Source organism: Bubalus bubalis, chromosome 21, assembly GCF_019923935.1.
Source record: "Bubalus bubalis isolate 160015118507 breed Murrah chromosome 21, NDDB_SH_1, whole genome shotgun sequence".
NCBI classification, from domain to species: Eukaryota; Metazoa; Chordata; class Mammalia; order Artiodactyla; family Bovidae; genus Bubalus; species Bubalus bubalis.
Genome location: NC_059177.1, coordinates 52,443,099 through 52,511,955, shown reverse-complemented (window position 1 = coordinate 52,511,955; position 68,857 = coordinate 52,443,099). Strand labels below are relative to the sequence as shown.

Sequence of the window (68,857 nt, the reverse complement as noted above, 5' to 3'; positions counted from 1 at the left end):
CGCACTGCAGCTACTGAAGCCCGTGCCCCCTAGAGCCTGTGCTCAGCAACAAGAGAAGCCACCACGATGAGAAGTCCTCAAACCGCAACTAGAGAAAGCCCGAACAGCAACAAAAATCTAACACAGCCAGAAATAAAGAAATAAAAACTGTAATACTCCTAGAAAAAATTATAAGGGCAAAATCTGTGTAACCTTGAAGTAGGCAAATACTTTTGTGAAGTACTGCGTGCTTAGTCACTCATTCATGTCTGACTCTTTGCGACCCCATGGACTGTAGTCCGCCAGGCTCCTCTGTCCATGGGGTTCTCCAGGCAAGAATGCTGGAGAGCATTGCCATTCTCTTCTCCAGGGGATCTTTCCCACCCAGAGACTGAACCTGTGTCTCCTGTGTTTCCTGCATTGCAGGCGGATTCTTTACCTACTGAGCCACAGGGGAAGCCCCTTTGTGAAGTAGACACAGAAACAATTGATAGAAGAAAAATTGATAAATTGGACTTTATCAACATTAAAGAATTCTGTTCTTTGAAAACTACTGTTGAAAGAATGAAAAATTCAAGGCAGAGATTGAAAGAAAATATTTGCAATACATCTATAGGACAAAATATTTGTATCCAGAGCACATGAAGAATTCTTACAACTCTGTAAGAAGACAAATGGCCCAGTAAAAACAACAAAAGCCAAATACTAGTGACAGGAAGCAGAGCAGTGGTTGCCTTGGGCCAGGGGCAGAGGGAAGAATGAACTGTGAAGGGACACGAGGTCACTTTTACAGGGGATGGAATTGTTCTGCATCTTGATTATTGTGGCTTTACAAATATCTCTCTCTCAAAGCTAGTCAAATATGTGCAATTTACTGCACTTAAAAATACACCTTGCTAAAATTCATTTTTAAAAATAAATAAAATTAGGATAAAAAAAGGAAATTACAAAAACAAGTCCACTTGCAATTTATATCAAAAAGAATAAAATACTTAGAAATGCATTTAACCAAGAAGGTGAAAGTATACTGAAAGCTACAAAAACTTCCTTTAAGGAAATTAAAGATTTAAACAGAAAGGCATCCTATACTGAAGAACAGGAAGATAGAACTGAGAGCTCAGAAAAAAAAAACACCTCACATATATAGTCAAATGATTTTCAACAAGGGTGTCAAGAACATTCAATGAAAAGAGGATAGAATTTTCAACAAACTGCGCTGGTACGACTGTATATCCTCATGCAAAAGAATGAGGTTGGACCCTTACCTTACACAATACACAAAAATTAACTCAAATGAATCAAAGACCTTAATGTAAGAGGTAAAACTATAAAACTCTTAAAAGAAAACATAGGAAAACATCTTCATGAGATTGGATTTGATGGTGATTTCTTGGGTATGACTCCAAAAGCACAGACACAAAAGAAAAAACAGATAAACTGGATTTCATCAAAATAACTTTTGGTTTACAAAGAACACTATTAGTAGGGTTGAAAGATAGTCCAAAGAAAGAGAGAAAATATTTGTAAATCATATATCCGATATGGGATTAGTATCCAAAACACATAAAGAACTCCTACAACTCAATGACAAAAACCCCAACAACCCAATCCAAAAATCAACATAGGTGGTGGGATGGGGAGGGTGGGAGGGAGGCTCAAGAGGGAGTATATATATATAGATATAGATATATACACACACATATATATATACACACACATACTTATGGCTGAGTCACATTATTGTATGGCAGAAACCAACACAACTTTGTAAAGCAATTATCCTCCCATTAAAATTAAAAATAAATAAATTTAAATGAACATAGAAATTGAGTAGACATTTTTCCAAAGAAGATACACAAATGGCCAGTAAGCACATGAAAAGACATCATGTCTTTTACCCAACATCACTAATCATTAGGAAAATACAAATCAAAACCACAAGATATTACTTCATACCCATTACGATGGCTAAAAATAAACAATCTGAAATCAACAACACAGAAAATAACATGTGTCGGTAAGGATGTGAAGAAATTGAAACCCTGTGCATTGTGGAGAGGGGAGAGGAAGGATGTAAGGGGAGAGAGTAGGGAGGCAAGCAGAAGGGGTGCAGGGAGGGAAAGAATGGAAGAAGCTGAGCTATTTATACACAGGAAAATCAAAACGCATCATTTGCGGAAGATACAATTGCTTTCTAAAACAAATCCAAACAAAGCACCTGAAAAATTAATAAAACTATACAAAAACAAACTAAGAGGGCTGGGGGAAAAGATCAATATACAAAATCAATAACTTGCTATCTGTAGCAATAATAAATTAGAAAATGTAATAGAAAAAAAAAGATATTGCATTAAAGATAGCCATGTACTTTTTTTTTTAAATACCTAGGAATTGGCACAAGGCTTTGCACCATCTGCTTGTGTTCCTCTGATCTTTTTATTTTTTTAAACTTTTTATTTTGTATTGGGATATAGCCAATTAACAAAGTTATGATAATTTCAGGTGAACAGCAAAGGGACTCAGCCATCCATATACATTTATCCAGTCTCCCCACAAACTCCCCTCCCATCCAGGATGCCACATAACAGTGAGCAGACTTGCACACACTATATAGTAGGTCCTTCTTTGTTATCCATTTTAAATATAGCAGTGTGCACATGTCAATCCCAAACTCCCTATCCTCTCCCCATCCTTCTCCCTGGCAACTGCAAGTTCATTCTCTAAGTCTGTGAGTCTGTTTGTTTTGCAGGTAAGTTCTTTTGTATCTCTGACCCTTTCTTACCTCTTCCTCATTCACAGGGCTCCAACCCTACTGGCCTCTTCCGTATGCCTCACTGGCTCCTGCCTCCCTAGCCTCTGCACTGGCTGTTCCCTCTGCCCCCAGATAACCACACAGCTTATTTCCTCACCTCCTGGATCTATACCAGGATCAGTAAATTTTTCCTGTAAAAGACCAGATAGTAAATATCTTAGGCTTTGTGGGTTGAGAGACAAAAATCTAGTGTATGCAGGTACTTAGATAACAAGAAAGAAAATGAATTTCCACAAAATTTATATTGATGAAATTTAATACACAACCAGAAGAACTGAGTACTGGGTTTGTTTTGGGTTTTTTTTTCTTTTGGTTTTGGTTGGGGTAATACAGGTCTACTAAGAAGAATGGAATTCTTTAGGGGGATAACATCAAAATTAGTGTTCCCTATCATGGAAATGATTGCAAATGCTCTTCTGGAAAAACTATTCTTGGCTAAGAGGTGGTGAACCAGATTTGGGGTGTACTCAGAAGGCAATGGCACCCCACTCCAGTACCCTTGCCTAGAAAATCCCATGGATGGAGGAGCCTGGTAGGCTGCAGTCCACGGGGTCGCTGAGAGTCGGACACGACTGAGCGACTTCATTTTCACTTTTCACTTTCATGCACTGGAGAAGGAAATGGCAACCCACTCCAGCGTTCTTGCCTGGAGAATCCCAGGGACAGGGGAGCCTGGTGGGCTGCCAGATGTCTATGGTGTTGAACAGAGTCGGACACAAATGAATCGACTTAGCAGCAGCAGCAGCAGCAGCAAATGTCTCCTCACTGAGGCTTTCCCAGGACACCCTCTCAAAAAGTGTGCCCCTCTACTCTGCCCTCTTGATCACCCTTATCCTCTAATTTTCTCTGTGGCACTTCTCACAATTTGAAATACTATACGTTTTACTCAGTATATGTGCGCTGTCTTCCCCTTCCATATGTAAACTTTCTGGGGCCAGGGTTTTTATCTGTCTTGTCACTGCTGGAGTCCCAGCACCAGAACAGGACTGGCACACAGCAGGCACTCAATAAGCATCTGTTAAATCAAAGAACGAATGCATAAAACTCTGGGGAAGAGAAATGAGCAGAGTTGAGATCAGGCACCTGTAAGAGATCAGAGCACTGCCTGGCACATGCTTTGCTCAGTATTAGTGTTACTGTTGTTCCTTTCAGCGGGGGCCCAAGCATCCAGAAAGTGTAAGCCCCAGAGCAAACAAATCTTCCAGCCACCAGATGCATCCATCGCTCACCTATCCACCTGCTACAACCCCTCTCCCTGTCCCCCAAGAGGGCTCCTGTCCCTCCACTGAAATCTGTGTCCTCCTCTGGCTCTCTCTGTCCCTCAGCTACAGACGGGGCTTCACGACCAGTTCCCAGGGGCCCTCGCCCCCTCCAATGCCTCTAACAGAGTGCCTACTCACTGCCAGGGATGCCTGGTACCCAACCGTCTGATTCCACTCTCCATTCTGGCCCCCACCCCACCTCTTCATTGCCTAAGTATTCTGGGCCCCCATCTCTCAGCCTGACTAACTGCACCTCACTCTTCGCTTTCTCCTCTGCAAAGCCTTTCCTGACACCCTTCCCTCACGGGGTGTCCTCAGCTGTCTATGCTGGCCCTTCACTGAGCACTCTCATTCCATTAGGACATCTGTGCTGCCCTATTTATCTCCCCGCAGGCCCTTCCTTTACCTCCCCAACTCCGCTCCAGGAAGACCTAGACTTGACCCTTGGCCCCTTAGCTCGAGAGTCCCCGCCTCCAGCCCCCTGGAAATTACTTGTTCCTGGGGTCCATTTGCTCCCCCTTGCTGGTCCCCTCTCTAATCCCACAACAGCCCCATCCTACAGGGGAGGAAATGAGAGGTCAGAGGTTAAGCGGTTTGCCAGGACCACACAAGGAGGCAGGAGGGAAGCGGGACCCTGGGCAGGGCTGAGGAGGAGGGGCGCCGGCAGCACTGGCCTGGGGTGCACAACACGGCAGACAGACGGAGGGACAGATTTTTGGATGAGCCAGCCGCTGGGCTGGGGCTGGAAACCAGAACGCCTCCTCTCTGCAAGGCCAGGCGTCAGGGGCTCACCCTGAGGCGGCTCCCCCGCCCGCTGGCCCACCGCCAGCCGTCATCCCCGTGAGGTCAGCCACGGGGCCGCGATTTCGGGGAAATACCAGCTCCTTATTAAAAACAGGCGGTGGTCAGGCCCCTGCTGCTTTCCCAGTAGAAACTAGGCTGTTTGTTCCAACAGGAACAAGAGTGGGCAGGGCCGCGCAGGGGCCAGAGCCGCGGTACCTGGCGGAGGGTCCAGGCGGGCCTGAGGAACGGGGATGAGGTGGGGGTTGGCTTCCCACGTCTTGGCGAAGGCAGCCGGTAAGGGGACTGCCACCCAGCACACGGCCGCTGGGTCAGGGGCCGGGACCTGACACCGCGCGCGAGGCAGACGTGACAGGCTTCCCGGCAGCCGGACCTCGGCTCCAAACTCCGGGAGCCGGCAGCGCCAGAGACGCGGGCGGGTTGCTAAGCCCCGCCCCTTCCGGGTGCAGCCCCGCCCCCCGTCCCGCGGGCGCCCGCTCGGCTGCGAGCCGCCGGGCCCTGCAGGGGGCGCCAGAGGGCCGTGCTCTGCGCTCCGGGCGCCGGCCGCCGGGCATCTGGAGCGCGTTAGACCTGGGCGGCCGGCGGCGGCGTGAGCTCATCCCGGCCGGCCCGCTGCGGTTTCCAGGCGCGGCGGAGGGAGCAGAATACAGAAGCTCCGCGCCGCTGGCCCCCCGGGGGAGCGCGGCGGGAGCCGAGCTCCTCTGGGATGTGGGTGTGAGCCGGAGCGGCGGCAGTGTGTGTGTGTGTGTGTGTGTGTGTGTATGTGATGTGGGTAGGTGTGTGTGATGTGTGTGGGGGTGATGTGGGTGTGATGTGGGTGTGAGCCGGGGCGGCAGTAGTGTGTGTGTGTGTGTGTGTGTGTGTCCCCGCAGGAGAGATTGCCTGTGATAAGTTGCACACATCACAGCACATACTCCTCATTTTACAGAAAGGAAGCCTGAGTGCAGGGGAGAGAGGAGAGGGCCGGCTGGGTGACACATGGCTATGACTCCAGGGGCCCCGCCCCTCAGCCTGTGTCCGTCTGTGTGCGTGTGTGTCTGTGTGTGTGTGTGTGTGCGCGCGCGCGCGCGCGCACCAGCGATGAGCCGGCCCATCGTGTCCCACAATGCCGGGGTCAGTGCCGGAGGTGGCCAGGGGGCGGGGTTCCTTCCCCCCATAAGACATTCTTCCTGGTCCCTGCCTCATCCCCTGCCCACCCCGATCCGCGCAGGACCTTGGCATTCATTTCCTTCAGGAAGCAGGGAGAGACTCCTTCACACAGAACCCTGGTGAACAGTGACACACACGTAGGTCCAGACTCGCACGTGGAGCACACACTACATAAGAGAAAACTTTCAGTTGTCAGGGCTCCCCCGAACCGGGAGGGCCAACAGGCAGGTTGCAAAGTGGCGACAAACTTCGGAGGGGCCTCTTGGTGAGATGCCCCCATCTCACCAAGGGAGCAGGAGGGGCTGGAGGTCACTGAACCCTGCATCCTGGGGGCTCCAGCTCCCTACAGGGTGGGGGCACTTGTGGGCCGCACCAGATGGAGGGGGAAGCTGGGGCTGGAGCAGGCAGCTCTGAGGATCCAGGGTTCCCCTAACCCATCAGGCTGGTCCTTCCCTTGGGCCCTCACCTCAGGCACCTACTGTCCCAGCTTTGGGTGGTCATTGCGCCAGCTGTGCATGAAACGAGGGACATGGCCCAGCACCCGCCAGCCTTCCTGGCTGGGCTCGAAGCTCTGTCGTGCCCACATCCTCCTCTCCTTGCCCCACAGCTGGGCAGAGGCTCAGAAACAAAGACCCTGCCTGCAGGACGGGGCACAGGGCTCCATCAGCCTCCTCACTATTGCTCCCTGGGCCCAAAGCACACATCTGCAGGGGGCTGGTGATGCTGGGCTTGCTAGGAGCTCTGGGCTTCTGTGACCACTCTGTGTTGCCACCTGTTTAACACTGAGGCCATCCTGCCCTGGCTAGGCCTCCACGGGAATGTAAACTGTAAAGGGCTGTGCATCTACTGTGTCCCCAAGGGTCCTCAGCTCCCAAGACACTGGGGCCAGCTGGGTGAGAGATTTTTTTTTTTTTTTTTTAACTGGAATGACTCTGGTTTGCATAACCAGAGATTCCAAATTACTTAGCAAAACATGTTTGCTTTTTAATTAACATGTGCTTGAAAAACAATGGTTTTAATTACAGTGGGTGGGGGAGAGAAGGGATGCTGGGGGAGAAGACTGCAAGTTCCAAGGCCCTAGTCAGACTTCTTAAAAAGAAAACGGGGTCTTTGCTCCAAGCTGGCAGAGGCTGAGAGGCCCAGATCCTTGGGGAGCCTTAAAAACATGCCTACCTGACTTCGTCCTCTACAGCTCCCTTTCTGGGCGTTTACTCTTTCTTTGACGGTTTACTCACTTACCCACTGTTTTCCTGGGCCCCTCAGGAAAGGGGTGTTTTTTTTAAGAAAGCAGTCTTGGGGAGTAGGTGAGTGGGGGTCCATCAGACAGAAGGAACAGTATGAACGAAGATGGAGAGTGTAGACCTTGTTGGGGGAACATTAAGTTTACTGGGGAGGGAGGGAGAGAAGGTAGGGGGAGGTGACCCATAAAAAAGCCAAATGCCCTGGACTGGTGGGCTGGAAAGGCGGAGCTGATCCCAGGGCCGCTGAGGTCCGAGCCCTGGTGAAGGTGCCAGGGGTGGTACTGAGCTGGGGCCAGGAACATAGGAGTGGACGGGGGTGAGGCCACAGGAAACAGGAATAGGCAGAGCAAGGGGAAGGGCTGTGGAGACTGGAGACAGGAAGTGGCCTGGGGCTTGGGGGCTTGCTGGTCGGATGCTGGTGGGCTCGTGGATTTGATCGGTCCAGCAGGGAGGCAGTGTTGACCCCACCATCCTCCAGGCAGGAGACACCTACCCGGCAGGTATTCAGTAAATGCTTGCAGAAGGGCGAGGATGAGAAGCTCCATCCAAGTCAGCCATACCAGCTCCCCCACTGATCATTCAGGGCCAGCACTGGGGTGCAGCCCTGTATCAGGGGTCAGCGCGGAGATGGGGCAGGACCCCTTCCCCTCACCCATGCAGACAAAGGGAGGTTGAGAGGAAGCTCTTGGGGAGTGAGAGTACTCCCAGGGGTAGGGTTAGGTGACCTCGAACCCCGAGCTCCCAGTGGCCCATTCAGGACCCTGTTTCTCATTAGGGGCCTTCTAGCCTTCCCCAGCCAGCACCCCCACATGAAACGTGCCTCCCTGTACTTAATTCATTATGTGCAGGGTGGGAGGCCCAGTGGGTGGGGGTTATTTTTTCCCCTGAGCTCAGACATTCCTTGCTTTATTATTCTCCACATTTCAAAGCAACTGTCGCCTCCCCTACCCCCATCACACCCTCTCACCCTTGCTCCTGACTGCCCCCAAACCCCCCCAGCCCGAAGCTCAGACTCCAGAAGTAGCCTCTCCAGGGCTCAGAACAGTTGAGGTTCCCATACCTCCAGCCCCATATAGGAGGGAAACAGGCCCAAAGAAGAAGCCCCAGAGCAACCTGCAGGGGACCCCCTCTCTCACAACACTGCCTTCCTTGCCTGGATTCACCCGTCCAGGCCTCCTTCCGCAGAGGTGACCTCAGAGCCCTTTGTGGTGCAAAAACAGCCCTTGCCTTATGGCACCTGGAGCAGGTGCTCCGACAGCTCTCGGGGCCCAAGAAAACTGAGCCCCCAGCAGCTTTACAGAGGGTAAGGCCCATCCTGGAGCAAGGGATCAACCTAGAGAATAGCAAGACTGGGGTCAGCCTAGTGGATCACAGAAGGGTCAGGTGGGATGGGGAACACTTCTAAAGACCCAGTTTCTGAGAACTAGAGAGGCCTGGATAGGTTTTCACCCTACATCAGAGAGCTGCCTACCTGGCTGAGCGGGCTCAGCTGAGAGTGAGCTCCCCATTGCTGGGGGTATTCAAGCAAGCAGCAGCTCATCAGACTTGTCCTGGAACAGATGTTGGCTCTGATGTCTGAGGCCCCTTCCTGCCCAACTTTAAGGTGGGAGTAGGGCTGACAGGCACCAATAAATGGAATCAGGGTCCTTCCCTGCTCACTCAGGTCGGAAATCACAGGCCACATAAGCTGGGCCAGAGCCAGAGATGGACTCGGCCAGGGAATTGTTTTAGTTCACTACAAGGTCCTGGCACCTGGTGAAGCGCAGGGAGCACAGTAGATGCGTGGTCACTGTGCAGTGATGAGTTAAATGGGCCCTGCGAGAATCAGGGGAGGAAGGCAGGGGCAGGGGTCAGGGCCTCCTCCTAGGAGGGGGACTCTGACCACACGGGAGACCCAGGCAGAAGCCCAGGCAGGGCAGGCAACCTAGGGGTGCTGGGGACTGAATTTCAAGGTCACTCTTGATGCTCTCACCATTTTGCCCCTGCTGACCCTAGAGCGAGGCCTGTCCACCCTGAGTCCAGGACTTGATGGCTGGATCCCCAGGTGCCCAGGATGGTCGGAGTCACTCTGCCATGTGACCCTGGAGCCACAGCAAGCCTGGGGGTGTCCCTCACCTCCAGCTCTACCCTCCAGACCAAGGCACCCTTTTGGCAAGGGAAGGCACAGAATCTGAGCTCCTGAGAGAGGGAGAAGCTGGCTACTAGCAGCCCAAGCCGTCTCCACCGAGAGCCGTGGGGTCCAGGTGTGTCACCCTCTCGAGGGCTCCCAGCCCCGGCCTTGCAGAGGAACCCCCCGAGGCTCCCAGGATGTGCCCAACTTCCCTTCTCACCCCTCAGCCCTGAGCACTGCTGCTCTGCGCCAGCTGGAAGGCCTTCAGTGTTTGCCTTTCTGCCCCAGCTGCCACCATCCCAGCCCTGAGCTGCAGCAAGGGAGGTGAGGTCACTACCACGCTGACTTCCCACCAGAAGCACACATAGTTATGGGCATCCAGCGGTTTGGGAATACCTGGAATCTCAGGATCCCAGATATTCCAATGCAGGGAGCTGAGGCGTCTTTACTTGTGTGCTCACCCTCCCCAGCCCCAACCTCACCAGTGCCTGCTTGTCCCAAGGGCTCATGCAGTGCCCCTGCCAAGCCTCCACTCCCCACTCCATCCCAACTGGCCAGGTCTCCGTTAGTCATCACGGTACAGCCCAGTTGGCACCTGATTCAAACAAGCCTTGAACCTGAGAAGGACCTGTCCCATTCAAGGGCCTCTCTCTGGGTATTGGAGGATATTTTTTTCACTGCAACAAACTGAGATTTCCTCAAAACTCAGAAATGGACTTGTAAGTTCTTATTGTGCCAAGTTAAGACATGGAAAACAACTGCTACCAGCTACCATCCCCGATGTTTATAAACGAAATAATATTCTTAAGGCAAAAAAAAAAAAAAAAGGCAGAATGTAATCTTTGACAAAAAACACCCAGGCCCTGAAGATGCATGAATTGAGTTTCATGGATAACATGCAACATGGGCCTTATTTTTCTCCAGTGAAAGCAGTCTTGCATATTGTTATGTGTTACACCCTGGGACTTGAAAACACCCAAGTGCTTCCAATCTCCAGCAGAGCAAGAATCCCTTCTGCAGCCTTTCTGATTGAAATTGGTTCCCCTCTGCTTGCACACCCCTTGGGAAAGGGTGCTCAGTACCCCTCCCAGTTAACCTGGGAGCTGAGGATGGCATTCTAGAGCAACTTTAAGTGGCTTCCAAGCAAGCCTACTATGGGAGAGAAGGAAAGAGATGAGGAGGGGAGTGATGGGCGAGGTACTGAGAGGAGAGAAGACAGGCCTCCAGACCCAGAGCAGAGGGGTGGTAGGGAAAAGGGGTGCTCATGTTCAGCTGGACCAAAGTATAAAAATTAAGAAGTTGGCCAAGATGTGAGACTTCCCAGGAAGCACTGTCTACCCCACCTAGGGAGCTGCAGAGCCTTCCACTGCCTTTCCCCATTCCCAGCCCTCCAGAAGGGCTCTCATGCTCACCAAGGCCTCAGTAGACATGCCAGGTATCCAGATCCACAGACCCAAGAAGACACTGGAGGTTGGAAGAAAATGGTGGAGTCTCAGGTGTCCACAGCCTGGCTGGGGAGGAGCAGTGGGCAGGGGCCCTTCCCCGTCGTGGGGGACCTGGGCCCTGGCCACTGAGAGTGGAGGGGCCTGTTGGGCGGGCGACCCTGGGGAGCCTCGTGTACACACTCACACACACTCCACATTCCAGCTTTGCTCTGTCAGCATTCGGGCAAACCAGGATTGTGTGGCTTTGGGAGGGCGGCAACAAATAACCCCTAAACTTGGGCAAGGGCGGGCCTGGGGCTGGCTGGAAGGGGCTTGAGAGAACCCCAGGGAGGCTCTTCTGTGCTGGGTCACTGGGGTTCAAGGTCTGGGGTTTGCCTACTGTTCCCTGAGGTGCCTGGGCTCCCTGGGGTGTGGCTGACCCAGTACCCAAGCAGGCTCATCCTTGCCCCCTCCCCTAAGCCCTCCTCACCACCCAAAACCTCAGAAACAATAGCAGAGCACTCCAGCCTGGCACCCCAAGCTGCCCTTACACAGGGTGAGGGCTGCCCAATTTCCGTTTGCTGCCAGCCCTCCTCCGCCACCTCCTCTCCACACCCCACATCTGACTTTGTGCATGCCTTCGCTTAGATCCTTTTACCCTACCCGCCCCCCATGACCCAATTTCTCTTAAGATCTCTATCAGCTTTCTGTCAGCTTCTCTGCCGCAGTGCTTTGATCCCCAGAGTCCAATGTCTCACGCCCACAGTTTGACTTCCTTCCTCCTTGTGACCTGGTAAGAGTCTCCTCTGATACCTGATTTCCTCAAGACCCTGCCTGACTTCATTCTGCCCCAGCCTGAATTTCTGATCTTCTTGGCCCCCCATTCAGTGCTATCTGCCCCACATCTCAGTGGTGGCCCCCAGATCCTTACAGATGGTGTCTGGCGAGAAGATGCAAGCTGTGGCAGGCTGCCAAGCACCCCGGAGAGCTGAGACCTCAGAGCAGAGAGGGCTGCTTAGCTCTGGGGTCCTGAGGCTGAATTCTGCCCCTGGCTCCCCAGCCCCCTGATTGCCCCACTCACCCTCTGGTTCTGCCTGGACCAGAACTGGAGTGGTGAATACTCCTGTCACCTCACAGAGACCTCAGAGCTAAGGCCTCGGACCAGATGGGGGAAGAAAGACATAGAGAGACCCCAGACTACATTCCAGCCAAACAGGGCATATGACCTGGCACCTGAGGTATGGAGGAGACCAGGCTGACCCAAGGGCAAGTCCTTTGCCACCCACCCATCCCTTCCCACTGGCCGCAGGGACACTGGCTGGACCACCCTGCTTGAGGGGGGAGCTGGGACCAGTGTTTATGCAACTGTGGGGAGGCCACAGCCTGGCAGGGAGCGCTGCCTGCCCAACACAAGCACTGACTCAGCAGAGCCCCCCAGCACGTACACACTCAGACGTGCACACAAACAGACACACACACATACACAGAGGTAAGCACACATGTGCATGTGCGCAGACGCATAGGCACCTGCATTCGCAGGTATGCACGCACACTCACAGACACAGTCCCAGACACAAGTAGGCGGGCACAGTTGTGGACGCACACACACATGGACACAGGGACACACAGAAATGCACACGCATGTCACCCGGCCATGGCAGGTGGGAGGCTGCTGAGCGAGAAGCCTCAACCCCACAGCTGAGTTCCACCCTCCAGGCCCCCTCCACTCTGACACTCAGACCCACAGTCAGTGACCCAAACCCACACGGGGTCAGCACAGCCACATACAACAGGCAGAATGCCCCCAGAGTGGCACCACGGCCATGAGTGCGACAGAGACATTCCTAGTGGAGTGGAGCCCGAACAAGAGGGCGCCAAAGAGTCCCAGGCAGGGCTCAGCAGACACCATAGCCCCAGCTCTGTCTCTGCCAGCGCCTGCAGCCTGTCCACTCTCAGCCCACACTGGAAGACTGGTGGGTGGGAGTTGCAAAGTGTCCTGTAGAATGTGTGGGGTATTCCCTTCCACCTCCAGGCCAAGCCAAGTAGGGTAGTAACTCCCAGGAACTAGGGGAGCCTACAGGACAGAGGGTGTATTTGGGAGAAGGCTTGGGGCCCTGCAGGACCATCCTGGAAACCAGAGGAGAGGCGGGCTTTCTTGGGAGAGCAGAACACATATCCCCTGAGACCCCGCACCCCTGGAAACGTGGATGCAGGACCGCTTCCTGCCTGGGGATGGTGACAGCAGGTGTGATCCCTGCCGATAGGACTCAGCCCAGGGCGGGCATCCCTGGAAAGAAGAAACTAGACCATTCACCCAGGCGGCCTCTGGAGACCTTTGAAGGGAATCTCAGCTGCTCCTGGACTTGACATCCAAGAGCAAGGTGGCTAGGACAGATAGGAGCTGGGGTCTGCCCAGAAGGATATCAGCCAATCAGGGGGCTCTCTTCCCTGACTGGGGCCAAAGGGAGACCCTGTTGTCATCTGTGGAGGTCCTCAACCATCCATTGGCCAAGGAGGCTAGCCAGAGTCCAGCAGAGTCACACACGCATATGGACACCCCCCACTAGAGCCTCTGCTTCCTGCCCCACCAGCCAGCTGGACTGTGCATGATGGAAGGGCAGACCATGCTCCCCACCCCTCACCAGATCCGGGGCTGGACTGGATTGTGTTTAGATAAGGAAAGGAAGAAGAAAGCCTCAAAATCTGCCCAAGGTGTTGCTGAGAGTGTTTTCAAAAATAACCTGGAATCTCTTTGCACCATATCCACTGGACCAAGCGTGCCTCTTATCTCTCCTGGACCCTCCTACCTGGGGTCCCTGCTTCAGCTCCTGTCTGCCAGTCTGTTCTCCACACGGCAGCTGATAGACCATCTCCCCAGAGCACACACCAAAGCCTTTCCCATGGCCCAAGGACCCTCCTTCGCATCCTGTCGCCGTCCCACCGCACTCTCTGCTCCTGTCTCCACTGGAATGTCTCTTCCCTCTGATGCCCTCATGGCTCCCTGGAGCAGACGCTGAAATAGTGCCCTACATGGATGTGCCAGCTTACCTCTGGGGCGCCACCCCAAGCAGCAAAGGTGGGAGCTGGTGAATGAGTGGTCTGGTTCCCTCACCCCCTCAGTGGGACAACACCACCATCTCCTGGAGGTCCCCAGCAGGGCCGAACCCCCAGGATGATCTGCTCTCATATACCCAGGGGAATTCCTTCCCTGCACAGCTGCTTTCTCCTGCTCCTTGAGGCTACCTCCCAGGAACACTACTTGCATTCAAGTCCTTGTCTCATCTCTGCTGCTGGGAAAGCCCAGCCTAAGACAACACCATCTCGCCTCTCTTGTTTTTCTTTTTTTTTATTTTATTATTATTTTTTGAAATGTATTTATTTTAGTTGGAGGCTAACTACTTTACAATATTGTAGTGGTTTTTGCCATACATTGATATGAATCAGCCATGGGTCTTGTTTTTCTTATCTTCCACAACACTTCCCCATCCCTCCCTCCCCACAACCCCTGGCAACCACCATTCTATCCTCTGTCTCTGTGAATTCTAGAAACCTCCTTGGAGTGGGATCATGCTGTAATTGTCCTTCTGTGTCTGGCTTCTTTTACTTTGCATAATATCCTCAAAGTTCATCCACGCTGTGGCGTGTGTCAGAATTTCCTTCATTTTTAAGTCAGAATAATATTCCACTGTATGTATAGACCAACCACACTTTGTTTATGCATTCTGTTGATGGCCACTTGGGTTGTTTCCACCTTTCAGCTATTGTGAATAGTGCTGCTGTGAATATGAGTTTACAAATACCTCTCCAAGTCCCTGCTTTCAATTCTTTTGGCTATATACCCAGAAGTGGAATTTCTGGGTCATATGGTAATTATGTTTTTAATTTTTTGAAGACTGCATACTTTTTCCACAGCAGCTGCACCATTTTATATTCCCACCCAGAGTGCCCAAGGATTCCAATTTCTCTCCTTTCTTGCCAACACTTGTTACTTTCTGTTTTCTGGATAATAACCATCCTAACGGGTGTGAGGTAGTATCTCATTGTGGTTTTGATTTGCATTTCCTTAATCAGTGATGTTGAGCATCTTTTCACATGCTTATTGTCCATTTGTATATCTTCTTCAAAGAAATGTCTGTTCAGGACTATGGCTATACCACCCTAAACGCATCCAATCTCATTTAAAGAAATGTCTATTCAAACCCTTTGCCCATGTTTGAATTGGCCTGTTCATTTTGTTGCTGTTATTGAATTGTAGGAATCCTTTATATATTCAGGATATTTACGCTTCTCTTCTCAGTCTTTTCCCAACCATTGCCTTCTCAGATAATCCCTGATCTGATTATTTAACAGGCCAACCTCCTTCCCAACACAGACACTCACGTGCACACCCTGAACACACACACACCGCACAGCCCCTGCCCTGCTTTGGGTCCCTGCCCAGCCCTGATCACTGGTTGATACACTTTATGGCTTGGCGATTTGTCAGGTTTGTATGAGCGCCAACAACCAGGGCCTAAAGGCATACAGTGGGTGCTCAATAAATGCTGAAAAGATGAAGGGAAGGTGAAACAGACTCCTACACACACACTCACAGGCCCTCACAGACTCTCACACATACTGCCAACAGTCGCCACCCACACCCGCACACACACGCTCTCACATGCAGAATCCTGCCATCCTCCCCACACCACAGCGATCCCCCCAGGCAGCCTGATCCATGCAAGCCCTCTCACCCGCTCTCACATGGCTGCACTCACCTCCCAGGCAGGTGCGCTAGCGTCCACCTGCACCCCGGGGGGCTGCCTTGACTTCCCGAGTCCTCCTGGCCTGCAGGCTGTTTCCCGCCCTGTGTGACCCACCCTCTCCACTCTGGGCCCTTGATGTCTCCCACACCTCTTATCTCTAGGGCCCCCAACCCTCCCTGCAGAGCACTGCTCTTCTTCCCCATCAGATCAGAGTAGGTCACCTCCTCCAGGAAGCCTCCCCTCACCCATCCCACTAGGCTCTGAAAGGAGGGGAGGGCCTCACCCCAGGACAGGGGGTGGCAGTGGAGCTGGCACTGGAGGGGGTGGCATATGCACCCCCGGTTGTCATTCCACACTTGTCTTCTGCTGAGAAGCCTAGGGCTGCGGCCCCACTGGTGGCCCTGGGGTGCTGCCCCTCTGGCCAAGAATCACACCACAAGCAGAGAACCTCAACTTCCCATCTGTGTCAGGCGGGGGTCTAAGGCCTCCTCGGCCCTGAAAGCCTGGGGACAATATTGGCTCCTCCCCCTCCGCCCGTTCCCACTGTGAGTCAGGCAGAGCCATTCTCCGCTCTGGGCCTTGGTTTCCCCACCTGTGACATGGGAGGCTCTGGGCCAGCGCCCCGCAGCTCCCTGATGGCTGGTCGCGGTGTTAGATAACCCGCACAGAGCTCTCAGGCTGCTGGTGCTTCCTTGTGTTAGAGATCAGAGCATGACTGCTATCTACAGAAGTGGGAAAGGGGAGGGGGGGCAGTCCTCATCCAGCTCAGCCCGGCATCCTGGTGGGCAGGCACTGAGGGTTTGGCACACCAGATGGCACAGTTTCGATGGGATAAGCCGGGAGGCGAGATTTCAAAATGATTCCCCCCCACCATTTTGTCCAGAGCTCACCCTGTGTGGCGCGTAGATATTTTACAAAAGTCAACCAAAGGGCTACAGAGAAGAAAGGGGGCGGAAGGGGGAGGGTGGGGATTTCCCTGGTGGTTCAGTGATTTAAGAGTCTGCCTTCCAATCCAGGGGACGCGGGTTTGATCCCTGGTCAGGGAACTAAGACCCCACATGCTGTGGGGCAACTAAGCCCGTGTGCTGCAATGAAGTCCCAGCACAGCCAGGGAAAAAAAAAAGAAAAAAAGAAAGAAGGAAGGAGAGAAAGAAAGGAAGAAGAAAGCAAGGAAGTTAGGAGGAGGAAGTAAAGGAGCCATTTATTCATGAGGCCCAAGGGGTGGAGACAGCGATGCAATCACTGGCCAAGGTAGCCTGATGGCAGTGATGACGGCCTGCAGGGTGGTCTGCAGGGTTGTGCAGAGAGAGCCTGTGTAGGCATTTCCATGTGCTCCCCTCCAGCCCTTCACAACTCCAAGCCTCTGGTGTCCGCATCACGAATAGAAGACGAGCTGCCCCAGCGCCGTCTCCCCCGGGGCTCCCTGAGAACAAACGTGGTCACAGGTTACTGCGGAGGGGGGAGCCAGGCAGCGGGATGTCAGCTGAGAACTGGCATTGCTGGGCTGGGGAGGGGGCAGCAGGGAAGCTGGATGAAAGAGGTGGGAGGGGGACCACAGGACCGACATCAGCAGAGGTGGCAAAGGTGGTCACAGGTTTGGAAGGGAGTAGGGCGGTCTCACCTGGGGTGAGAGGTTCAGCCGGCCATGATGTGCTTGACAAACGCTGGAAAGAAGGAAAGAGTGAGCTGCAGGGTTTGGCCCTGGGTAGCCAAGGGTGATGGCGCCCCACTCCAGCAGCCAAGGGTGGGACCCTAGGACCCCAATGCCTCCCCCCAGCAGACTCCCTGCCTGCTGAGTTTACCTTCATAGTTGATGCAGCCATTGGAGTCTTCCTGCCCCGCCATCAGCTTCTCCACCTCGTCTTCTGTCAGCCTCTCACCTAGCAGGAGTGGGAAGCTGAGTCAGCACCGTCGAGGTGTGAAGGGTGGGGGGACCCCTGACTGCCTCTGGACGGTGGGTGTGCCTCTCCAGTATTCCCCATGCCTCAGATTGGTATACCCTGAAGCCTGAGCTGTCATCCCTCAGTTCTGAAACCAGGAGAATCAGTGACAAGTCAAAAAGAACAAGCTCTGGGGTGCAAGCCTGGTGCCCGCTCTGAGCCTAGACTCCATCCATAACAGCACCATCTTGGTGTTCCGGTCCCTGGCACAGACTGTCCCCTGTCCTCAATAGGCTGGCGGGTCTCCCTCCATCAAGAGGAGACCAGGGAAGATGCTCAGGATAGAGCTGGGGCCTTGGGGATGACCGGGGAGGAGCCCTAGAGACACCACCACTGCTGCCCAGACAAGGCTGGCCCTTCCCTTTCCCGACTCTGTGCTTTGGTGTGCCATGCCGGTCCCCCCAGTGGAACGCCCACTGCAGTATCCCTCACACCTCCTACCTCCCCCAGCCACACACACACACACACACGCACACACGCACACACATACATAACCTCCACGACCGGCACAGGGCTGATCACACAGTGCGGCTGCTGCTGCTGCTAAGTCCCTTCAGTCGTGTCCGACTCTGTGCGACCCCATAGACGGCAGCCCACCAGGCTTCCCTGTCCCTGGGATTCTCCAGGCAAGAACACTGGAGTGGGTTGCCATTTGCACTCAATAAATATTTGATGCAGGAAGGGTCGCTTTGAGTAGACACGATCTGAGCTCAATGAATATTTGCTGTAGGAAAAATTCTCTTTGAGAAGGGGACATTCCTGCCAGCCAGGCCCCTGATGGTGGGAGTCAGGATGCCCAAAAGGCAGGCACAGTACCTTCTCAGCTCCAGAATTTGACCTTGAGGCAACAAACACCAGGACTGGATTGACTGACCCTCCTTGGGTGCACCACCCCGTCCCACCCCGTCCCCAGAGCCCTTCCAGTTCTGTGAGCTGCACCCACTGGCTTTCTTTATCCCCCACCTAAATTTCTAAATTCCCCACATAGATTTTCTAGGTCTCCTGCCGTGGAGGCAACTTGACGGCATCACCCTCCATTTCACAAGAGAGAAGCAGGCGGGGGACAGCATGCTTTCTTCCAGATGTCCCCGGAAGGCGGGCTGGGAGCGGGGAGGAGGCCGCCCTCACCCAGCGTGGCCAGCACGTGGCGGAGCTCGGCACCCATGACTGTGCCATTGCCCTCCTTGTCGAAGACCCGCAGCCCCTCCACGAAGTCCTCGTAGGTGCCGGTGTCCTTGTTCTTGGAGATGTGCTGGAGCATGGGCAGGAACGTGTCAAAGTCCATCATCTTGGAGTTGAGCTCTGTGGAGAGATGGCCAAGCACCCAGCTCTGAGGGATGGGCGGGCAGCCCCCTTGCCATGTCTGACAGTGAGGACCTGTTCCCCTCACCCAGCTCCCCAGTGCACTCTACACCAGTTTGCCATTTACCAAGCGCTCCACCAGGCACTTTACAGTCAGCTGAGAAATGCATGACTGCCATGGTCCTCTGCTGTTCATAAGGACAGCGGCACCACTGTGGGCTGTCTAGCCCCTCTGTTCTCCTTTGGGGGAGCAGTTCTTCCTAGCACCTTGTTATTTTTCTTACAGATGCCACTCTCCCCGCTACCTAGGGTGGGACAAGAGCAGCTGGGCAGGTCAGAGACCTTGTCTGGGGCCTCTGTACCTGCGGCGGGGGCTTGGGTCTCAGTCTTCCTTGGGGCAAAGTGGGCAACCGTCTCTGGCCAAGGCGATGAGGGCAGCTGGCCCTGCCCCCTCCCCAGAGGGATGCCCAGGGGGCCAGGAGGGCCAGGGCGAGCAGGTGGGAGACCCAGGCCAGGTCTCACACCTCCACTGGAGCTGGTTTGTGCTGTCAGTCCCCTATGACCAGGAAGCCTGGCTAATGGGCGTGCGGTCAGATGATACAGGAGCCATCGCTGCTTGTGAGCATCGCCTGAGGCTGGGCTCAGGTCCTCCTCCAGACAACGGGAGGGTGTCAGAGGAGTGCACAGTGGGGAGACTCCCATGTTGCTCCCCCCCACCAGCGATGGCGGTCTCCCCCAGGGAGTGGTGCTAATGGGGACATCTCAGGCTGAGTGCACCCACCTTCCTGCTTTGGCTTCCCCAGGACACGGAGAACCTCGGCCTGTGTTGGATTCTGGCCCAGCGCCCGTAGCACGTCCCCACACTGCCCGTACGTGATCTTCATCTCGCACTTGGGCGTGCGGTCGAACAGCATGAAGGCTTCCTTGAACTCTGCCGGGAGGGGGAGTGAGCTGTGGACACTTCCAGAGGCAGCCCACCCAACTCATCCCACATTGCCGGCAGGACTCTCAGCCTGGGGACCCGGGACCCAGCCTTGCAGCCCCGGGGCTCAAGACCCCCACACACACACTCACCTTCAATTTGCTCCGGAGTGAACTCGATCTGAAAGGAGACCCCCAAATTCTGAGTGCCGAGTTCAGAGGATGGGGCCAGGCCTCCTCCTGGTCACTCCACTCTATGGCCAGCCGGGGCCTCAACCCCTCGGTTGCCCCAACCTGTCCACATTTCAGGATCCCAGCTTTCACCACCCAGGACCTCCTGCCATCCACCTTGACTCCCACCCCCTACCTCCTTACCCCTCCTCCCCTGTCCTACCTGACGGCATTGGGTCTGTGCATACCCAGACCTGACACCAGTTAGGCCTCATCCGGGGAAGTGATGCGGAGGGAAGCCTTGTGCCCTGAATCTCCATCCCAGGGCCTTACCTGAGACCCCCTAGTCCTGGACAGATGTGCCTGAAGCCACAGAATCTAACTACACTGGCTTTGCCAGCTCTGCTGGGCCTGGGGCCCAGTGGGCAAGTCTGTCTATGAGATGGGGGCACCTCATCTCACTGGAAGCGGGTGGCAGGTGGCAGGAAGGGCTGAGCTGAGGGTACAGGCCAGAGAGCCCTGCAACATAAGAGCTCATCTACAGGAGGGGTGTGTGTGATGAACATGTGCGTTCACACACCTGTGTGTGCACCTGTTTGCGTGTGTCTGCCCCCCCCACCCCCACCCCCCCGCCAGAGCCCTCAAGGCTGAGCACTGTCACTCACCTGGCCCCGCCTACACCTGAGTCTCACACACCCCCATCTGCAAGCCCAGGGCAGCCCCCAGCGTGGCACAGGAGGGGGCCAGGGCCCGAGCTGTTGAGCGTTTACAAAACCATGGCAGGGGCACCTGAGGTCAAGAGGCCTCCTGGGACCCGGTTTCCCCCTCCTCACTCGATACCAGGTCTATTTTTATCACCGCAGTCACTCAGCCCAAGGTCAAGGGCACACCAGGGAAAGGAGCTTGGGGGAGGGGGACTTGACTGGCATCTTGCCCACTGAGGCTCCCGTGGAGTCCCCGCCCCAGCGCACCCCAGTGCAGAGCAGAATCCTGCCCTAGCCACCCTGCCGGGTTGCCCCTCCCAGCCCTCCAGCTCAACCTTGAGTTGGGAAGACCTGACCAAGTTGTTTCTGGCCACCTGAAAGCTCCCTCCGCCAGGAAGCCCTCGGAGATTAGGTGCCCTGGGGTCCTGGCCTGGCTTTTTGCAGAGTTCCCAGGAGAGACCTCATGAGTTCCTCTGCTCAAGGGCAAATCTGCAACCTCAGATCTGGGGAGACCACACAAAGCCACCATGGGCCCTGGGGTTGTCCAACCCCCTCTGCCTGTGGGATACAACTTGGGGTCTGAGGGTGGTCGGGGTGGGGGCAGACTTCAGGGATCACTTGCTGTGAATGGTTTCCGACAGCCTGTGAGGAGGGCTCATTGTCCCACTTCACAGCTGAAGAAACCAAGCCTTAGAGCAGCGATGGCAATGGAGCAGATTTGGGATTTGAACCTGTGTGCTGTGCTAAGTCGCTTCAGTCGTGTTCAACTCTGTGCAACCTCATGGACTGTAGCCCACCAAGCTCCTCTGTCCATGGGATTCTCCAGACAAAAATACTGGAGTGGATCGCCATGCCCGCCTCCAGGGGATCTTCCTGACCCAGGGATCGAACCTGAGTCTCTTGTGTCTCCTGCGTTGGCAGGCAGGTTCTTTACCACTGGCGCCATCTGGGAAGTGGAGGTGGATCTGTTAGGACTGGCTGCAGTCTTGCTGGGAACCTTGAAGGGCTGGGATGGCTCCACGGGGCCCTTTGCCAGTAGCCAGGGCAGCGGTGGCCAGTAGCCAGCCAAGACAGTCACAGGCGGGACGCCGGGTGCGTGCCACTATGTGGATGCCACAGGTGGCAGTCACGGCGCATTCTCCAAGTTTAGACTCTGAGAAAGACTTCCAAGCCAAGCTGGGGAAGGGCTCCTGGGGCCACTGGTCACAGCTCCACGACCAACTTTCTCCATGACCTACCCAGACTGTGGCTCAGCGTCGCCACCTCAAAGCTGAGGCCCCACCAGCTCTGGGGCTCAGGGACCTTGGCGGGGGTGACTGACCCAGCCTGGGCAGGAGCCTTGCTTCCCACCCTGTCTCCCCCCAGGGGACTTGGCATGGACTTAAAACCCCACAGTATGACAAGAAAAGTCCCTGCCTGGCTGCAGGGGTGGGGGACACTGGTGGGCCCAGAATTCCTCAAGGATGTAAGGTCCAAGGAGAAGGACAGGGGAAAGTGAGTTTCCAACCACCAAAAAGACAGCCCCTTCAGCAACACTGGGGCAGTCCTGCCTGCTGTCTGACCACTGTCTCTCCTGCTGCAGCCCTCCTGATGCTGAAGCTTCCAGCTAGAGCTCAGTACTCACTTTCTGGAGCCCACTCTCCCACTGGGTAGGTCTACTCTGGGATTCATTTACCTACCCTTCCCTTCCTACCTAAAACACGGCCTCCGCACCCACCTTGATCTTGGAGGGATCAAACTCAGGTTCCTTGGAGGGCTCGGGTGCAGGTGGGGGTGCAGGTGCGGGAGCCGGAGCTGCAGCTGCTTTGGCGCCTGCCTTGGCCTCATCCTTCTTGGGATCCGGCCTTTTGGGAGCCATGGAGGCTGTGAGCACAGAGGCGGAGGTGGAAAGAAGGAAGCCGAGAGCAGGGTAGGTGAGCCTCCTGCAACCAGCCTTTATCCCGCCTGGACACCTCATGACCCCGGCCCCACCCCTGCAGGGCACAATGGGGACAGGGCCATAAAAGGACATTGGATAGACTCAGGGGCTATTTTGGGGCCTGGGGAGGGCATTGTTCAAGCTCAGGAATGGGTGGGGGAGAGGGAGGGCTCTCCAGGCCTCCCAGTCACCTGTTGAGGAGAGAAGGGGGAAGGGTAGACAGAGGCCACTGCTCAGCCCGCATGCATACCCCGAAAAGCACACACACACACACACACACAAGGGTCTGCTGTCCCTCGGAAGGCCAATAAACTGAACAGGTGCGGGAGGATGGACCCGGGGCATGTTGGGCGTTGTGCTGGATGCCGAAGGACGGGGATTACCTAAGGGCACCCCTTGGGTTACACTTCCCATCTGCACCTCGAATTCCCTGTGTCTACAAGGAGGCGGAGAGGGAGGGCCATATCTGTCCACGTGCGTTGTCTGGGTGTTTGCATGCAGTGGGGAGGGTCTCCGCGTATCTCTGGTAGGAGGGTCCGTGTCTCTGTGGGGCCCATTCCGGTCCGTGAGTGTTGCTTCTGTGTGTTTGGGTTGGGTGTTTATTGTGTCTGTGTGAGCGTCTGGCTCGCCGGCAGCTGCGGCCCCCGGCTCTGGGAATACCCTAAATGGCAGTAAAAGGGGGTCTGCTCCCTCGAGGGCCGGCACCCAGCCCAGTTCAGCAGCCCAACAGCGTCCACCGCCTCCTGCCTCAGCACCTGCCTGGCCCCAAGGTCAGCGTCTTGGTTTCTCCCTCGCTTCCTACGGCCCCTCTTCCACGACCCCCTTTCCCCACACACCTCAGGGCTTGCTCCCCACCAGACCCTCGTTCACACACCATATACCCTCTGCCCTTGCCCCTCCTCTGGTTGGCACATTCAAGGCATGGCCTCACTGCACCCTCCCAGTCCCACCGCCCCAGGCTGCCCTCTGCCAACCTTTTAGCTGGGGCCCTGAGAGGGTCTGTGTCTCTGAAGGACCCCAGGGGGCTGGGAGGGGTGCCCCACCTTGTCCTACCCCCTAGTGCTACCTTGAAGTGCTAGCCCTCGGCGGATGGCGGTGACATTGGGCAGCCTGGCTGGGTGACCCCTGGGGGAGATGGGAGGGCGGAGGTGGCAGGAAGCCCTTCCAGGCACAGAACTCAGAGCGCTGGGACATCTTGCAAACACATTGGGCTCCGTTCCTTGCCGGGAGTCTGTGCTGGGGCGGGGGGAGGCGGGGGAAGGAGGTGTTCCCTGTTATTTTTAAATGCCTGGAGCCTTTGATAGAAACTTCAGAGGCATTGCCCCCACCCCCAGGCCCCCGGGGATTTCCCAAGTGTAGGGAGGTGCTGGGGGTAGAGCCGGAGGGGAGGCTTCACTCCACCTGGGTGCCCCAGGTCTTCCTGCGGAGCCCAGGTCCCCTCTCATCCCGTCGTTCGGGCTCCTGGTGAGGGGGGGACAGCGGTCCAGGGGTGGGGCAGGGTCCCCTCCTTGCTGGAACACGGGACAGTCCTCCCCTCATCTGGAGGACAGAACACCCTACATCTGGAAATCTGACAACATCCGGCGCTGGGGGGGAGGCAAGTTTTTCACTTTTCTTCCAGATGTTTGGCAAGAGTATTGAGAAAGAAAGGGGTGGGGGAGGGTCCTCAGAGACCAGTCAGAAATACCACAAGAGGAGAAGACAGACAGAGGGGGACACACAGAGAGAGATCTCTCTGCTGACCTCAGGACAACTGACTCTGGACGTCCTACGGGGAGTCCAGACACCCACAGGCACAGTCAACAAGACACTGCCCAACCCCCTTTCGTTCATTGCGGGAGGAACATGGCGGACATACACAGGGCGCCCAGACTCCCAAGCGCATTGATCCATCCGTACACAACTGCCACACCCCGGAAACCTCCCAACACCAGCGAGCACAGGAGGAGATGAGTGACGTGCGCCTCCTTGAGCCTCGGGGCCCAGGTCTGTGACGGGGTGTGCAGACTCAGCAGGCCCACCAGAGCCACACAGCACCGCCTTCCTCTGCCTGGAGAGGGGGTCAGGGAAGGGGGGTCTTGGTCCCCTTCTCTCAAGCCCAGAGCAGATACGGTCCTGCAGTGGGGAGATCATATACAGAGTCATCCTCCACTCCCTCCCCAGGACTCAGATGGAGGTCCGGACCTGGGCCTTTGACTGTCGGAGCTCTGGTTCCTGGGAGCAGCGGTGCCCAGACTCTCCCCAGAGGGCCACTCTCAACCCATTACCAATGCCCAGCCCCCAGCAGGGACTCTGCAGGGATCAGCCTCCTTGACTTCCAGCAAGATGGACTGTGGAGGACAGGAGGAAAGCGGGGCAGGCAGGTGGGCGGTGGGCAGGTAGGTGAACAGGGGCAGGGGCTTTATGACAGGGAGAGACAGGCATGGAGAGTAAAGACAAGCCACACAAGGCTTGGCACTCACTCCTCTCTCCCAAGCCGCAGCCTGGGTGCCATGCCCTTCAAGAATGACAGCCCAGCAGACAAGATCCTGGCAGAGCTGCAGGAAGAGAGGGAGTCTGGATCCTTCTCCTTTGACTCCCCCAGCTCCAGTGTCTGAGCTGTGGCCCATCCAGTGCAGATGGCACATACCAGAGCCCTCTCTGGGGGCAGCCACCTTACTATCCTCCCCACCCCCTGCCCCGCAGTTGAGGAACACGTGGCCCCGACTTCTGAGGGGCCCATGAAGAGAGGCAAGAGACCCCTGGCCACACTGGCTTCCTTCTTAGTTCTTTCCAGCCCCCATGCCTTTGCTATTTCCTCCTCCTGGTGTCCTTGTTTATGACCCTGGCCATGACTTGCTCCTTGTCACCTCCAGGTCTCAGTGAGATATCACCTCCACTTAGCAGCCTCTTCAGACTGCTCTGGACCAGCTCCACCCGCCTTATCTCTCACCCTGACCCCCCATTCTTGCACCCTAATATGAGGCTGTTCCCTTGTTTCTTATGTGAGCCCCTTTCCTTGAATGTCAGTTGGCATAGGAAGAATTTTTGGTCTTCCAGGGCTGTATATCCACAGGGTCTCGAACAGAGCCTGCTGTACACAGTAGGCACTCCATAAATGTTGGATAAGCCGATGTCCCAAACATCTCAATTTACAGACCTCTCACAGGAAGACTGGAACCCTTAGCCACACGCCATCCCTGGAGTAGGGCCAGGGGAGATTTGCTGATGGAGCGACAGTTCTGGTGTCTGCCGGGGGCGCCCCGGACAGCAGTGCAGCCAGCAGCTGCCCCTCAACCCACCTGCCACCCCCTCAGCTCAGGCCTGCTCTTCACGACACTTGCATCCATTCCGAGACTCCCCTCAAGAGCCTGAAGCTGTGGGGACGGTCGGAAGGTACAGGCGGTGACCTGACCATGATGACCAGCCAGCAGGGGGCGTAGAAGGGACAGGAACTGGTCTTTGGATCCTGAACCCAAACCTCGGAACCCAGGATCCCAACTCAGACCCAAGACTCCAAATCTGGAGCCTGGAATGCCAAGCCCAGACCCCAGACTCAGGCCTCAGGATCTGACCAAACTTAGATCCTGAAACCCCGAACCCATGACCAGACCCCACTCTGAGGACCCAGACCCCAAAACCCAGGGTGTCCAACCCAGACCTGCCACCCAGACCCCAGACCCCAGGCCAAGGACTCAAGACTCTGAAGCCAGAGTCCAGATCCAGGACTCAATACCCAGGACCCAGTTACTCGAAACCCAGACTCCAGACCTGTAAACCCAAACCTAGACCCCAGAACCCAGACCCATGAAAGGCGCCACTGGTTTTCCAGATGGACACTGCCTGCTGCCCGGTGTAGACAGGGGCAGGGCTGGGGAGGGGTGGGCTCCTGGCAAACAGCAGAGGGGGAGAGCTTGGCAGACTTTCCCGCCAGTGTTCAGAGGGGCTTGAGGAATGTCCCTCATCCTGTCACAGCCAATTAGTGAGCTCAGAATATGGAGGCCACATGCAGGGAGCAGTGGAGAGTGGGGAGAGGGAGGGATGGGGAAGGCCTGGCTGTCCCTGGGGGCCAGGAACCAGAGGCAGGGAAGGAGGGTCGGGCTCCCCACGTGCCCTGTCCCCCAGGCCGCAGGCTCCACAGGCCTCCCTGGCCCGCCCAGGACCGCCTCTCCTGGCCCGCAGCCCCTGGGCTGGGACGTGGGCCCAAACTTCCCGGAGGAGTCAAGAACGCGGCCTGGGCCAGACCCAGAGCCTTAGAAGTAGGTCAAATGTTGCTGTGCAGCAGGTCCCGGGGACCCCATTTGGGCAGGGGCAGGCCCGTGGGCGGCAGTTCTCCCACCAGGGCACACGCGTGTACCCACACGGATGTGCGCTCACCGCAATGTGCTGGGCGCGCATAAACATGAACCCTAAGCAGAGCCCCTAGTCCCTCCCAGCTGCTTAGATGAGGCGACCGAGGCCCCAGGAGGGGCAGGAGGAGCTGCTCAGGCTCTCTGGCTAGAGGCGGCACGAGGCAGCCACGAGGACCCGGAGAAGGAGAGGAATTTGTGCACCATCCCACGCTCCTGGAGCCTTGGGTGAAAGTCTGACTCCAGGGAGGACTTCCCAGCAGGGTTGCTCTGCCACCAACAGGATGTGGCCTGCTTCCCGGAGGCACAGCCCCAGGCCTTGAAAGATGGGAAGCAGCGGCCAAGGGGGAGGCCGGAGACTTCTGCTGCTCTTGTAACCCACCCCGGCCGGTCCTGGTTCCTCTGGGCCTCAGTTTCCCCATCTGTGCAATGGCCGTGGGTGGGACCCAGTGATCCCGAGTTGGAGGACAGTCACTGGCCCTGAGCAATGATGAGCCCATCCCCGCCACCCCCACACCACACACAGACAACTCTGTCCTCTGCAGGCCAAACACACCCCTCAGGCCCCTCCCTCTGCCCACTGTGCTGACGGGGACCAGATGCTCCAAACTTGTGGTTCTGGGGGTGGGGGTGGCAGGGCCCAGCGGGCTGGCAGGCAAGCCCTGGGTTTGGCCCAGGGACCTATAATCAGCTCCTGCCCCTCTGATCCCGGCCCAGGACTGACGCTTGGGGCTGTGGTGTCCTGGCCGGCTGTGGCCACGGCCGCTATATTTGGGAGCCCAATTGAGGATGAGGGAGGGGTGGGCGGGAGGCAGCCTCCAGGGACCAGCGCCTCATGGGGGACAGGGTGGGGGACACTGTTGTCCAGGCTGATTCTTCTTGCAGGAGGGTGCAGCCTTGGCTGTGGGGGTGCACTTTGGGGGGCGGTGTGCTCTGCTGTCAGGAACCCAGCCTGGGGGACATCAGCCTTGCCCTCAATGGCTGGTCTAAGGAGGTAGATTGGAAATCTGAGTGTGTGAGAAAGGGGTGGGGGGGTGATAAGATGAATAGGAGTGGGAAAACGGCTTTCACGGGGTGAGGTTTGGGAGAGAGGAGTCTGAGGTGGGAGGGACAGGAGAAGAGGGTGCCAACACGCTACGCAAAGGGATGGAGAAAACAGAGCCTTGATGCTGGGGTCCCAGGGAAGGGAGTGAGGTGCAGCCTAGCTCTGGTTCCCCCGTTCTCCCTGCTGGTGGAGCTTCTAGAGGGGCTTGGCCCCTCCCCCAGCATGGCCTGCGGCCTCCCTGAACTGCCCTGGACATTCCCCGCCGCTGGGCCAAACCCTGTACCCTCCCACCAGCAGCTTCCCAAAGAGCAAATATTTATTGTCCTTGGAAGAAAAAAAAAGAGTCCCCTTTTAGGATCAGGGTCTGGGAGCTGCTACTGAGGCTTGCAGGGGCTCGGCAGCGGCCCGAAATGACCACCTAGAGGCTGAGGGCGGAGGAAGGAGGGTGAGCTGGCCTCAGGGGAGAGGGGCCGGCTGCCCCAGGCTGCTACTGGGAGGGGGCTCTGCCCAGGTTTCCATCTCCCCAAGATTGGCCCAGAAGGGGTCCAAGGAGGTACATTCGCCGACCCCACAGCATGAGGTATGAACGTGTGTGTGAAAGGGTAGATGTGTGCAGTCTGTGTGTGACAAAACGCATCCCTGTGTGCACGAGGATGGGAACACACACGGGGTGTGATCTTGCGGGCGTATGTTGTCTCGTGTGCTCACGTGTGTTACACGAGGCTGTGACCCCGTGTGTGTAAGAAGCATGCCTGGGCGTGCCCGGATCTGTGTGCGTGTCCATCTGGGAACCCGTTCATCTGTTGGCGTGGGGCGGGGTAGGGGCATGTGGACACAACCTCTGTTGAATGGCCAATTCAGTCAAAAATGCAAGTAAATTTAGCAGGGGGAAAAAAAAACCCTGTCAGTCAGACGAGAAGTCTGAATTGGGTGGTTGTTTGACTGGATGGACCGACTGTCTCAGGCAAACAGTTCACACTGGCTGCGGGGAGGAACCAGCTCCCCTGGGCCGTCATGGAGAAACTGGAGACAGGGACCCTGACTGCGGCAGAGACGAGCCACAGAGGCTGACAGAGAGGTGGCGACGGACCCAACGACCCTGAGGTGGAGACAGGAGCGGGAGGGTCGTTGAGGTCGGCCAGAGACAAAGGGAGCGTCCAGGGCAGGATGGAGCTCCCCAGAGCCTGTGGACAATGCGTGTGCACACAGCCTTCCCGCCCCCAACCTCAGCCCTGCGCCGAGTATAAGGCAGATTCATTCTTCCCTTCCACTCCCCCTAAGGCAGCCCCAAGTGGACAAGAAGTGCTCATCAAACTGGGATGCAGGAAGAGAGGGTGGGATGGGCGCTACAAGGAGGCAGTGATAGGGCTGTAGGGCAGGGAACAAGGATGGTGGGGGCAGGTGAAAGCAGGGCGGTGACGAGAAGGTGAGGTGGGGGTGAGAGAAGCCAAGGCAGTGGTGGCCAGGAGGGCCGCCCTCCCCATCCCCTAGCAGACCGCACCTAGCTGGTGGCCCCACCAGACCCCGGCTGTCCCCACCAGACCCCGGCTGTCCCCACCCCACCTACCTAGCACCAGCTGTGTCCTTGCCTCCAGTGGCCACACAAACACCCTCTGTGGCTCAGGGTGTGGAGCTGCATTAAAAATGGCCCAAGCCCCCGGCCAAGAATAGTTAGGGTCAATTCCCGTACCTGCTGGTGTGGGTATTTATATACCTGCGGCCCGCCTACCCGCTGTATTTATGTCTGAAGTACAACACACACATGCGCGTTCACACACCACACACACACACACACACATTCACAGGGTCCCCTGGTCAGGCTAACCCACCCTCACCGTATGTCTGTGTCTGTCTGAAGACACCCACTGGTCCCTGGACGCACCCTTAAGCCACCTGATCCCTTTCTATCAACTCTGGGGCCGACTGGAATCACAACGAAGTGTGTGCGTGCACTGATGCACACGTACGTACTCACAGGCTCACAGTCACTCAGGAAGCCCGTCCGCAGGTGCTCGGACCATGACCTGGCACATTCCTAAGCACACACCTTTAAACACAAACCCTCACTCTCTGTAGATGCCTTTGCACACACCCTCATACCCAGGTGCACATACCCTTTGCCCACACATGCCCTTTGCACGCGAGTGTACACTCATTCACGTGCCTTTGCATACACACTCCCCTAACACCTCACACCTTCAAACTTGTGGTGTAGGAAGAGCTCTGGGTAGGAATTAGAAGCTCTAGGAAGTAGGAGAAAGGCAGAGCATGAGAGCAATGAGGGCCCCATAGCAGGCCTGCCTGATGATGAGGTCTGGGTGGCAGTGTGAGTGCACATGCATGTGAGTTTGAGTGTGTCCACAGTCTTGGAACCTTTCCACGGCCTCCCCTCTGAACCCCCTGGAGAGCCATCCCTACCCCCACCCCATTCACAGAGGGAAACAGAGGCCAGAGCAGAGCAGCTGGGCCTGGGGAGGTCAGCGTCCCCAGGTTCGGGGCCTGCGAGCCTTAGCATCTGTGTTGTTCTTGGAACTCCCGGGCCAGATAAGGACCGGGGTCAGAGCTCGGCTCTCGTGGGAAAGGACTCTCTGGAAGGCTCCCGACCCATTCCTTTCCCAGATGTTGGACCCCAGAGCAGGCAGTGGGAGGGAGAAGGAGATGACGGGGAACAGGCAGGGGCCATTGCGCTGGGCTACAGAGCTTCAGGGAGACCACGGCAGATTCAGACTCACAAATGCCCGGGAATGCGCAGTGACCCCCTCAAACCAGCCCAGGGACCTCCAAGCATGGGGGCCTGGAGCAGAGACAGAGAGAGGATACCCAGCCCCCAGCTCTCTGCAAAATCTAGATTTGAGACCCTTGGCTCCAGGAAGCCTCTTATATTCTGGAGCCAGGGCTAATGGTCAGAGACTGTCTGAGAAGTCTGCAGCCTGGCTGGCTAGAGAAGCTGTTTTGAGGGTGATGGATGGAGTGCTGGGAACATCAAAGCATTATGTCCCATCCAAAGCTGATCCAGGCTTTGGTCCTGGGATTGGTTATCAGAGCCAGCAAGGGACCCCTGTTCTGATCCTGGCCCCTCACTGACTACTGGAGACACTTACCCTCTGGAGACCTCAGTGTTGCCCATCCTGTACAATGGAATGGGGTCTTGGGTCAGCTCAGCAGACACACAAACCCCTCTGGCAGTCAGTTTGGGGCATCTTTGGACATGAGTCTCTTCCTTCCCCCACTCGCACCAACCTTTGCCCCTTGCCCAGATCACAGTGCCTCGGAGAAGGCTGGAGCTTCTTTGAGGGAGCTTAGAGCTTAGCACCAAGTCAACAAGGGAACAATCGGCTGGAATTCTGCATGAATACAGGGCTCATCCAAGGCTGCAGATAACAGAGAAGGGTCTGGGGGGCTCCTGTGCCCCTTGGGATTTTGCCTGCCTGTAAGCCCCACTCCTCTGAAGTCTTGGTCTCCGGTAGGCGCAGCAGGCCCCTCCCTCAGCCCACTTCCCACCTAGTGTGCTCAAAATCCCCATAATCAATGTAGATGCAGTTTGGGGTCAGGAACCAAGAGGAACCATCAATTGCTCCAGCCAGGAGCCCTCTCCCCTTCCACAGCCCCCTGCTGGCCTTGGGGTCTCCCCAGACCCATCTTCCTACTGAGGTACTGAGGACAGAGGCCACAGGTTCAGCTGGGCTGGTCTGGCCTGGAGCACTGGAGTGGACACTCCCTGCAGACCCAGGCCGCCCAAGCTTCAGTCTCCTATCGAGGTGTTGGACTCCAGCCCCTCTGGCTGTCCCCTAGCTTCCCTGATGGCTCAGATTGTAAAGAAGCTGCCTGCAATGCCGAGATCCGGGTTTGATCCCTGGGTTGGGAAGATCCCCTGGAGAAAGGAATGGCAGCCCACTCCAATATTCTTGTCTGAAGAACTCCATGGACAGAGGATCCTGGCAGGCTACAGTCCACGGGGTCACAAAGACTCGGACATGACTAAGCAACTAACACTTTATTCCCCCCAATCCATCAGGTTTAATCTCATAAGACTCCATGGAGAAGAACTTTCTAACACCGCAGGACAAGAGATGTGTCCAAAGGCTGGAGGAGGCTCCTTCTGAGATCCTGGGATTCCCTCCTCCTCGTGGGGAAACTGAGGCTCAGAAGAGGAAGGCCGTCTGCATAGCAACTGAGAGATAAGAGGGGCAAGGGGCAGTCCAAAGCTCCAGCAAGTAATTCTCCTCTCCCCCAGAGATACAGGATGAGACAGGGCTTAGAGATGACCCACAGAGATGACCCAGTCCCTGCTCTCAGGGCTTGCAGTCTCTCAAGAGAGGGGCAAAAATCAAGAACCTGAGGTCTCACAGAAGCAGATGCAGGAAGACCTAGAAGAAAAGGGGACATTGAAGAGCATATGAACCCCACCACCAAGCAATGAAGAGGAGGGCAAGTCCTGCAGTAAGGGGCAGAGACTCCTCAGGGTTCAGTCAATGGGAACCCCGGGGCAGTGAGGCCTGTAGGGAAATGGCTCCCAAAGGCAGGGCCTCCAAGCCTCTGAAGCCAGCCCAACACACAATAAGGACTCAAGCGTTTGAGGAGTAAGTGATCTGATTCAGGAGGGCCACAGAAAGGCATCTGATCAAAGGAGAGGCTCCATGAGGCCTGACCCTCAAAAATACTTTCCTTTCTCTCCCATCCCGCTCCTCTCTCTGCTAGGTCATCACTTCTTTGCCCCTGTCCATCCCCAAATAGCCCTCTGTGGTCATGCTTAAATTGGAAAATGTATGTGGAGCTCCCAGTGGGAGGGGCGGGGGTGGCCACCCTTCCATCTGGGACCCAGCTCTGCTCCCTGGGCCAGGAATGGCTTCTGGAGCCGGCTGTGGGGCAAAGGGCATTGCAGGGGGGGTGGGATATGTTAGGTGGCCCAGAGGTCAGTGCTCCTGTTCCCTGCCTCTGCACCCTCAACAGCAGCTCAGGAAGGTAGGAAAGGAAAGGGGTCCCGCAGAGGCAGATGAAGCTTAACTACCAGCCTCCCGGTGGAGAGCATGACTGAGCCCATGGTCCCCGGGGCCTCTGCTTTCCCCCTGGGAAACAGGGCTTGAGCTTTTCATTCACTCCTGAGGAGGCAGAGGGGCCCCAGAGATGGAACAGTGGCCCAGGACAGGAGGAGCTGGGTGTGTGGCTCTGAACTGCATCCAGTTCTCCCTGGATCCAGCTGGTGAGCAGTGCCCCCTCCAGGCTCCAGGGAGGTCGCTGAGCCACGCATAGCTGTTCTTCGGTCACCCCTGGATTCTCCTCCAAGGTGGTGACTTACCTGTCCCCAGCTGGGACCCTTCAGCCTCTTCCACAGCCCGAGAGGGCCCTGGGTACTGGGAAGGCTTGGGGACCTGGTCTGGGTGACCTCTGGCCTGCCATTGTCCCTCTCTGAACATCGCTCTCCCACACAGTTTTATAAACTTCCCCAAAGTACTTCCCCTTCTGGCCAGTTCAGCCAACGTCCACGGCGCCTCTGGGCCAGGCTCTGTGCCTGCCGGGTGTTGGACAGCCAGGCAGACACAGCCCTGGTCGCAGCCCGAGATGTTCCCAGTGTCACTGCCAGTTCATCGCTTCGCCCAGCTAGCGGGCCCTGAGGCTTTCAGGATGAGGGGAAACTGAGGTCCAGAGAGAGATGGCCCAGCAGTCCTCAAATGGCGCTGTCTGAACAAGGACCACCCACATAGAGGGTCCCTCCAGGCCAAGGAGAACCCCCACTTGCAAGAACTAGGGGTTCCCCCACCCCAGGCCTCCCCACTACTGCCCCCAGGCGAGACCCAGGGTCTGAGCTAACCCCTTTCCCACTCCTCCCTCCTCCTCCCCGGCCCCCTCGTCCCTTCAAACCGCAGGGCTCAGCCGGCCTCTGGAACGCGTGCCCAGGACCTCAGCGATATTTTGAGTTTAAGAAAACTTTGCAGTCGGCAGGAGCTCTTAAAGGTTATAAATAGCAGCAGCAGGAGCCCATGCCGGGAGAGGCGGAAACACGTGTCAAACACGCCTGGGAGGGGGGTATTCCGAGGCACAGACCCCCGTCCCCCTACACCTCCCCCTCCTTTCCCCCACCCCCACCACCACTAGGGACCCACCAGGCTTCAGGGGATTTTACAACCGCTGGAGCGGGAAGTCACACTCCACCTGGAAGGCGTCAGGAAAAAGAGACTCCGCTCTTGCCCCCAGCCAGGGTCCCTGAGCGGATGGCCAGGATGCCCCCATGCATGTGCGGGAGCTACTGAAAGGAGTCTGTGGTGGGAAGTCTTGCTCCCACCTTCACCCTCCCTGGCCAGCATGGAACCCCGGCGGCTGAGCGGAGTTTTGCATTGCATCCCCTCTGAGTCCGGTCAGCACAAGCCCAGAGCAAAGAAGAGATTTTTCCAAGGTCACACATGAGTCAGGTTGGATCAGACCCCCAACCCACAGTTGTTTTCACTAAATGCTGTTGCATCCCTTCCATCTCAAGGGACCACAGGACAATATCTGACCTCATCTGATTAAGCAGAGTGGGAGGATCGCGTGGTGGGACTCTTGATATGAACCACCCCTCCTGATCTGCGAGTAAGCAGACCTTAGGACCTCATCGCTCAGTGACCCATCCAGTCCCCACTTTTCCACTTCTCATGAAGATCTGCCTTTGAATAGATGAGGAAGAGAGCGCTGGAGACGACCAGGGCCTCTCTCCACCCCGGAGGGCTGCACACCCATGCCCACCTTGCCAGGGCGTGGCTTGTGGACAACCCAAGGACAGGCGTGGGGTCCTCACCAGGAAGTCAGCTCTGGTTTGGACCACCGTAGCATCAGGCTTGCCTTGAAGGCGATATGCTTGGAGGACATGCTCTTGGGAGCCTGGTTCTAGGGGACACAGCCATGAAGACCCCTCCGATTTCCGCAACTGCTCCACAGTGCGCGTGGGCAGAAACCATTATCCCAAGGCAAAACTCTGGCAGCCGAGGCATGTCTGGGTCCCCCATGGCCATCCCTGGCTTTGCCTCCCTCATGCCCCACCTGCTGCCCACAGCCTCCAGCAGGTCTGGGGGCGGCAGCCAGGCCTGGCGTCCAGGCGCTGTGCACCTCAGGGAGCCCCGAAGGGTTTATGGGGCTCCCAATGAATGGGCCTGTTGAGCTCAGAGGGGGCCGGGCCCGAGTAAACATGACTGGGTCTGAGCTGCCATTCTCCCCCTGCCTCCTTCCTCAGGACCCGGGACCAAAATACGACTTCCTGTCCCCGGAGCTGAGAGCTAGACTCGCCCCTCAGAACCCTGGGCTGGGGCCCACTGGAGGAATACGGCCTGACCTGCACAGGCAAGCCCCCAAGGCTGATGGGGAGAAGGGACCTCAGGTTTTCAGATTCCCAGGTCTGTATCCAGGACCCGAGGGCTTCGGCACTTTATGTGGCCCATTCCGGCCTTGAACTGCCCATCTGCTAATGACACATTGAGAAACCAAGGCCATGAACAGGATCCACAGGTCAGAACAGAACAGGCACTGAGCCCCAGCCTCTCGCTTCCCTGGCCAGGAAGGATGGGAGCAGGGGGTGTGTGGGGGCTCAGAGGGTGGACAGACTCCATGGGGGAAAGCTCAGGGCGCTGGGAAGTTTGAGACAGAGGGCACAGGAGGTCTTCCCCCTTGAACACAGCTGCCCGCTGACCTGTAAAGCTGAAGTCGGCCCCCTGCCCCTCCAATGGCCTTACTCCTTGCCCTGGGATACTCCTTGGAGTCAGACACTGGGAGTTGCCCAGGCCAGGAGCAGGAGCCCTGTAAGTTCCCGTAAGAACCCTGTCTGTCATAGTCTCGCTATGTGCCCCTGGCCAGTCCAAGTCTACTCTCTAAGTTTCATTTTTTCTTCTTTTTTTTGGCATGCCGGATCTTAGTTCTCCAACCAGGGATTGAACCCATGCCCCCTGCAGTGGCAGTGCAGAGTCTTACCCCCTGGACCACCAGGAAGTCCCGCCGAGCTTCATTTTCCCTACCTGGAGACCAGGTATTGACAAGCTCCCCACCCCTCTTTCCAGCCTGTGAACTAGAAAGTTACTTTAGAAACTATAAAGTGTGCTACCCTCCTCCCCAGGAGCTGGAAGACCTGGGGAGAGGTCGCCCCTGAGGTGGGGGGGCCCTAGGAACATGCCCCAGCCACTAAGTGTGGTTCCGGGCCAGTCGTCTCACGTGCTAAGCACTGGGGGTTGTGGCTGGAATGTGTGGAGCAGCAGCTACCACGTGAATCATTACACCTCGTCAGGCTGAGCCTGAGACTTCCAGACTCAAACCAGCTCAGACTGGGCTCCGGCAGAAGGGCAGCCTCTGAGCCCTGAGGTGAAGTTCCAGGATCTTGCACGGTCTCCTCCTCACCGTCTTCACCCTTAGCATCCAGGTCCAGCCCTGGTTCTCCTACAGTTCGTTCTGCAGAACCACAGAGGGAGGTCATCTGTCATCTGTCCACCACCTCCCTGTGACCTGCAACAGCAGAAGCAGGCCCTGAGCCTTGGCAGGGGCCTGCTTGGGGACCGGCGGGGGCGGGGAGGGGGCGGCTTGGGAGCGAGCAGCCTGTCAGGGCTTCCTGGCTGATTTCACATCAGGAGCCCATGTTCCAGTGAGTAAAGAGTCAGATAGAGAGAGAGAGGCGTGGGTCTGCAGGGATCAAGACAAGGGCTAGGTAGAATGAGGGTCCCCATCTCTCCTAGCTGGGGGACACTGGGTGCCCAGTGCTTGGAGGGCAGACCTTCCCAGCCTCAGTTTTCCTGCTTGTGGCCTGGGTTTGAACCACTCTGGGCCGTCACCTGATTTCTCCAGGTGTCCAAAACTTGAATGAAGTCACTCATAGGGGTTGTGCTCATATTTCATGGAGCCCTGAAATTTCTGAGATGCGAAAAAGGCTGGAAGGGGCAGACAGGGGGTACACAGGAGCAGACAGAAGGACAGCTAATCAGAGGAAGGCTTGGCAAGGCAAGGAGACCACTGAGGCACACACACACCTGAAGAGCTAAACTAGCCTGGGCACCTGGCAGGCAAACCTGGGGACAGTAGCAGAGAGGCCCAGCCCAGGACACCTGACCACTGATTTGCTTGGACCTGCCTCTGCTCCTTGACCAGGGGTCTGGGACAAAGTCCTGGGCTAGTGCAGAGTTTGGTAAAAAAAAAAAATAATTAATTTTTTTTTTTCAAGTGAAAGCTCTGACTCAGGCCTTTTCCTGTCCCGAACAGCAACATCCTTGCTTAGGCCTGAACCGCAGAAGCTACTCAGGGCTATCCATGACCTTCTCATGGCCAATTTGAATCTACTCTGTGGGTCCAGGCCCTACTTGGATGGTCTTATGGGTTCCAGGTGAGTGGGGTCCAGGGGAGCCCTGGGACTTGAGTGTAGCTGGAAGAGGGGGGCTCGGGGCACCTCGTTTGGTTAGCGTGTGTATCCCTGTGCCCGCGGGGCAGACAAGGTATGCCTACTAGGAGACACCTATGGATCTGGTGTTACTGCAGCAGGGGGCTGTGATCATGTGACCAGAAGGGACAGAAATCCCACAACTACAGCCGCCTGCCCCTGCCCCTGCCCCTGCCCCAGGAGTGTTCTCTGCTTGGGACGGGGCAGCCCAGCCCCCTGTGTCCCAGCTTCCTGCCATTCGCCTCCCTGAGAAGTGAGAAAGCCAGGCCTTCTGCTGCAAGGGGAGGGGGCTGCCCAACCAGCTGCCTGGGAGCCTCCAGTGACTCATCCGGGTGGGGGGTGTTTATGAGCAGCCGAAATGGCTGTAAAAGTGGCACCTCGGCTCACTTATGGCCTGGCCATCCCCTCCTCAGCCAGCCCCTTGCATTGAACAGCTTCCAGAGGGGCCTAGGAACCTGGAAAGAGGTCTGGGATTGAGGCCTGGTGGAGGCTCAGCTTGGGGTCAGGGTTCAATCAGGGGTTAGAGATCAGACTGGGATAAGCATGCAGGGGTAAGGCGTGGGGGTTAAGCTAACTCTAGGGTCAGGTCAGAGGTTGGGATTCAGGCTGACTTTGGGGCTAGGGTTGAAGAAAGATGGGGGTGGGGGTGTTTCAGTCCGTGGGCTAATTCTCCCAGATAGCCTCCAGGCTAGGGCAAGGGGTTTTCTGAGGGAGTGAGGCCAGGCTGCAGAGGTCTCAGAGAGCCTTTGTTTTTCCCGTTTGAGTCTGGTGCCCACTCTGGCCCCAGGGTCTGTGTACATTGGCCAGAGCCCTACTCATGGTGGCAGTGACGGCAGCAGAGGCCTGTCAGCCCAGGGCTGCTGAGCCGGAGTCCGGCCCCTGCTCCTGTTCTGAGCTCCAGCCGGCCTTAGCCCCTCCTCCTAGGCCCCAGCCTGGGGGTCAAAGAGGGGAGACCCTATCCGGACTTATTCCCACTTACCACCCCCAACCAGGCCTTTCCAGACATCATTGAAACTGACCTGAAACTCACCAGAAACTGACCCTGGGGCCCTGGGGCTTGCCTGTCAAAAAGGGTGGGCTGTGCTCTGCCAGGCACTGGGGTGCTACCAGTTAATGTGTGACACCCCGCACCCCCATGGTGGCACTTTAACCAGAGGTCTGGGGCTGATTCAGAGGGGTCAGAGGCCCCACCCACAGTGACGGAATGTCCAGCAGAAGTCTGGACTGAGGCGCATGAATTATAGCTAAGGAAACACCCTTACGGGGCCCAGAGCCCATTGGATCCTTCTCTGCAGCCCTATCCATAGCCCATCCTGGTCCTCCCAAGCAGAAATACTGTTGCTTCTCAATCTCAAGGTTGCTGGTGTCAGATCTGAGAAGGACTCCCTGCGTCAGCCGCCAGCGCTAGCTACCCCTTAGTGCCTCCAGTCTCTCCGTGAACGTGCTTTTCCTATCATCAAGGGCTGTGGGTCATCCAATCATAAAACTTGGAATCGAATTGCTTAGAAACAGAGACATAAAGCTTCTCTGGAGTATTCTTGAGGTGCCTGCTCTGGACACCTGAGTCTCTCTCTTCTTGTTCCAGAAGAGCCCATTCATCATAGGGAGCAGCCCCCAAACCACAGCGGCTTCACCCTCCCCAATAACGGAGGAGATGGAGATGCAAGGAGACAGAGATGTCCTTTATGTCAGGCAAAGAAGTACGAGCCTGGAAGAGGAAACTACAAAGGCAAACGCAGGGGAGTGAACACAGAAAGAGGGCCAGGAGTCTAGTGAACTAGAATCACCTTTGGAGGACACTGCCTCCAACAGCACAGTCCTTAAACACCAGGGTGAGAAACTTGAGGGTAGTGGGCATGGAAGAGAGTGTGGCCATAGAAACGTGAAGGAGACCGCTGTGGGTACAGTCTGGGAGATGGGTGAATTTGAGCAGGCATAGGCTGCAGTCCACGGGGTCACTAAGAGTCGGACTCGACTGAGTGACTTCACTTTCACTTCTCACTTTCATGCATTGGAGAAGGAAATGGCAACCCACTCCAGTGTTCTTGCTGGAGAATCCCAGGGACGGCGGAGCCTGGTCGCACAGAGTTGGACACGACTGAAGCGACTTAGCAGCAGCAGCAGCAGGGATGGGTTGCCAGGAAAGTTGGCAGCAACTGGATTCCAGTGGCCTTAGGGCTTGTGCACTCATTCATCTTGAAGAAAGGGGCCAACCCTGAGACATGGGGGCAGTTTGAGGGCTCTGAGGAGCTCAATTTCCACAGGGTGAGCCTGGGGAGCCCTCGAGTCCACGGTCTCTGGGAAACCCCAAGAGATACCCAACCTCCGAGGCACTAAAACAATAAACTCAAAAGTGCCCTTTGAATCAGCTGGTCAGCTTCCCATTTTACAGATGAAGAAACTGAGGCTCAGACAGCAGGAGAGTCGTCGTGTCCAGGATTACACAACTGGTAAGTGGGTGATCTGGGGTTGCCACTTAGGGTCCCGACGGTCACATTAGCTTCCTCCTGAAGATGCCTAAAGCCCTCTGCTTCAGGCACCCCCGGCCTTCCCTGAAACTCAGCTTCCCCACTGTATACTTCGAGGTCGTAGGTTTGGGGTCCAAGGCCCCCTCCTCTGAGCACTCCTCTCCAGGGCGGGGCGGGTGCACATAAGCCCGGCCCCCGCCTGGCCCCCGCCCCCAAAGCCTCCTCCCGCCCTTTTCCCAAGTCGAGGGTCCCCAGTGCGCCAGAGCCGGCCAAGAGTTTTTGGGGGTGTGAAAGGGTGGAAGAGAGAGGCGGAACCTCATGGTGGGGGGCTCAGCTGAGTCTAGGGTCTTGCAGCCTCTAGCCGCCCGGGGTGGAGTCAGGGGCGGAGCTACAGAGGCCCGGCCGGCGTCTGGATGGGTAGAGATTCGGAGAGACCCGGACCCCGGAGAGAGACTGGGGAGGGAGGGAGAGGGGTGTGAGGCTAGAAACGCGGGGAGGGACGGGGGCGGGCCTAGGGCACAGCACACCGACCCACTCGGGAGCTGCCTGAGGCTGGGGGTCCAGGAGAGGGCGGGGCGGGCGGGAGGGCGGCAGCGGCGGAGCCAGGCTTAGGGGCTGGCGGCCGAGCAGCCTCCCCGGGGATCCCGGTCCAGCCTGAGCTGGAGTCCCGCGGGCGAACAGACAGCGCTGCAGCCGGGGGCCCGCGGGGTACCGCCCGTGAAGAGGGCCTGTTTGCGCGGCTAAGGGCCGCTATTCACCGGCCCGGGCCGGACGATCAGAAAAAAAATAAATAACGTCTGTGCTTTCCCGGAGAGGAAAATGAAGCGGCGGCAGCGGCTCGCGCCACGTTCTCGGGCCCCGATGTCAGAGCTCCCGGCCCCGTCCCCTGCACACTCACATCCCGCCGCTGTGCGACCCCTGGCCGCGGCCTCTAGAGAATCGTCCAGGAGCAGGGGCCGCGGGCTCCTCTCCGCCGCTCCGCACACCCGCGTTGGAGACGGCAGAGGGGAGCGGGGGGCGGAGAGGCCCAGGGAGGGCGCGGGGGAGGGAAGAGGCGCCCGGGCCGCGGGGGGAGGGGGAGCGGCAGACGCCGAGGCGAGGGACTCGCGCGGCGGGCGGCGGCTCTGAGCGGCGGCCGGGCGGGGGGCGCTGGAGGCCAGGCCGGCCAGGGGGGATCCCAAGAGCTCCATGAAGTCCCCCCGGGGCCGTGGACGGGGCGCTGTCCTGGGGAGGCTGTCGGGGGATCCCCGACACCCATGGCTAGGCGGGGGCCGCGGCGGCGCGCTCGGAGTAAGTCGGGGTTAGGGGCCAGCAGCGAGGGGAGGAGGATGGAGGTGGGGAGGGTGACTCCCGGCCCGACCCGGGCGGGCGGGAGGGCTGGTTTGTCTCGGGGTCGGCGGCGCCTCTTCCAAGCCCCGTGGAGCCGTCAGCCCCGCGCCGCTCGGCTCCGTGGCTTTTTTGGAAACTTGCAAATGTTTTCGTAGAGAGAAAAGGGGGAGGGGAAGGAAGGAGCGAGGGAGTGACCGAAACGGAGCTCGGGGCTGCTGGAGGAACGGAGGCCAAGGCCGGGGGAGCTAGAGACGGACTGACAGACAGGCAGACAGACCGAGCGTCCCGGCCGCAGGCGCGCTCTAGCGGCGCGGGCGCAGGCGGGGCTCCGGCCGAGGATGGAGAGGGAGTTGCCCGAGCCCGCCGCCGACGGGATGGGGTTGAAGGGGCCGAGGGGCGAGGAGCTGGCGGCCTGATCCTCGAAGGGCTCAGCGTCGTTGCAAAGTTGGGCTTGAGTATCCAAGCTGCACGCCCGGAGCTGCGCAAAACGCGCCCCCTGCCCCGCCCCGCCCCCCGACTTGCGCTAGCCGCGGAGCTAAAAATAACAGTCCCGTTCGCCCCCCGCAGACCGCGACCCCAACCCCTCCCCCGACCCCTCCCCCACTGGGCGTGGGGGCAAAGCCACAGCTCCCAGTTCCCCAAAAGAAAAAAAAAGAAAGAAAAGGCGGCGCGGGGTGGGGGTGGGGGGGGGGAGGGGGGCGGGCCGGGGGCGGGGGGCCCGGCCATATGGATGTGATTTCTCCGCTCGGAGGCAGACGGGCAGCTCCGCAGCTCTCGGCGCCCGCCCGCCGCCCGCCCGGCCCCCGGCTGCCTCCCTTCTTCCCTCCCTCTCTCTCTCTCCTTTGCGCTCGCTCGCTAGCCCTCCGCGCATGGGCCCCGCGCCGGGCCCCGGGGCCTCGGGCCGCCGGGCCTCCGGGGTCCCCTAGGCCGTGGCGTGGGCGGGGCAGCCCGGCCTGACGCAGCTCTGTACCCCACCACCACCACCACCACCAGGGCCGGCGGCGGCGGCTGCCCCGAGGGACGGGGCCCTAGGCGGTGGCGATGGGGGCCGCCCGGATCGCGCCCGGCCTGGCGCTCTTGCTCTGCTGCCCAGTGCTCAGCTCCGCATACGCGCTGGTAAGTCACCCGCTCACACTCCTGGACAGGCTTCGGGCTTGCTCTGGGGTCCCTGGAGGGGGGATGTGTGAGGGCTCAGAGGCTTGAGTTCTCCCCAGTAATCTGAACTTTGGGTGGGGGTCCCCTCCAGCCCGGGATCCTTGGTGCCTGCTGTCTCTGGGATGTCTGAACTCTGGGTTGCAGATGCCTATAAACGTTTCCTTATTTCTGAAGACTGGGGTTGGGGTCCCAGGTCTGGAAATCTGTGTTTGGGGTTCTCCTGTCTTCTGCTTCTAAGAGCATCTCTGCTCTGTGTCTCCCTTGAAGATGACAGTGTGATCTAGCAGAAGACTGGGCTTTGGCCCTGACTGAGGTAGGATCCCACAGACTTTGCTCTGGGGGCCTGTGTTTTCTGCAAGTTTTGTTTGCAATCTGGGACACAGGGCTGTTGGTCTGACGTCAGGGGGTAGGGTTCAGGGACCCCCTCCAGTTTGCACCATTGCACACACACATGCAGGCTTGCACTCATGTCCAGCTTCACCCAGATTGGAAGATGTCTGCCCAGGGAGGCGGGTATGGTGTGGTATATGGAGGAGGGATGGAGGTCCCCTGAAGGAGACTGACCTCACAAAACACTCCCACAAGAGAAACTCGATCGGGTGCGTGAGGGGACCCACGTTGTACCCTCCTGAGAGCAGAGGCCAATGGGACCAGGGGGAGAAGAAGCGACAGAATAGGAGATGAGGTTAGACAGAGAGAAGAGAGAGACAGAGACAAAGAGGGTGGGAGAGAGAGCTCCCCAGGGCAGGAGGAGTAGACAGACCAAGAATAGCAAAGAAAAATAGGGAAAGACTGGCAGGGGCTGAGGGCTGGAGGCACGAAGCGTGAGTACCCTCCTCATTCTGGGCCAGGTCTGGGATCATTTCCTGGGGCGTCAGTCGGATCCCACAGCAGCCCTGTCTCGGGGGACCAGCCGTTGCTGAGGAGACTGTCCGCCTGTGCGTCTGACTTCAAGGCCTCAGTTGCTCCCCCTCACCTCCCAGGTGCGGGTATTTGCCTTCTAGAGAGACAGGCAGACGGCCCCCTCCTGCCCAGCTCCCTGTCCAGAGGGAGCCCCAGGTGGGAAGGCGGGAGCTCTTAGATTCTTCCAGTTCTGCCAAAGCCTATGTAACCTTGTGCTATCCTTGTCCCCACCTCAGTTTCCCTGTCTATAAAAAGACACCAAGAAAGAAACATCTGCTTAAGAATTCCCTGATCTGCAGCTCTCCTCTTCTCTGTTGGCTTTAGCACATCCCATTCACTGTTGTCCATGCCCACACAGCATGGCACCCCAAAGCCAGACACATCGCTGCATACAAGGATGTGTTAATGAGGAAACCGAGGTTCAGAGATGATCAGCACCCTGTGCAGGCGTGCTGCAAAACCCTGGTGAATGCCAGGGTCCAGAGCTATTTCCCAGCCTCCCCTCGGGCCAGGGTCACCCTTCCCAGGGCCCCTTCCAAGGTGCATGAGCATAGCCACTGTGCAGAGCCAGCCAGCGTGGTCTGTGGACATGCATGTGTGCAAGCGACTGTTGAGGAATAGATGGGATCATGGGCGTGGGTGACCTATGAGTATATCTGTGTCTCCAAGAGGGGCACAGTGGGACTCGGAGCGTGGTATTCTCTGGGTCTGTGTGACTGCGAGTGTCCGAGTCCTTGTGTGAGTTCACGTGTGTCTGAGGCTGTGGGTCTGCAGGTGACTGCAGGAGCATGGTTGTGCATACGTATGTGTTGTGTATTTGTGATCACACTTGCACCCAGGTCTGTTTTTTTTTTCCTTGTTTTTATTTAATAAATGCTTCTCTACCTCTGTCTACTTACCAAACACTGTTCTAAGCACTTTACAGTATTAGCTAGTTCAGTCTTTCCAACAACCCTCTGAGAAAGGGTTCTGTTTTTGTCTCCTTTAACTGACCTTCACACAACCAATAACGACCATTATTTGTTGCGTGTCCACCATGGTCAAGCCCTGTGCCTCTATCAGGGACCCATGGGGACCCACACTGTTTTCCAGGGAAGCTGAGGCACATGCAAAGAATTTGCCTGGCTTAGCCCTGGCCCACGGCTGAGGGTAGGGAAAGAGAAAGGATGCCAGAGCTGGGTCTGCCCTGGGACCTTATTGGAACATCTGTGGCTGACACACAGGACATGAGTACATTGAACCTTCCCTGGTTCTGGGGGTCGAGGATATGGCCTGAGGGTTCCCCCAACAGCCTGTGGGCCCCCTGGGCTCAGCTGGAGCCAGCAAGAAACTCAGTCTGCCTACATCCTCTCCTACACCCAGTGGATATCGCTTCATCCTCAGCAGATAGCTTCCCATCACCAAACTGACATACTGCCCACCCAGTTGGCCCCAGTCCAGGGACCTCACAGTTGCAGGACCAAGAGGTCTCCCAGTGGGAGGATACTGGCTGTGGCCAGACTCAGCTGGTCCCTCTTGTGCCTTCCATCTTTTATGTGCCAGAAAAGAGTAGCTGTCAGGTTGAGGGTCAGATGGGGTGACATTTGGAGGGAGAGATGGGCCAACAGATTTTGAGTGGGGGAGCGGGGAAAGGGGTGGGCTTGTCCTTGGGGATGCCTCATCCTAAGGACACCCTCTGCATGCATATTGTGAAGGAGAAACTGCAGTGGGAGCCTCCGAAGGTCGGCATTGTGGGGTTGGGAGGGGCAGGCTTAGAGTGTAGAGATATGACCTCAGGGTCAGACTCAGGAGAGGGCACGATGGGTGGGACTCCACGGAAACACTCCTAGCATGCTCCAAGGTCAGCTAGCCAAAGGGGCTCACTTTTATAGATGGGGAGGAACTGACATGTATTGAACAGAGGCTATCCCTGGATTCTGAGCTAGAGACCATCACAAGGCTTTTCATTCCATCTGTTCATCCACCCATTTTATGGGAAAGGGCCCTGAGGGTCACACAGTGAGTCTGTGCCCCAGGTTGGATTTCAACTCAGGTCTTCAGACACCTGCACTGAGCTTCTTCCTCCAAAGTAGGTTGAGGGCTTCTGCTGGCAGGAGACCCCTATATCTCCCTCTGGCTTCCTTTTTCCTCCTTTTCTTTCTTCTTTCTTTCTAGTAGAATCCTTTGGCTATTTTACTTTTATTTTCTTATTTTAATTTCAGAACTATACTTGAATATGTTCTTTCTTATAGAAGATTCAAGTAATAGAGATTAAAGAGACGTTAACCTTGATTCCTCCCAAACCCCATTCTCCGTTCTAGAGAAAAAGCTTTTTTTTAAAACAGTCTGAGTGGGAGATGTTCTCCTAGAGCTTTTTCTCCAAAAAGGTCCCTTTGGTGTCCATACAAAGGAGATAGTTTTAGTCTGTCATTTTCTGTTTTTTTTTTTTTAGTAAATGATGGCAGTTTGTAGATAAGGGCTCTGCCATATGCATTTTTCTACTTAAAGGTGTATCTTGGAGACCTTCATGTCAATAAATATAAATCTGTCTTTTTTAATGCTGTGTAGTATTTCCAAAGCCTGAGATTCATTAGCAGTCCCTTGAAATGTACATTTAGATCGTTTCTGCATAATGTTCAAGTGTGTGTGTGTGAGAGAGAGAGATTTCAGACGGCAGCAGGGAAGCCCCTTGAAATGCCCTCCTATGCCCTTGTGCAACCATTTCCCTGTAGGATATTTCTAGATCCTGTCATTGCTGGGTCTGAGAACATGCATATTTTTTTTTACTTCAAGAGACATGGCCAAATGGCCCTCTAAAACACCCTTGCGGGTTTATACTCTTGGCCCTAGGAGTGACCAGCAGGCCTCTAACGCACAGTCTCTGTTTCAAGGGATAGTCTGAAGATTCTTTTCCTCACGTTTGCCGTGGTGTCTCTTGTCATTTTAACGAGAATGACATGAAAAATGGTGTCTCTTGTCATGTTAATTCGCTAATGACCAGTGAGCCTCTGGACTTGTACATTGGTTTACGGTCCATCTTCTAAGAGCTTGCTCAGAGCCATTACCCCTCTTTCTATGGGTTATTTGTCTTTTTTTGGTATTGATTTGTTGAAGCTTTTTATATCACCTGCCCTTAAACACCCCCAACCCTCCACCCGCAGCTCTGGGAGCGCCTGTGGACAGAGCAGGAGGAGGGGGCTGAACCCTCCCGGGAATTTGGGTTTTCTTCGGAATGTTTTAATGAGGCGTCAAGAGGCCTCCCCCAGATTCCTGTTGTGGGCCTTCTGGGGACACTCCCTGGTCCGGCCACCACATCAGGAAGGCAGCTCTTTCAGAAAGTCCCCAGGAAAAAGAAAGGGTGGGGTGGGGGATTTGCAGACGCCAGAAATTGTCTGCAAAATACAGTGCGACTGGGAGAGGGTGCAGAGTTTTACTCAGACTCTAAGAGACATCAGAAACCCCCAAACCTTTCAGAACCCCCAGCTCTGGAACCTGCCTTGTGCAGAGGTAAGACTTGGAAGGATTCTGTCTTGCTGACCACCTTAGGGTTAGGCTAGTTCATACCATCCTTTTGGGCCTCGCTCCCCCAGCCCAGGTAGAGGCTGCTTGTGAAGATCCACCGGGTCCTAGCAGCCAACTCTGCCACCCCAGGCTCCATCCCACTGCCTGCCCTGAAGGCGTCCACGTTGGCCAGGATGAGAGGCGTCACAGTGCCTCCCCCCAGCCCCTCCCAGCCCCGAACACAGGCAGCCTGTTCAGGAAGGCCAGGCGAGGGGGAGGAAAAGTCAGCACTTGTCAGCGGTGGCGTGGCGGGGCAGGAGTGTCCCCGGCAGGGAACCCGTCCCAGCCTGCTCTGGCCAGCCAGACAGATGGAGGGCAGCAAGGGGCAGGGAGCAATCCCCAGCCAGCTGGCATGGGAGACATCGAGGGGTGCCAGCACAGGTCCCAGTAGTGGAACCTGGAGAAGAGGTGCAGGAAGGCCAGGAGGTCACCAGGGGGTCTCCTGTTAGCCAAGGTTTTCTCCTTGTGGCTTTTCTGGAGGTGCGAACTCCCCTTCCTCCTAATGTGTGAGCGAGCAGCTGTTCTCTGCCCAGTCAGAGCTGAGCGGAAGCTGCCATCACCAATAAACACCATCACCATCTGATCACCTCCACATCTATCTGCATCCCCAAATTACCTCTATGGAAGCTGCTCTAGATGCTCTGCAAAGAGGCTCTTGCTTGACACAGTGAAATATACAATCCAGAAAGGCTCCAAGGAAAACTGGTATTGAGGCTGACTCTAGCGGATCCATGTGGCGGGGCACCTCCTCCTTTGTTTCCCATCCTCTGGAGTTGCTGCTGCTTTGGTATCAAGCAGACCTTGGCTCCGTTCCTGGCCCTCTTCTTTCTAACTGTGCTCTCAGCCCTCAGTGTCGGCGTTTGTAAGACGGAGATGTGATGGAAGGTGGAGGAGAGGTGGTTAAAGCTCCAGGGGCAGTGGTGGGTGCCAGCCTGCAGAGGGGCTGTCATGGGGTGGGAGGCACTGGCCACACCCAGTGATGAACAGCAGGTAGATCTGCTTTCTCTGGAGGTGATCAAGAAGCCAGCAGCTGCCTGCCCCCGCAGGGAACCAGGCTGACCCTAGGCAGAGGGATGGATAAGATGACCCAAAAGGTCATCCTGAGGCAGATACCATCAGTAGAGGAGCCTCTTTCCCAGAGACAGGGGTGTCAGCAGCTGAAGAAGGATCCCTTGTATTTCCTCCTTCATTTTGCCCGAAGGAGGAGAATTGTAGGCATGTCTGGGATCACAGACAGCAAATGTGTGGAATTTGGCAGTTAGGAGATGGACCGAGAGGAGCAGCCCTCATTTGGTCAGTGGCATGGAGCTGGCTCTCCACCACTCCGCACCATCACACCTCCATTGCCATCACCGGCCTCCACATTGCCCCACTCACTGTCTGCATCAGCCCTACTGCCACCATCCCTGCCTTCCCAGCTCCAGTACCATCCTCCATGGGGGCACCCCGGGAGCTGAGTTAGAAGGAGCTGCTTGCCCCCACCCCTCGGCGGGAGGGGTACTGAGCAGATGGCTTTTCTCTGCCTGTGAGCTTCTGAACTCAGGAAATGAGAAACACATCCGGGCTTCTTGACCACACATTACTCTCTCCCTGAGACAGCAGCTTCTATGTTTGTAAATAACATACTGGCTTTCAGCCCCGCTCTGCACCCTGCCTGGAGCCCCATAGATACCAACTCTGGGCTCCCAGGCCACCTCTCTCCCTGCCTATTCACAAACTGCAGATCATGCACATGTGTGCACCCAGGAAGGTTCCATGTGGGAACATGGAATGTGGGGAGAGTGCTGCAGCCAAGCTCTACAGTGGTCAGGTCAGGGGAAGTCAGCCCTAACCCAAGACCCTAGGAGGGGTGTGGGAGGAAGGGGGATTCGGGACACCTGTCCCCAGGGCTCAGTGACCCAACCAGTGGTGCGTATGGATTAACTGACCCCTGGCCATGACGCAGCCCCCGGCCCCTCAGTCCTCACCAATGAGACCCAAGATGCACAGACTCTCTGGATCTGAAATGATGTAAGTCTGAGTCCTCCTTACCAGGAGCCAGGCCAAGGAGACCTGAACTCTGCAGGGGGAAAGGGGCTGGTTGAGGAGGGCGCAGAGGATGGAGTGGCCAGGCCAGGAGGAGAATCAGAGCTATCAGCATTTTCTGAATCTGTCCCAGGAGATACAACCTCCTCACTCAGAGCAGAAGCAGAGGAGGGGGCCCTCCTGCCCCTTGAGCCCGAGTGTGGGGGGTCTGGCAGTGACCTGGAATCTTAGTGTGAGTCCAGGGTGGATCCAGAAATCCACATCTGGAGTTGTTGGAATGCCTTTCACCCCCAAAGCTTGCGAGGCACACCTCACCCTGCAGGCTGTCCTGTACTCCCTGCCTCCCAATCCTCCCTGGAACCCCATCCCCGGCCCGTGCCCCTCACTGTGGCCCTGTGGACTCAGTCATCTACTCAATCTCCCCTGTCTCTCTAGGTCCCCAGCCTGGGGGCACCCATGGTGTCCCACAGCACAGGGGTCCATAAGCAGACTTGGAAAGCCACGACTTGGTGGTGCTGCTGACCTGGTAGCAATGGTAGCCAACAGCTTTCCATGGGCTCCACCTCCATGAAGCTCCGTGAAGGTGGAGCTCCTCCACCTCCATGAAGGTGGAGCACGGAGCTCCACCTCCGAGCTTTTCATGCAGTGCCTTGTTTAACTCTCACAGCAACCCTGTTATTTATTTATTTTTATCCTTGGCAGTGCTGCACAGCATGTGGAATCTTAGTCCCCCAACCAGGGATCGAACCCATGGCCCCTGCAGTGGAAGTGCAATGTCTTAACCACTGGACCACCAGAGAAGTCCCCGAAACAGCCCTCTTATTGTTCTGATCTTACAGGTGGAAAGCTAAGGCACACGGGTTAAACAACTGTACCAAAGATACAAAGCCAGTTGGTGGTGGATGCGGGATTCACGGTCCAGTGCTGGTGGCAGAACCTCCTTAGATGAGAGGGTGCAGGTGCAGGGAGCTGTGATGGCATCCCAGGTAGGGGTGCTGTGCTCTAAAGCAAGTGGGGGTGCACTTGATGTAGGGCTGCCCTCCGTTCCTTGGGAAAATGCTTATATGTGTGTGTGTGCGCGCGCGAGAGCGCTTATATATATATATATATATATATATATATATTTGGCTGCACGAGGTCTTAGTAGTGGCATGCAGGATCTTTTAGTTGTGTCCCGTGGGATCTAGTTCCCCAACCGGGGGTCGAACCCAGATCCTCTGCATTGGGAGCAGAGTCTTAGCCGCTGGACCACCCGGGAAGTCCTGAAAGTGCTTTCTTGACTGACGTGAATTCTTCTTGCGGCAGTGGCAGTTCTGCTGTGATTGGATGACAGGCAAATGGGTCATACAGTTTAGGGAGGCCAGAGATGATGCCCCTGACCCTGTGGGTGAAGGAACCTGGGGGCTATCTGATGCCTGAAGCACATACCCTCCCCCTTCCTGGGCATTCCCTGGGCACTTCCTGGGCGGTTCAGGGCAGAGAATGTGCCTCCTCTTGGTCACAGAGAGAGTGCAGTAGTTAGAGGCTGAGCAGATGTGTTGGGCCTGTGAGAGGGTAAGGAGTGAGTTCCTGGTCCTCGCCCAGCTGCACACCTGTCTGTCTGTCAGTCTGCCAAATGGGCAGTTTTCAACCCACGACTGCCTGCCTGCCTTTAGTCCAGGGCACCAGCTGTGACGTTCAGTCACATCAGTGGGCTAGTCTGTCTGTGGAGAGAGCCCGTGTGCCAGGCTTTGGGGACTGGTGGAAGTCTGTCAGCTACTCGGGAGGTTTCTCTCAGCTAGGAGAAAACAAAAACAAGTATGGTGAGTATCTGTTCGTCTTGAAAGAGATAAAGGTGGACAGAAGGAGAAGGGGTGGTGGGGAGGGGGGCTGAGGGAGTAAGACTAAGATACCCGAAAGATGGTACTGAGTGGCTATGGGGCTGCTGGCCAGGATGGTGCTCATGTTGCCTTTGGTGGCTATGGTGCTGGTGAGGTGGTGATACTGGAGGTGGTGGTGACGGTCGCGGTGCTCATTGTGCTGGTGGAAAAGGCATTGGTGGTGGTGATGGTCATGATGTGCTACCAGTTGTCACGGTGCTGATGGTGGCTTTGCCAGTGTTAATAGTGGTAGTGCTGCTGCTGGTGGTGAGGTTGGTGCTGGTGGGGGGTGGTTGTGTTGGTGGTCAACGTGATGATGGTGCTAGCTGACAGAGTGCCAGTTGGAATAATGGAAATGGTGGTGAAAGGGTGCTGTAGTGGGGGTGGGCTCAGACCCCTCAGCAGCCTGGGTCCCCAATGCCAGAGGCACAGAGAGAACCTCAGGTTAGTCTGGGAGCTCCCCGAATTAGGGCAGACCGGAGTTGCCTCCCTCAAACCCCAGTTCTCAGGGCCACTTCTGCCCTAGTCTGCTCAGTCATAGCTGGAGGTGGGGGAAATGAGAGAAGCTGTAGGGGCCAGCAGCAAACACGTGAGAATCTCTCCAGCCCTTCCTGGGCACTGGGTCCAGCTGAGATCTCAGGGTCCAATTCAGATGCCAGTGATACGGGCGCAAAAAGCACGGATACCCGCAAACATGCAGGCTAATAAGCAACCGTTATCAAACACTCGCAGACACGCACAGGCGGACCTTTGCCCAGAAACACCCTCACAGACACCTCAGGCTTACGTCCCAATCGTGCATGCTGGAGATCCCCACGTGAGAATACACAGAGACAGGGGCACACACAAGTGCACACATCGCCAGACGGCGTATGCGCGGCCACTCAGGATGTGCAGCCACGCACGCGCACGCGCGAAGACGCGCACGCGCCTCCGCTAAGTGAAACCAGCAGAACCCACGTCCGACCGAGCCAATTGGAGACTCCTTGGCTCTAGAAGCCCTTGCTGCTGCCACCAAGAGACTCGGTCAATTAACTTCTCCCTGCAGCGGGCTCCCTGACCCGCCCGGCCGGCCGGCCCTCCCCCTAGCGTGGGTACCCGCCCCTTCCCCGGCCGCCGCCTCCCTCCGCCTCCTCCTCTGGGCTCTCCCGCCCTGCAAAGCTCCGCGCAGACTGGAGGGACCCGGCTTCCCGGGGGATGTCTGAATGGATGCAGCTCCGCCCGCTGAAGGTCTAAGAGAACCCGGCTCTGCCCTGTGGAGTCTGAGGGGTCACAGCCCAGCTCTGGGTCTGAGTAGTCTCATGGGACACGTCCCCTAGTTCTGGGGCTCTGCAAGGACGCGGCCCTGTCTTGGAAGGAGAAGGTGGGGCCTAAGGGGATGTATTAACCTCTTGTGGTCCCTCATGGCAGTGGCGGGGCACACTGAGTTGTTCCCGGGGCAGGATGCTGCCTTTAACCTCTGACTCCCAACCCTAAGTCAGGGAAACAGAGGGTCAGAGTGAGTCCCGCCCCCACTCCCCCGTGCCATGATGTTCCTGTTTCCGTCCTTAAAATACTGCCAGTGAACCTAGCGGGTGGCAGCCAGTACCCAGGGTGTGCAATGTTGGAAGGAAAGGAAGGAAGGACATCCCGGGCAGAGGGGAGAGCAGGAACCAAGGTCTGTCCACATCATCAGAACACAGGGTCTACAGGGATGGAGGAAAGCTTCCAGATAAGTGATGGATGTGGGTGACTCCCACCCACAGCCTGCACGCGAGTGCCCCGCCCAACCCAGACCACTTGCCAGCAGTTTCTCCATCCCCTCCCTCCTGGGACCTCAAGGGTGGGAGGGGCCGAGGCACTCGCCATTCACGGGGAAAGCACTGACTGGGGAGAGGGCCAGGATGGAAATCGGTGACTCCTAAGGTCCCAAGGGCACTAGGACTTGCAGGAATCCAGGCCCCCCGTTTGTTTCCCCAGGGTTCGCCACCGCTTACCCACCCCCTCCCTACCCAGGGCCCCCAACAGACGGCAAGATCCGGTGAGCATCCATCCTGGGACATTCCATCCCTTTCCCACGCACCCTTGGGGAACAGACTGGACAGCGACTATCAGAAGCTGCCTTCTATGGGGTTACTATCGGACAAGTGGGGGACAGCCCCTCTTCCTTCCCCTTTTTTCCCTCTGGTAGGTCAGGCCGTTCCCCTTGAAGCCAAGGCTGCCTGTCTGTAAGATGGAGCTACATAAGGCGGATTTCCCACATTCTTGTGTGTGTGTGTGGGGGTGTCCCTCAAGGAGGCTGGGATAGTTGTGGCGTCCAGCACTCTGCGGGGAAGTGCTGCCTGCAATCTGACCTTCCGCTCGGTAGGTGGATGCAGATGACGTCATGACCAAAGAGGAGCAGATCTTCCTGCTGCACCGTGCCCAGGCCCAATGTGAGAAGCGGCTCAAAGAAGTCCTGCAGAGGCCAGGTGGGGGCGGGGCCGGAGGAGGGTGTGGGGGGCAAGGGCAGGAGACACAGAGGGGCCAGAGGAAGGTGGGAGCCCAGGAGGCAAAGGCGGGTGGCACCAAGGGAGGGCGGGCCCAGGTCAAGGGGGCCAGGCCACAGTGAGGACCAAAAGTGGGGTGAGTCAGGTGAGTTGAAAGTCAGCAGGTTCCGAGATGCCCTGAGCCACCCCTCCCATGGCTGGGATAGTAGGGCATGAAGGCAGCTACAGTCTGAATCATCTCTAATGGGTAGATGTGGTGAGGCCCGCCAGGAGCAGGAGCGCCGGAGTGGGCCAGGACTGACTCTTAGAGGAGGAAGCAGTACCCACTGCCGGTCCAGAAGCTTGAATACATCTTTGAAAGAGGCCCCCTGGGCACAGGGCAAGGCAGGGTGTCCAGGCTCAGGAGAATGGGGCTGGAAGGGAAGGAGAATAGAGGAATACGGATGGGTATCCATGTCGGTCATGGTCACTGTCCAGTAGAGGTCTCCTGAAGGGGTAGGAACGCTCCCTCCTACCAATACGGCATCTCCAGGGAACCCCAGCCACGGTCAAGCTGGGAGGGGCAGTCACCTGACCTCACAGCTCCCGCCCCAGTCTCAAGCTGGTCTCTTCCTTGAGTCCATTTCCTGGAAGCGGAAACGGGGCTTCATGAGTAACCAGCACGGCCTCTGACTTCTATTTCATTAATCCCCTCGAGCCTGGAAGAGACCCAGACCCCACCTAACTGGCGGGCACTGGCCTCCCTGCACTGGCCCTCAGACCCCTGGGAGAAGGTGGTGATGTACACCCCGGACGCAAGCGCACAGTGACATCCCCTGGAGCCCACAGCCCCTGCTCCCACTCACAGGGACTCACATGGTCTCTGCCGTCAGAGCCCTGCCCACACTGGCCCCACCAGTGGCTCCCTGGTCCCCTGCCCCAGTCACATCAGGGGCTGGGGGTGTCTGAACCCAGCCCTCTTTCTGGTTGTGGAAGCCTGGAGGCACCTCCCTCTGCTGTCTCTGTTGAACCATGGAGGCCTTCCCTTCTCACTCCATCATATCTTGCTACCCCCACCCTACTGATGCCCTCAGGTTCAGGTGGGAAAATGGGCACAGCCATTCTGTCTCAGCCCAGGGTGTCTGCAATTATCATCCCACTGTTGCCACAAAACCCAACATGGGAAGGCCAGGAGGCTGCAGCTGAAGGTCAGATAAGGAGGAAGACTTTTCAGCGAGGAAGAGAGACCTCAGACTTCTAACAGAGGGAAAGGCCAGGTCCCATCTGAGATGGAGAGGCTCCAGGGTCCCTTGTGGAAGCTGTGAACCCCTTATTCGGGTATCCCAGGGCAGGGGATGGGGTAGGTGGGCTCATCAGCCCTCTCCTGACAACTGCACACTCTTGCTCTTGTCTTTCACACCACCGGCTTCTAGACCTACAGGGGCGCTCTGGCCAGACTTCCTTTTTGCTCTCTAACCTCTCTGCTGACATAACCACCACGGTCTGCTTTTGCCATACGCCCCCTGGTGGGCTTTGGCTACAACTGCTGAATCAGACACTTCTGCCCGCATTTACTGCTCAAACTACTAGTTGATCCCACACCTGAATGGCGTTCGCTCCTCTTTGAACCCCTTGTTGACAGTCTACATGCCTGCTGATTACTTCTGTACCTGGCAAGCACTTTGCCGTTTGTAAAGCACGTCTCTACCTGTCGTCAGGCTGGGTGTCAGCAGGGCAGGGGACAGCCCTCACCGTGTGGAGGGGGCGTCCGAGGCAGGAGGGGACCCCAGGTTTCCTGCAGTAGCGGCACTGTTGACAGCCATAACTGCCCTGATTTCTCCAGCCGACATAATGGAATCAGACAAAGGATGGGCCTCTGCGTCCACATCAGGGAAGCCCAAGAAAGAGAAGCCATCTGGGAAGCTCCACCCTGAGTCCGAGGAGGACAGGGAGGTGCCCACTGGCAGCAGGCCCCGAGGTACGTCTGTGCTTCCATGCAACCATCTGAGACCAACTTGGACCCGCTTGCCCCATGGCTCTGCTGCCTCCATGTGACGTCACGCTCCTTGGCTCTTGGAGGAAGGGAGGTGCTGGGAGGAGATGGAGCGGAGTGGGCAGGCAAGCTGGATGGGCTTGGACCCTGAGAGGTGGGCAGAGAACTTGACCCACACACCTCAGGGGTAGACTCTGGGTTATGGCCCCTCCCATGGAGAGAGATGACAGAGAAATCTGGGAAAGAGAGGAGCTAGGGAGAGGCTGGGAGAGACATGGAGACATAGAGACAGAAATAAAGAGAGGCAGGGGGAGACAGAGGGGACCAAGAGGCACTGGGACGGGGACTCAATATGTCAGAGGAGGTGCATCAAGACACATGGGGTTGCAAGGAGAGGGGGGGCAGGACAGGAAGGTAGCTGTGAATAGGGTGGGGCCAGACAGGGGGAGGAGGAGGGCAGAGAAGAGAGGGAGGGACATGTGGCCTGCATTGTCCCTGGGGGAGGTAAGGAGAGACAAACGTGGAACCCAGGCTGCAGCCACAGGGCCAGTTTGAACCGGCTGGGTGGGCAGCAGATTCCAGATGGGCCACATCTGGGAGGCTGTGGTCACCCTGTGGCTCCCCAGGGATCAGAGGGAATTGTAGGCCTGGCCAGGCGGGGCTGGGAATATGGTGCCCAGGACAGAGAGCCTTTCACCAAGCCAGGGTGGGTCTAGCCATCAAGGCAACCTTCCAGGGTGGCTGGAGAGTCCTGTGGTTGGAGCTCTGTGGAGAGAGAGAAGGGAGCTGGGGGTGGGAAGTGGAAAATTCAGAGGCTGGAATCTTTCCAAGGTCACTTAGCATCTCTGCTGTGAGGCTGGAGCCCCAAAGTGGGATGTGTCCCCCTGCCTTGAATCCCACAATTAGCACTTATAGATTTGGGGGATTATATGTCCCTCCATGAGTGGTCACCAGAGTCTGAGAGCAGGTGCTCGGGGCGGATCTCGGGTAGTGGCGAAGTGCGTATCAATCCCGATTCCCCAGTGAAGGAACTGAAGTGCAAAGAAGGTGGACACCTGCATGAGGTGGGCAGCTCTTCAGGAGTCCAGCTGGCACTGGAAACGAGAGTTCCTGCCTCCAGTCCATGGTCCTTGGGCATGGATCATGCTGGAAGCATTCTCAGCTGAAGGAGAGTTACTCTGGGAACTTGCCCTTCTCCAGGGACACCTGGAAGGTGGGACCAAGAACAGAAAAGAGGGAGGCCTGTCCAGGGCTGAGAACTTGAGGAGGGCAGAGCCCTGGGCTGTATAACCTTGGCAAATCACTCGCCTCTCTTGGCCTCTGCTAGCCAATCTAGAAAATGGGGCCGTTGCCAACACCCGCAAGGAGGGGCTGTAGTGAATTCTAGGAGGCCGGGGCATGCAGGGCACAGTCGGGAGTAAGGGCTCAATACATTCTCTCCAGAATTCTCCAAGCCTGAGTTCTCCAGTCTTAGGGTTGCACCCTGCAGGAGTCAGCGACCACAGGTGTGTGTATTCCTCTGGGTCACTAACTGGATCTAGACAGGTGTCCTCCACCTTTTCTGTCTCTGTGGACACAGGGCGCCCCTGCCTGCCGGAGTGGGACCACATCCTGTGCTGGCCGCTGGGGGCTCCAGGGGAGGTGGTGGCCATGCCCTGTCCCGACTACATTTATGACTTCAATCACAAAGGTAAGGCAGGCTGGAGTAGGGTGGGGGACCCCGGGCACCATCAGGACTTGAAGCTCAGGGGTTCAGGGGTTCCAGACCTGACTGCCCTGACCCCCCTTGCGGACCTGCAGGCCATGCCTACCGCCGCTGTGACCGCAATGGCAGCTGGGAGCTGGTGCCTGGGCACAACCGCACGTGGGCCAACTACAGCGAGTGCGTCAAGTTCCTGACCAATGAGACGCGCGAACGGGTGCGAGTCTTGCCCCCCTTCTCCCGCCCTCACCTGACCAGGATCAGGCTACCCCACCTCCACCACCACCACCCCCGGTGACCTCTGACCTAGTCCTGACTCCTCCAGCAAATGTACCTGCGCTCTCCGACCCTTAACCTGGTGCTCACCCGAGTCCCAGGGCTCTGACGGTAACTCCCCACCTGCGCAGGAGGTGTTTGACCGCCTGGGCATGATCTACACCGTGGGCTACTCCGTCTCGCTGGCATCTCTCACCGTGGCGGTCCTCATCCTGGCCTACTTTAGGTGGGCGGGGCGAGGAATGGGACGGGGGTCCGTGGGGAGGGGACGTGGGCGGGGCCAAGGGCATGGTTGGGTGGGGCCGAAGAATTGGGCCTCCCTACCCGTCCCTGTATCCCCTGCCCGCCCAGCGCGCGCCCCCGTGCCCCCCACCCACCGTGCTGTCGCGCGCCCTGCAGGAGGCTGCATTGCACACGCAATTACATCCACATGCATCTGTTCCTGTCCTTCATGCTTCGCGCCGTGAGCATCTTCGTCAAGGACGCGGTTCTCTACTCGGGCACCGCCCTCGACGAGGCTGAGCGCCTCACGGAGGAAGAGCTGCGCGCCATCGCCCAGGCACCGCCGCCGCCCGCCGCCGCCGCCGGCTACGTGAGTGCCCCCCTCCGGCGGCCCGCGCCCGGCCGCCCTGGGCCCCTCGCCACCGCCCGCTTCGCGGGAGCCCCACGCACCCTCACCCTCAGCTGTCTCCTGCGACCACGCGCGCGCTTCGGGCCGCTCACACCCACCCTTTGCATCCCTCCAAGCCCTGTTGCCTAGGGCTTTGTGAATTCCCTCCCCGCCCTGCGTGCACTTTCATCAACTCTCCTGCCTCAGCCCAGGCCCCCAACCACCCCACCTGTTCTCCATGATCCCCGCGTCCCCACCACTGCTCTGAGTGTCCTCCTATCTTTTCAGCACACACTCCTCAGCCCCTGCCCTTAGAGGATCTTGTCTGATCTTACCGGCATCCCCTACCACTGCCTGCCTTCAGTCCCTCCCAGCCCTCCCCAGATGCAGGCCCTGCGCTCTGGCTAACACCAGCTGGTCTCCTAGGTGGGCTGCCGGGTGGCTGTGACCTTCTTCCTTTACTTCCTGGCCACCAACTACTACTGGATTCTGGTGGAGGGGCTGTATCTGCACAGCCTCATCTTCATGGCCTTCTTCTCAGAGAAGAAGTACCTCTGGGGCTTCACAGTCTTCGGCTGGGGTACGCAGGCACGCGGGCAGGGTGGGACAGTAGGGTCAGAGAGTGCCACTGCGTGAAAGGCACCCACACGGCACATCCTGTGCTGGATGTGGGGCAGGAGATGCCCCCCAGGCTGACTCCCCAGGCTCAGGGAGCAGGGCTTGGCCAGAGGTTCACTTGGGGTTGGCTCAGCCTGAAGTTGGGGCTCTCCTGGAGGCAGGTTCACCTGGAGTTGAGGCTCAGGCCAGGAGAGGGAAGGCAATTCTCAGGTCAAGACTCCACTCAGGATCAGAGCGGACCTTGGGTCAGAGGTCAGCGTGGGGCTGGAGTTGGAAGGCGGCTATGCTTGTCACTGTATCACCAGTACTGGAGCTGGGATCCGGAACACCCCCCTCCACCCTGAGTCCTGTTTCTCCACCACTCCCCACACTGCGTGGAGCTATGCAGGCCTCTGCCACCCCCGTGCACAGGGTCTGTGGCCCAGAACTGGAGGCCCTGGCTCTATAGCATCCTCTGGGCTTCGACAGCCCCTCTGCAGAATGGGTTGCTGGGGCTCTGCCCTCCTCCCCGACGGGCTCCGGGATTGAGTTACCGATAATTGTCCATTATTGTTGGCAGCTCCAGAGCTTGGCCGGGCTCCGGGGCAACTGGCCAGACTGCAGAGGGGCAGGCTGGGTGGGTGGAGCCCTCCCCGCGTTCAGCACCTCAAGGCCCTCAGATCGATAATCCTAGCCTCCCTGCTCCTTGGTGGACACTCTGACCTTGACCTCACCCGTGGCAAGCCCCAGAGTTGCAGGCTGATGCAGGTTCTGGGGTAGAGGGTGTCCGCACACAGATAAGGGAACAGACAGAACTCTGTGGCACAGGGACATCACAGCTCTTTTCCTTGCACAAACCCAGGTCATGCCCTGCCCCTCCCAAGGGAACACCTGACCTAGAATGAAGTGGGAGCGGGTGGAGAGTGGGGAATGGGGCTCCTTCCTAGAGCAAAACTCACTCAGAAGTACCACGTACCATCTGAACTGGCTCGGGCCTAGGCACACCGAGATTCCTCTGTAGCTCCTGGATCAACAACCCTCACGCTATCCATCCTCATCCATGGGGACTTTTCAAAGCAGGGGGTATGCTGGAACAGAAGACCCCTGATTGTAAGCTCCCCTCCACAGGGAGCCCCCAGCCCAGAACAGTACCCTTTAGGGGAGGGGAGGGCAGAATGGACTAGGTGTGGATAAATTATTGATCCCTTATTTCACCAAGTGCCCAACAGGAGTGCATGTGTGTGGTACAAGATACAGAACCAAGATGAGGGCAGAGGGCTGAACTGGGTCCTGGGGGCTGGAGCCCTGAGGGGAGGCTGTGGGGACCGCAGGGCAGCACATGTAAGAGCAGGGCTGTGTCAGCAAGCAGCCCATTTGCCCAGGGTGAGGGGGGTCAGGGACAGTGGGGGGCTAAGCCGGGGTCACCAGGGATGAGGGGAATGGCACAGAAGTGGGCAGCAGCTAGAGCCCCTCACACTCTGTCCTGCTCTGCCCACAGGTCTGCCTGCCATCTTCGTGGCTGTGTGGGTTGGTGTGAGAGCTACCCTGGCCAACACCGGGTAGGTCCAGCTGGAGAAGGGAGCAGGAGGCTGGGACACAGGCCAGAGACACCCCTGGTACCCTCTTTCTCTGTAGAACATATGAGGGGGCACCTCTTGGCCCCTGGCCCTAAGCGGCCCCAGTTTCAGGAGTTTTCAGCCCAGCTTCAAGCTGGGTGCCCACTCAGGGTCACCAGAGGCCACTGCAGAAGGGGCTCTGTGGGTGGCCTCGGGCCCGACCACATCCCCACTCCCCTGTCCTGTGCTCTGGGGCGGGGGAGTGCAGCTGATGTCAGAACCGACTTGCCCTGGAGCCTCCTTGTGGGGAGTGTGGGGGCTGACGGCCTCGGCCTTCTCAGGTGCTGGGATCTCAGCTCCGGGAACAAGAAGTGGATCATCCAGGTGCCCATCCTGGCCTCCATTGTGGTGAGCAAGGGGCCTCAGGGCCAGGCGGGAGTGTGGACCCTGGGTCCCGGTGATCAGCCCCTGATGGGAACCTACATAGGCTCCCCTGGACCCCAAGGTTAGAGCCACAGGGCCGGGCAGGAGTGTGGTCCCTGGGTCCCGGTGATCAGCCCCTGACGGGGACCTATAGGGGTGCCTCTGGACCCCAAGGTTAGAGCCACAGTGCTAGAGAGGCAGCTGACCCCCACCCCAGTCCACGTGGGGAACCAAGGACCTCAGGAGCCACCTGGAGACACGCTTCGGCAGAGCAGAGCCTGGGCGGGGCTGTGGGTCCCAGAGTCCTCGCCCCTCCCTGCTGGGGCTGCGGCCTCAAGACCCATGCAGCCCTGCGTCACTCCCACAGCTCAACTTCATCCTCTTCATCAACATCGTCCGGGTTCTCGCCACCAAGCTGCGAGAGACCAATGCTGGCCGGTGTGACACGCGGCAGCAGTACCGGTGAGCCACGTCTGCCGTGCCTAGACGCCTAATAGCCCAGGGGTCGCTGGAGCCCAGCAGCACATTCAAAAGCAGGCAGAGGCCCCAGGGATGAGCCTGTCTCAAGGAAGGGCTCAGCTCCTGTCTCCCTGGCTGGCCCTGCCAGCCGTGGTGGGATCTTGCCTGGCTTCTGGGGGCGCCCCCTAAGCCAGCCTGGGCCACTTGGTACCAGGCCCCTGCACTCAAGCTGGGGTCTGTGAGGGCAGGACAAACCCAGACCTCTCCTCAGAGAGCTGGTCCCAGGGAGTCTGAGAGACAGGTGGGCAGTGGGTGAGCTTGAGAAGGTGGAAGTTTGGCTGAAACCTGAGGAGGGTCAATGGGATAAGTGAGGGGAGCACCAGCAGAGTGACCAGCAGGTGCAGGGACAGGACAACATAGCTTATGGCCCACTCTGGGACACCTCAGAATCAAGGGGCCCTATTCACTCTTTGCTGAGACAGCAAAGTGTCACTGGCTTAGGTGAACTGCCAGAGCTCCGGGCCTTTTAGTGGCTTCTGGAGCTTGGGGCTGGCAGGTCGAGGTGCACAGTGCCTGTTGAGGCCGAAGTGACTCCACCCTGACCCGCCTGCCCCACTGGCCCAGGAAGCTGCTCAAATCCACACTGGTGCTCATGCCGCTCTTCGGCGTCCACTACATCGTCTTCATGGCCACGCCGTACACCGAGGTCTCAGGGACGCTCTGGCAAGTCCAGATGCACTACGAGATGCTCTTCAACTCCTTCCAGGTGTGCAGCCCTGAGGGTGGGAGGGACGGGTGGGGTGGGGGAGGCTGATTCCACCCTCTCCAGATGCCTCTCTGGGCCCTGACCCACGACCCTCTCTCCACAGGGATTTTTTGTTGCCATCATATACTGTTTCTGCAATGGCGAGGTAAGCGGTGGGCCAGACTGGGGCAAGACGGGGAGGCTGCAGGAGTTCCAGGGGCCAGGGGTGGGGTGGGGAAGGGGGAACTCCCTGGCAGTCCAGTGGTTAGGATTCCACGCTTCCACTGCTGGGGGCTTGGGTTTGATCGGTGGTTGGGGAACTAAGGCGTGTGGTGTGCCCAAAAATCTAAAAATTAAAAAAAGAAATTAAAGAATAAAAAAAGAAGTGCCAGGGGCTGCCCAAGTCCTGTCCCTTCATTCTCCTGCCTGGTTCTCACTTTGTTCCTCCAAGAGCATCCCAGAGGACATTCTGAAGGCAGAGAGAAGTCTTTCCAGATGATTCAGGCTCAGGATGTGTGGGCACAGCCAAGCGTTTTCTCAACCCCACGGTTGAATTGTCTGTCATCCAGTTTGAACACTCAGCTACCCTTGGGGTCATTTGAGCCTTCTACATTCTGGGTGTGTCAATTGCCTGCCGCCAGGCACCATGTTCTGAGAATGACGGGATTTTTCTTGGCCTTGAAATTTTCCAGTAATAGTGCTGAGCGTTGTTAGGGGCAGGGATGCGGGCACTGCTGGGGTTGGGGACATGTGGCAGAAGGGCTTGGGGCACACCTGACTGCTTGCCCTCCTACTGACACCCCAGGTACAGGCTGAGATCAAGAAATCCTGGAGCCGCTGGACACTGGCACTGGACTTCAAGCGCAAGGCACGCAGCGGGAGCAGCAGCTACAGCTACGGTCCGATGGTGTCTCACACAAGCGTGACCAATGTAGGGCCCCGCACGGGACTTGGCCTGCCCCTCAGCCCCCGCCTGCTGCCCGCGGCCACCACCAATGGCCACCCCCCGCTGCCTGGCCACACCAAGTCAGGGTCCCCGGCTCTCCAGGCCACACCACCTGCCGTGGCTGCTCCTAAGGAAGATGGATTCCTCAATGGCTCCTGCTCGGGGCTGGATGAGGAGGCCTGTGCGCCAGAGAGGCCACCTGTCCTGCTGCAGGAGGAGTGGGAGACAGTTATGTGATCAGGGACCCGAGGGTTGGACCTGTGGACATGAGCGTGGACAGGCGGACCAAGAGACGGGTTGTTGGACAGTTGCCCACTCAGGGCTGGGACTGGGAGGACAAAACAGGAAAAAAAAAAAAAAAACAAACAAGAAAAGGGAAAAGGAAGCAGTGTCTGGCTTCCTGAGGTCTGAACTGGGGACTCATTGCAGGAGGGGAGGGGCTGGGAGCCATGGGGGAGTTCTTGGTCTCATCTCAGGAGTGGGGTCTGGGAACCGTGGGCCAGCCCCTTGGGGTATCAGGGTGCAGGGGGCAGAAAGGGCCCAGGAGAGGCCACTGTCTAAGCCTAGAGAAGCTCTGGCCCACAGTCTCTGTCACCCAGCACTGACAGTAGACCCCTTGGGTCCCTGGCCATGTCCCCAAGCCTTGGACCTTGCTACAGGGCCCCCTTCTGCCAGTCTAGTGGCCACACTATGCCCTTTGGAGGCTGAAGCATCCAGGGAACCCTCCAAACGTGACCCCCAGCCCTGACCCTGGACCTGACACCCCTCTGGCCGCCAGACAGAGGGTGCAGGAGCAGTGCCAAGGCCATCAGGTGAAAAGCGGGCTGGGGTCCCTGCTCTGGCGCAGGAACTGTGGGGGGAGCCAGGGCTCTGAGCCCAGAGGCTGGCTGGGGTGGGAGTCCAGGTGGGTGTCTGTGAGACTCCACACATCCACTCACCATGGATCTAGCGTGGTCATTAGCATCCCCACCTGACACCCACCCACCCACCACATTGCCCCTTCAGCCCCTGCCGCCCGCCCCCAGTACTGGGGTCTAGAATGGCACAGACTCTGCTCGGCCTGACAGTCTGAGAAATGACCCGACTGCATCTCCACCGCGTGTTCTGACCGGAGCAAGTTGCTTGCTCAGACCCGAAGACGCCCCTGCCTCTGGGTCTGTGCACGAGCTGGTGCCCCTGCCTAGCCCACCCTTTCTCTCATCTCCAGCTCCAACTCTGTTCTCCATGGACTCGGCATCTGGGGAGTGCTCCCTGTCTCTTATCCCCACTTCTGCTTTCCCCCACCATCAAGGGCTAGGAGAGAGGTCATGAGGCTACGACCAGAAATTCCCTGAGGTGGCAGGCGCTGTGCTGTGAGCGGCTTCAGGTCCAGCTGGCCTGCCCGTCTAGATGGAAGGGAAGGACAAGCAACTGTCCAAAGGCCTGATGCGCCCATGGAGTGCCATCTGCTTGGAATGGTGTGAGAGGCACAGGGCAGGACCTGAAGGCCACTGAGTCACCAGGCTGAGCATCAAGGGTTCCTGTGAATGCTGGGAGCCACTGGATGTTCTGAAGGGAGAGCAGCAAGGTCTGAGCAATGTGCTCCAGTGTCAAGGCCCGAGGAGGTTACACGGCGATCAGGGGAGAGGTTCCCTTGCCGGGGGCTGGGGATAGGGGTGAGAGGTACTACTGTTAGGAAGGGCCCTGGATGAGGTACTAGCTGGGGAAGGAGACCTAAGCAGGACAGAAGCCCCATTCCCGCCCCCTGTCCCCAGGGGATTATGATGCCTGCCCCCCCAGCTCCACTACTTCCAGGGCTTAGCCATGGGACCTCCAGATCACTGGGCCTTCAGGGGAACTCACCCCACCCACCCCACAAGCAGAGTCACTCACCCCCCAGCTGGCCGGGCCTCAGGGCCCCATCTTCCAGCCCAGATTCCTCAGGAGGCTTCCGAAGTGCAGTCCACAAGGCCTCACCCCGAAACACTCACACTGGGTACCTCTGGGACAAAACCGTGTTTCCCTTCAGATGGGGTACCCCCAGCACAGAGCGGAGCCTCCCTTCAGATTTCCTCTGAACAGGGGAAGCCTCTTCCCACAGACGGGAAACTGTTCCACCCCATGACAGGGCTGTGCTTACCCCAGGACTGGACTCCCCAAGGACTGGGCTGTGTTCTTCTTTTAGGTGGCTCACACCACGCCCTGCCCCCAACAGACCGGCCACCCCCCAAAACAAGATTGTGCTCGCCCCTCAGACTTGTTACCACTGGCCCTTCAGATGAACCCCACCGCCAGTGCTTTGAGCTTTTCCTTTGGACTAAATGTCCCTGAGACGTGCTGGGTACCCCCTCAAGTTGGTATCCCCACACAGGGCTGGGTTCCCTCATATCCCCTTGAATGCCTCCTTCCCAAGGGCTGGCCCTCCTTCCTCAGGACTTTCGCACCCAGGACAAGGCCAGGCCTCCTTCTCTAGACTGGGCACCATGTTCCTCCTCAACCGGATGTCCAAGATAGAACTGGACTTCTGACATCAGTCTAAGCTCCTAGTCCAGAACAAGGTCCCCTTGCCTAGACCTGGAGCTCCTGGGCCAGGGCTGGCCTCCCCACTCAGAGGGGCCCTGAGCCCCGCCTGGGGCATCCAGGTGTTGGCAGAGGAAGTGGGAGCCCTCAGAGGGCCTGGCAGGCGGTCAGGACCCTGTTTGCCTTGAACAGGGCTGGAGCCAGGTGGTCATTTCTCCCTTCAAGGCTGCGTAGCCCGGCCAAGCCGCAGGGAACACATAAACAGCAGCCGAGCCGGGCGGCAGGCGGGAGGGCGGAGGACACCAGGAGACCCTGACTCGTCGAGTCTCTTCGGCCACAGTGTCTGGGCACCTCGTGGGCTGCTCTGGACTCCGACTGGGGCCAGTAATAGATGGGCTGCAGCTCCCACCTGTCTTGGATTTGCACGGGCCCTGCCTTCTCTGGCCTTGTCTGCCTCCAGTCCAGGCTGAGAGGGGTACCTCGGAAGACTCGAAAGGAATGCAACCCCCCAGGCTCTTGAAACACAGGCCAGGCTTGAAGGGGAAGCTGGGTGAGTCCCAGTTCAGAGTAGTTCCCAGCTCAGAGCAGGTCTGAAGTGTTCAGGGGTATCAAAGACAGGCCTCTGACGACCCTCACATGCAAGCCTGTGGAGAAGAAATGACTGAACGGGGCCCATATGTGAGCCCAGAGTGAGCAAGCTTTCATTGTCTACTCCCACTAGCACTCAGTCTGGGGTGGTGGTAACAGAGAAGACAGAATGAGGAGAACAGAGACTCAGTTCCCTGGAAGATGAAAAGCATAGGACCCAGCCCAGAGGTCTGAGGAGATCCTTGGTCTGACGGCGTGCAAGGGGGACGTGGGCTTCCCTGGAGGACTAAGGGGGTGCGGCCATGCGTTGAGGGCAAGTGAGGAGACCGGACCCTGCCCGGGGAGTCTGAGGGGACACAATTCTGCTGTGAGGAGGCCCTAAGAGGCCTGACCGTTGCTCAAAGGTTATGTTGGGCCTGACCCCTAAGCCTGAGGAGTCTGAGGGAACACAACCTGCTCTGAGGGTGGGTGAGGAGACATTTACCTTCCGTGAGGGTCCAAGGGGAGCCGCCCTGATGAGGGTGAGGGAAGTGACAAGACCTGCTCCGTGTGCTCTGAGGAGACCCAACCCTTCCCTCTTGGCACATGAGGGGACATGGACCTTTTGTGGGTGCCTGAGGGGACAGAGCTCCCCTCTGAGGGCATGTGCTGACAGAGCCTGAGAGGAGCAAGCCCTGCTCTGAGGGCACCTGAGGGAACATGACCTCTGGGATCTGAGGGGAATAGAGCTCTGCTCGGAAGGCGTGTAAGGAGACATTGGACATCCTGAGGGGTTCTGAGGAAGACTGAGAAATGATAGTTGCACTGTGTGGGCTACAGAGACACAATCTTCCCCTGAGGGCAACTGAGGGGATATGGACCTTTTGTGGGTGTCTGCCCCGAGGGGGAGTGAGGGGACAACACCTGCCCTGAGGAGACAGAACCTTTCACCTTTGTCAGGTGTCTGAGGGCGTCTGAGGGGACATCGGACCTCCTGGGGGAGTGTGAGGGGACCCAGCCCTGTTCTGAGGGTGAATGAGGAGATGAGACTGGTCCTGCGTGGTCTAAGGACACACAATCCTTCTGAGGGGACATGGACCTTCCGTGGGAGTCTGAGGGGAGACAGCCCTGTTCTGAGTGTGCATGAGGGGACATGACTCGGTTGGGGAGAGAAACACTGAGTGGGCACAGCCCTACACTGAGGGCTCCTGAGGAGCATGGACCTCCTGAGGCGGTCTGAGGAGACACAGCCCAGCTGTGGCATGGGCCCTCTCTCAGGGGTTCTGATAGGGTCCTGGGTCTGCCTTCATTTTTAGATGTGAGGTCTGGCTGTGGGGACCTGGTCAGAGGCTGCTTGTGGGGTGGCTCTCATCGCCACGAAGGCTAGGTGGGTTGTGTTCAGCTGTATTCCCGTTGTCTCCTTAGCCAACTCCAGGATGATTCCGGCCTGAGGCTCCCGTGGCCAACTGAAACAAGCCTTGCCTGGGGCAGAGGGGCTGGGACTCCAGAGACAGGCCGGGGTCTGGGCCATGGCTGGCTCCCGGTGTCCGCTGTGTGATCCAGGGCAAGCTGCCTGCCCTCTCTGAGCCTCAGCTGCACTTCTGAGACCAGGCTCCCATCTAGGTCTCTTGACCCGCATGGTCTCAGTACCCCTCTTGGGTCCCCAGGCTGGGTTTTAGCTTCCTGTACCAGGACTTTTTCTTGGGCAATTAGGAGCCCTCAGCACGGAAGAACAAGGACACCCCCCAGTGACAGGCTCCCTCCTTCTTCTGCATCCCGGTCATGCAGGCAGCGGGGGGCGGGCCAAGGGGGTGGGTGCAAGTTCTGTGCAGCTTCTCCCCATCCAAAGGCTGGGGGTCAGGAAAGGGGCCAGGGGCTGGGAGGCAGAAAATAGAGGCCTAAAACCATCCCTCAGCCTCCGTCTTCCATCTGTGAGTGAGGGGCAGGGGTGGGGAGGCGGGGCCCTTCCTGTGCTTGCATTAATTATGCTCCTCCACCACCTGCAGGGGAGAGGAGAGAGGAGAGTTTCAATTCCGCCAAACGACTCCTGCCTGGAAGGCCTGAGGGGTGGGTCCATGGCCAGAAGCTCTGGTGGCGGGGTCTCTGCTGATGAGCAGCCCCATGGGGCTCCTGTTGGCCTTGCTTCCCAGCGGTGAGGAGGAAGGGGGCGAGGCCAGGCTGGGAGGACGGTTCCGGGCATGGCCCGCTGGGCTTGTGGCTGCTGCAAGCTCCCCTCTCAGAGCTTCAGTACCTGTGGCTTCAGACTCCCAGGGCCTGGCGCACGAGGCCAACCACCTGCTCCTCTCCCCTCCCCACACTGCGCTCTCCAGCCAGCCCTCCTGGGGGCCTCTGCCCTGGCACCCTGTTCCTGCTGCAGCATACATGAGTCAGGGGACAGCCTTGGTGTGAGCCGCGCCCTGGCCCTGCACAGAGGCCGCACTGTCAGGATACCTGCTCCCACAAGCTCACCCCCACCAGGGAGACAAGAGAGGCGTGTTGTGTGTCTGTTGTTATGTATGTGGGTATATGTGCCTGTGTATTTGTGTTGTGTCTATGTGCTTAATTGTATTTGTGCATGCGTCTTTGCCTGCGTGTGTGTTTGTATGCGTCTAGTTACGTGTGTCTGTTGTGTCTATTTGTATTGTGAGTTTGTAGTTCTATTTGTACCCGGTCTGTGTGCTGTGGATGCACTCATGTTTGTATATGTATCTGTGTCCATTTGCATGTGTGCATTTTCATGTGTCTGTGTGTATGCGACTGTATCGTGTGTGCACCAGTGTGTCTATTTGTATTTATCCATGTGTATGTCTGTATATATATGTGTGTCTATTTGTGTGTGTGTCTGTGTGGACCCGTGGTCTGAGAACGCCGCCTGTGGGTGGAATTTGGCCTGGAGATGTGTTTGGTTTGGCCCACAGAGTATTTTCAACATCTCGAGCCAACATTTAAAAATCAGGATATTTCACATAAAAATTCAGCTTTTCAATTTCTCTTAAAAATTCAGAAGCCCTGGCAGCCTTGGGCTTGTGTTCCCATGAGGCCACTCTCCTCCGGAGCTGCACGGGAGCTGCCTCGTCCTCCCACCCTCCACAGCCTCACCACTTGTCTCGCCCACCAGCACCTTGAGGATGACTGAGCTGTGATCCCAGAGTGTTGTGGTCACAACTGAGTAGAAGCCTGCCTGTCAGGGAATGTGTGCATGAGTGTGTCTGTGTGTTTAGGGGGAGGGGGGTGAGTTTTCATGTGTGTATGTAGGGGTGTGTGTGTATGTGTGTGTATAAATCCATTCTGCAATGGGGTGTGTTCATGTGTGCATAGGAGGCCAATCTGTGTGACTGGGCTGAGCACATGTACAAACGAGTACATGTGTGTATTAGGCAAATCTGAGTGTGTGGGGGACATGGGTGTGCATGCATGTTTGTGAGGCATCTGTGCATGTAGGAGTTTAGGTGTGTGCATGCATGGGTGTGCAGGCACCTACACGGGGTGCGTGGACATATTCGTGCCATGTGGGATGTGTGGGC

At 57.3% G+C, this 68,857-nt stretch overlaps 2 protein-coding genes across 8 annotated transcripts; one reads left to right on the top strand and one right to left on the bottom strand.

The window, feature by feature from the left end:
- Window positions 1–16,698: 16,698 nt before the first annotated feature.
- On the bottom strand, window positions 16,699–22,487 carry MYL3 (myosin light chain 3). The gene is made up of 7 exons (XM_006065225.3): window positions 22,279–22,487; window positions 19,840–19,867; window positions 19,547–19,696; window positions 18,592–18,765; window positions 17,326–17,403; window positions 17,145–17,187; window positions 16,699–16,946 (listed from the first exon to the last, which is right to left on the bottom strand). The coding sequence occupies exons 1-6, from the start codon at window positions 22,417–22,419 to the stop codon at window positions 17,159–17,161; spliced, it is 600 nt and encodes a 199-aa protein (XP_006065287.2). The 5' UTR covers window positions 22,420–22,487; the 3' UTR covers window positions 16,699–16,946; window positions 17,145–17,158.
- Window positions 22,488–37,036: 14,549 nt separating this feature from the next.
- PTH1R (parathyroid hormone 1 receptor) lies at window positions 37,037–62,652 on the top strand. Of its 7 annotated transcripts, XM_025271990.3 has the most exons (16): window positions 37,037–37,180; window positions 39,627–39,684; window positions 42,025–42,147; window positions 52,861–52,963; window positions 54,804–54,938; window positions 56,533–56,643; window positions 56,754–56,872; window positions 57,063–57,157; window positions 57,331–57,523; window positions 57,968–58,121; window positions 59,637–59,697; window positions 60,036–60,102; window positions 60,485–60,579; window positions 61,201–61,342; window positions 61,446–61,487; window positions 62,127–62,652. In XM_025271990.3, exons 3-16 carry the CDS (start codon window positions 42,073–42,075, stop codon window positions 62,502–62,504), a joined length of 1,770 nt encoding a protein of 589 aa, XP_025127775.1. In that variant the 5' UTR covers window positions 37,037–37,180; window positions 39,627–39,684; window positions 42,025–42,072; the 3' UTR covers window positions 62,505–62,652. The 7 variants fall into 7 exon arrangements, with proteins under 7 accessions (XP_025127775.1, XP_025127777.1, XP_025127778.1 ...); XM_025271992.3 differs by lacking the exon at window positions 42,025–42,147; XM_006065222.4 differs by lacking the exons at window positions 37,037–37,180; window positions 39,627–39,684 and adding an exon at window positions 40,839–40,992.
- The last annotated feature ends 6,205 nt before the right edge of the window (window positions 62,653–68,857 follow it).

What these genes read in the sequence shown, in the direction of transcription:
- PTH1R (XM_006065218.4), top strand. Translation starts at nt 40,891, where the DNA reads ATGAAGTCCCCCCGGGGCCGTGGACGGGGCGCTGTCCTGGGGAGGCTG. An exon ending in CTTCACAGTCTTCGGCTGGG is followed by an intron (nt 58,122 to 59,636) that starts GTACGCAGGCAC and finishes CTCTGCCCACAG; the next exon opens with GTCTGCCTGCCATCTTCGTG. An exon ending in GACACGCGGCAGCAGTACCG is followed by an intron (nt 60,580 to 61,200) that starts GTGAGCCACGTC and finishes CCACTGGCCCAG; the next exon opens with GAAGCTGCTCAAATCCACAC.
- MYL3 (XM_006065225.3), bottom strand. Translation starts at nt 22,419, where the DNA reads ATGGCTCCCAAAAGGCCGGATCCCAAGAAGGATGAGGCCAAGGCAGGC. An exon ending in CACTCCGGAGCAAATTGAAG is followed by an intron (nt 19,697 to 19,839) that starts GTGAGTGTGTGT and finishes CCCTCCCGGCAG; the next exon opens with AGTTCAAGGAAGCCTTCATG. An exon ending in TGGCTGCATCAACTATGAAG is followed by an intron (nt 17,188 to 17,325) that starts GTAAACTCAGCA and finishes CCTTCTTTCCAG; the next exon opens with CGTTTGTCAAGCACATCATG.